Raw genomic sequence first — 72089 nt, 5'->3', positions numbered from 1 at the left:
TTCCCAGGGCCATCCACCTAGCCCTGCCCCAGAAGTGGAAGAGATTGAGTGCAGCGATGCCCAACCACTTATTTCTCAAGATGAGTACATGGAAGGACCATCACAGCACGTCTCCGATGATGACGAAACGCAGGTGCCAACTGCTGCGGCGTTCAGCATTGTGGAGACCGACAGGGAGGGCAAGGGTGAAGACTGGATGGAAGATGATGTGGAGGACGATGAGGTCCTCGACCCCACATGGAATGAAGGTCATGCAGGTGACCTGAGTAATTTGGAGGAAGAGGCGGTGGTCGCACAGAGCCACCAGCACAGCAGAAGAGGGAGCAGGGTGCAGAAGCGGAGCGGCCGTGCCCTAGACACTACGCCTGCTACTGCCCAACGCAGCAAGGGAACGAGCGCACCAAAGTCAGCTCAAAAGAGTTCTCTAGCGTGGAAGTTCTTTAGAAAATGTGCTGATGACAGGACACGAGTGGTTTGCACCCTGTGCAATCAGAGCCTGAAGCGAGGCATAAACCTTCTCAACCTGAGCACAACCTGCATGATCAGGCATCTAAGTGCAAAGCACGAGCTGCAGTGGAGTACACACCTTCAAAACCAAGAAATGTCTCTGGCTCATCCTGCTTCCTCTTCTGCTGCAGTCTCGGCCGCTCCAGCCACCTCTGTAGTCATACCGGCACCTGCCACCCCGCAAACAGACGATCTGTCAGCAACACCACCACCTGGGTCACCAACAACCATCTCCACAATGTCCCGTGGAAGTGTTCAGCTTTCCATCTCCCAAACACTTGAGAGGAAGAGGAAGTACCCCCCTACCCACCCGCGATCCCTGGCCCTGAATGCCAGCATTTCACAATTATTGGCCTTTGAAATGCTGTCATTCCGTCTGGTGGAGACGCCCAGTTTTAAAAAGCTTATGTCGGTGGCTGTCCCACAGTACGTCGTGCCCAGCCGCCACTACTTTTCCAGGCAAGCCATCCCTTCCCTGCACAACCAAGTGGGGGAAAAAATCAGGTGTGCACTGCGCAACGCCATCTGTGCCAAGGTCCACCTAACTACCGATACGTGGACCAGTAAGCACGGTCAGGGGTGTTATATCTCCCTAACGGCACACTGGGTAAATGCAGTGGCGGATGGGCCTGAGGCGGATAGCAATTTGGCGCATGTCCTTCCACCACCGAGGATTGCAGGGCGCTTCAGTTTGCCTCCTGTTCCTAACTCATCCTACTCCGCTACCTCATCCTCTACCGCCTCCTCATCCGGACAGCGTAATACCTTCACCACCAACTTCAGCACGGCCAGGGCTAAACGACAGCAGGCAGTTTTACAACTTGCCTGTTTGGGGGACAAACCACACACCGCGCAGGAGTTGTGGAGGAGCATGGAACAGCAGACAAATGAGTGGTTGCTGCCAGCGAGCCTCAAGCCCGGCCTGGTGGTGTGCGATAATGGGAGAAATCTCATAGCAGCTCTGGGCCTAGCCGGTTTGACGCACATCCCTTGCCTGGCGCATGTGCTGAATTTGGTGGTGCAGAGGTTCCTTAAAAACTACCCCGATATGTCAGAGCTGCTGCAGAAAGTGCGGGCCGTCTGTGCGCACTTTCGGCGTTCTCACCCTGCTGCTGCTCGCCTGGCAGCGCTGCAGCGTAACTTCGGCCTTCCCACTCACCGCCTCATATGTGACGTGCCCACAAGGTGGAACTCCACCTTGCACATGCTGCAAAGACTGTGCGAGCAGCAGCAGGCCATAGTGGAGTTTCAGCTGCAGCACGCACGCGTGAGTCGCTCTGCGGAACAGCACCACTTCACCACCAATAACTGGGCCTCCATGCGAGACCTGTGTGCCTTGTTACGCTGTTTTGAGTACTCCACCAACATGGCCAGTGGCAATGACGCCGTTCTCAGCTTAACTATCCCACTTCTATGCCTCCTTGAAAAAACAATTCGGGCGATGATGGAAGAGGATGTGGCACAGGATGAGGAGGAGGAGGAGGAGGATGAAGAGGTAACATTTCAAAGGCTTTCAGGGCAGTCATTCGCAAGGGGCTCCGAGGGTGGGTTCCTGCACACACAAATGCCAGGGACACAATTGTCCAGCAGGGGCACAGTTCTGGAGGATGAGGAGGAGGAGGAGCTGGAGGAGGAGCTGGAGATGGAACCATGTTCACAGCAGGGTGGCACCCAGGCCAGCTCATGGCCATCACTGGTGCGTGGCTGGGGGGATACAGAGGACACGGACGATACACCTCCCACAGAGGACAGCCTTTCGTCGCCTCTGGGCAGCCTGGCACACATGAGCGATTACATGCTGCAGTGTTTCCACAACGACCGCCGAGTTGCCCACATTCTGGCCACGCTGCTGGATCCCCGTTACAAGGACAACGTACCGTCCTTAATTCACTCACTGGAGCGCGATCGCAAGATGCGCGAGTACAAGCGCACGCTGGTAGATGCGATGCTGCTGGCATTCCCATCTGACAGCGGGGCCACAGTGGAAGCACAAGGCAGAGGAGGAGGAGGAGGTCGCCAACGCAACCAGGGCACCGCCAGCACCTCAGAAGGCAGGGTTAGCATGGCCGAAATGTGGAAAAGCTTTGTCAGCACGCCACAACAAACAGCAGCACCAGCAGCTCAGATGGAACGTCTTAGCAGGAGGCAGCATTTTACCAACATGGTGGAGCAGTATGTGTGCACACGCCTACATGTAGTGAATGAGGGGTCTGCCCCCTTCAACTTCTGGGTCTCCAAATTGGGCACATGGCCTGAGCTTGCCCTTTACGCCTTGGAGGTGCTGGCGTGCCCTGCAGCCAGTGTATTATCTGAACGGGTATTTAGCACGGCTGGGGGCGTTATAACAGACAAGCGCAGCCGCCTGTCCAGAGACAATGTGGACAAGCTCACGTTCATTAAAATGAACCAGGCATGGATCCCACGGGACTTTTCCGTACCTTGTGCAGAATAGCAATGGATACCGACCTTACCCACCCATTGTTCCATTTTTGCTCTTTCTCACTCTTTTGGGGTGTACCCTCATTTAAAATTTGTGAAAAGAAGCAGTGTTGACTACCTCGTGCTCCTCCTCAGGGCCAGATTAACGTAGGGGCTATTGGAGCTGCAGCTCCAGGCCCCTACCTTTTATATAGGCCCCGCCCGGGTTGGCCATATTCACTGTGACCGCTCTTCTGTCACTTGTAAACACAGAAGTCTGGCTTCTATGCTCGCTTCCCCAGGCAGCACCCTCAGAACCTCCCCACACAGCGCGAAGGCCTGACAAGGAGGGACAGTTGCCGATGCATGGATGTGTTTATGGGCTTCAGAGACAGCATCCCATGTTGAATTAGGCATGCATGGCTGCACCCTTCCTCCTCTGGGTGCATGCCAAGGCACGGCCCTTAAGGCCCTTCAAAATCCTCAGCACCAAGACCACGATGCTCTTAATCCGGCCCTGGTCCTCCTCCACCGCCGCTTCCACCTACACCGCCCATAGGTGTGCGCAGCCTATTGCATTAGGGTGTGCACCCCAAAGTTGAAATACACATGCATGTGTTTGCCTACATGTACATGGCCCCGATACATTACTCTCCCTGCTGGCAAAGAGAAATAGAGCAGAGCAGGTCCGAGGGAGATCTTTCCCATCTCCTCACTGGCAAACAGAGCGATAATGCTATGTGCCCTAGGTGATTAGGGTGTGCCCAGGTACACCCGGCACACCCTGTGCGCACGCCTATGACACCGCCACATCCACCACCACCTCAACCTCCCTCCTACTCCATATGGGCCTCGTCCTTCAGAGATGAAGAACATTGTTTTATTTTTCTGTTTTTTTTTGTTGTTTTAAGTTATTTCCCTATCCACATTTGTTTGCAGAGCACTTGCCATGCTCTTAACTACGTTTTGCTGCCATTTGCAGCACTCTAGCCCTTTCCATTGGTGTTTTAGAGCCATTTTAGTGCCTTAAAGTTCGGGTCCCCATTGACTTCAATGGGGTTCGGTGTCCGGGAAAAGTTCGGTAAAAGTCCGGGACATGGACCCGGACTTTTTTTTAAAGTTCGGCCGAACCCGTCGAACACGGACATCTAGGTGTCCGCTCAACCCTACCAGCCAATAGTTCTGGTGAGTTTTTTAGTATATCTGGTGGTGGACACTGCACGTGAAGAATTGGGACTGCGTATACTCTATTATTTTTGTACTGAGAACGCCAGAAGATTTTTTTGCACGAGACACTTTTAATGTTTGCACTGGACACTTTATTAGATGAAGACGACTGATGGATTTTTGCACCACTTTGGAACTGTTTCTGTTTTTAATCAATATTTATTTATTAGCGCATTCACTTTTTTGTTTTTTACATTTCTATTGATGCCCTTTTTTGGAATTGTATATAGCAGTGTTTCTCAACCTTTTTTCAGTCAAGGCACCCTTTAAAATCTTGCACAATGTTGAGGCCCCCTATTCTAAAATGGTAAAAGGGAAAAATAGTTTTACAGAATGCAGCAACATCCATACATAGGACACCCAACGTTAACAGGGATGTATTCTTCCAAAGCAAAACACGCCTTTGCACATAGGTACTGACTAGTATATCAAAGCTTCTCTTCCTCTTGGAGCTAATGTGGCCACAGTGCTGACAGAAAGGGGCAAGGGAGGGGCAAACAAGGATGCTGTGCATGTGCCTGAAGTCCTCCTTATCAACCAATGTCACAATGAAAACCTCTGGCTTTCTGTAACTAAAAGGCAGGCTTCATCCACCTTCTGGTTTGTTTAGAATTTTTGGGCAATTTTTAGGAATTTTGCCAACGCACCCCAGGGTGCCTTAGTACCCTGGTTGAAAAAGGCTGGTATATAGATGCACTTTATGATATATGAATTAATAATTGCAGTACTTTGGGGTTTATTAATAACATGTGAATGCACATTTTTTATTTATTTATTGGTAAACAGGCAGCGCTGTCTAATTTATTTTTCCTTTAATTTTTGATGATTACATCATAAAGATAGGGGCTGCATAGAGTTAAAGTGTTTTTTCCTTTACTTAATTGTGGTGCAGTTCAAAAAATTATTTAAATATATCTATACATTTGTATGTATCCTACACAGATGGAATTTATGCCACTAGTCAGACTTCTATTCATTTCGCCGGAAAGCGTCATCAGGAAGTCAACAGCCTTCCAGTGAAATGCATTGAGGTCTGACCAGTGGCGGCAATTCTGGGTCTTTTGCTGACTTCATGTCCGGCTCAAGTGCAATGTACGCTGGCTTGGAGAGACGAGCAGCGGCGAGGACTATATACCAACCAGGCTTCACATAGTGGGTGCCGCTTTATGGCACATGGAAATGGGAGTGTACCTGCTTATACTTTTTAACAATTCCTTTTAATAAATGTATTGCATGATTAGTGCTTTATTGTTCTCTCATCCTGGGTTTATCCTGCAGGTGGCATTGGATGTAAGCACTAAGGAAGTTGATGCAAACTACACACCAAGCATAGGACTGAGCAATAAAGTGGTGGGGGTCCTGGTGGCCCAAAGCCTTCTGGTGAGTGGCCCCCTCTTATAGTAGGTGGTGGAACACAAAATTTAAGTAGAGCACTGTAATATTAGAAGAGCATCTATAACTAATACACATGTGGTGGAAAAAAGAAGTGGAATAGAAGATTATTTTTGCTTTGCATTATTTTTTTATCATCCTCAAGACCTTCATATTGTTTTTTTTTTTTATTGTTTCTTGTGATTATTTTTGCAAATTGGCATTGGTTGCAGGGATTTGTTTGTTTAGATCTAATAGATCTATTGCTAACAGAATATTTGCATGTACACACTTGTATTAGAGCTAGCGCCTCAACATATAATAATATTTAATATTTTGGGATGACCAAAAAAATTGAAGGCAACAGCCGATTGTTAATCACTGCCAGAAACTGTACACAGGGGGTGCCGTTTTTTAACATTTAAGTTTACTAAATAATTTGAATTAATATTAATGGGAGGGATTGAATATGAAAGTCTAAATGTCTGCACAGTGATTATTTGCCTATTCTCAGTTTTTGGGAGATACAGATTTTAAAGTGAACATTCTGCTCTCCTAAGTTTGCAAAGTGGACCAGGGTCTTTAGGTCAGGTACCTCAAGGTGCCTGCATAACTCAGCAGAGTGCCTGGGTAATCCATAAAACTTCAGGTACTCTGTTTTGCAAATAGAAAACCCACCTGACATGGCTGTACTCTGGTTCGACATATCCAGCCCTTTGCTGCTCTCTGTTATCCATCAAATAGCCAGCCAAACAGATTCCCTCTGGACCAGTTGGGGGTCTCTTGTTATTTTATTCACATGTAACAATCTAATGTGTACTTGATATTCATATATTTTTTGATAAGTTTTGAATATGCCATACTACAGTTTACTCAGACATGTGCTGGTTGGTTTGTTGGTTGGCTGATGCCTGCAGTCTCTTCCGGGAGCTGTGATGTGAGGCGGGCGCCCTCCCTTTCTCCCTATGCCCCTCCGGGCACGGGGGATCTGGTGGGTGGCGCCGCCGCACATCGGTGTCACGTCCTGCATCGGCGTGCAAAGTTACTTTTGGCGCAGACGGCTGTTTATCTATTCTTTGTGTATAATAGGCAGCCCGCGGGATGGCTCGGCACTTGCGTCTGCCGTTCTTGCGGGTCTCCACATATACACAAACGTGGCGCTGGGTGCATGATGTTCAGCGGCCTCTGGACGAATGCGGTGCACACCGGATTTTGAGTCTGGGAATCATCTCCTTGGTATTTTCCTTCTACAACTCCTTTATCTTGCTTTGTTCTTTTGCACACTTTCTTGCATCACAGTTCACACTGTGTATTGGTGAAACTTTTGCATCAGTATTTATATGGGTGCATGAGAATTTTTGCTTTTCCTATTATGGTATTTATATTTTTTCATTGGCTTACTATTCTATCACATGGGCTTCCTACACCTTTCCTTGTGTTGGCCTACTATACTTCCTCTACTACACTCCCTCACCTATATTCACCCCTATTCATCTTTCAGTCACTCCACATCATTCTATCTCAACCATCTTCATATTTTTACATCTATCTATACCTTGCAAATAACACGCTGCTCTTCTATATAGTATACTACTTTTTGATTACAACTCTTTACTCATCCTATACAGATACCTGATTGCATGGCTACCAGCATCACCCCCAGTACTTTCCCACACTCTTTCCTGTGTGTGGTGTTTTCCGCCTTGTCCCCGGGCCTTTTGCACCCTCAGCTCTCGGGGGAGACACTTGCGGTTATACCTCTACCCCCAGCACCAGTCATTGCTAGAGTCTCAATGTAAGTATAGGGAATGTGGGGTTTTGTCTCCCCTCCCCTGCCCCTACTAGTTTCCATTAACCATCACCATTGTCATTTTTTACAAACACAGATCATACTTCCATTCCTGATGAAGTGGCGAACTTAGTCCACGAAACGCGTTGAATCTACGGATGTTATGATTTCATTCAATTATCTTTTATCTTTTGCAAATTTACCATGCTGCTTATCATGAACCTGGATTGGGGGTCATTAATTAATTTTGATCAATTTTATACAATTCATTATTATGTTTGTATTTTACATATCATGCCTGTATTATCTTCATGTATTATTAAACATGGTATCATTGTCCTGCCAGCCTTGTCATGTCATGTCTCTCATACAAAGTCCCAACCCTCCTTTCTGTTAGCCATCAAATATGATGTGTATACAATAAATTAATATCCGCGCTGTGATGTATAATTAAGTGAAAATTGAAAAAAATTACTTAAATGAGTCCTGAAGCTGCTGCTCACTAGGTAAACTACCAGAAAAATGTTAAAAGATATAAATAGACAGTGCTAACAGGTAAAAAATATATATATATAAATGTGCTATAAAATTAATAAATATACTGCAGCAAAAATACATTCATAATCGATGGATATAAATTAATAAAGTGCAATAATGTGCAATACATAAGTGTCCATAATATATAAAGTGCAAGTGAATTGATTAAGTGCAGTCCAAAAGATGGTTTCTTCCAACGAAACTAAAGTGCCAAAAAGGTGCTCAAATCCTTTAAAGTGCCCAGGTGCTCTTCAAGAAAAGAAGGGGGACCCCCAATGGGGATGCACTCACCAGATTGATAATATAAATGAGCCTTGAGCATATATAGTATTTTTGCTGCAGTATATTTATTAATTTTATAGCACATTTATATATATATATATATATATATTTTTTACCTGTTAGCGCTGTCTATTTATATCTTTTAACATCAAATATGATGAGCAACCTCACTGGACAATACAAAAGCAAACAGAAGAAGGTCAGCCAGAGCTCAATCAAACTAGATATGACCACTCTTTACCTGGAGAAGTTTGAACTGGTAAGATTAGCCATTACTCAAAAATGATACTCTGCTTTTACTATATTCTGTAAGACTGTTCATGAGTGCAAGGGAAACCCTGGAGGGGTTGCTATGCTGATGCCTCTACGGATTATCGGTTCTCAGTGACACAAAATCGAGGCTCCAAGGAGTGCTCAAATCTAGTTCACTTTGAAAAAAGTGGGGTCTGATCAAAGATGAATCAAGTAAAAACAGTTCACTGTTTTTTGAAGTCTAAAAATTTGCCTTTTCTTTTTAACTTTCCGTTATAGACACTACATATTTTGTGACCTGCATTGAGCTATTTTATAGCTAAAAAGAGAAAAACCCTTTAAAGATGAACTCCAACAAAAAATCAGTTTGCTAAATCAAACCCTATGAACTACATGTTCCATCCAACATGGTGATCTGGCTTCTGATCTCTCTGCTGCAGTTAAAAGCTCACCTTTTCAAGAAAATAGTTTATGCAGTCAAGGGGCCTCGCTAAATAATAAAAACTGTACAACATTTATTTGCATGGATAACGTTTATTCATTTTGCTATCAAATCTGTAGGCCATTTGGGCCCACCTGAAGGCCTGGCCCAAAACTCCAAGTTAGCAATCCTCATATCCTGTCTTGTTGCTAGAACATGAAAACCATTGTTTTTCTCTCCTGCAATGCTGGCAGCAGTGATGCAACGGTTTTCAAGTCCTAGCAACAAGGCAGAATGTGGGTGTTGTTAACTGGGGGTTTTTCAGTCAGGCTTCCAAGGGGTCTAAATAGCCTACAGGTATGACAATAAAATGAATGAACATTTTACGTAGCTGCACAGATTTTGTAATACCTACCGTGGCCCCTTGACTGCGCTGGATATTTTCTGGAAAAGTAGAACTTGGCCATTAAGGAACCACTCTGCTTCCAGCCTATGATTGGATGGTAAAAGAGTAGCAAATGCTCACCGTGTTGTCACCCTGCTTTCTCCCATCAGCACATGTTTATGTAGCGAACACAATTGGCCCTTTAGTACTACTCCTTCCTTTCCCAGTCTCTTTCTACAGGAGAATGCAAGAGAAAGATGCTAGGTACAATTCAAATACTTAAACTCGATGCATTTAAAAATACATTTCATTATTTTTTAATGAATGCACAATTGTGTTAATTGTTGTCTATTATTATATCTCCCTGAAGTCCAGCTTTAAATACACTTACTTCCTAAATATTATAAAAGCTTTAAACCGTATGGATGAAATGGCATAAAGTCAAGGATCATACAGCACATTGCTGGAATCTGAAAGTCTGCTTCATCTAATTAGTCTAATTTAGCATGAAAAACATGTGTTCAGCATAAAGTAGCCGGTGATGAGTGAGGAAATAAATTAACTGGAATACTGACACATTCATGCTTCTCAGTTTCACAATGCAAATCATAGGTTGTTAGCATCACTCCATTTCTCTCCCTTGCTGTAAGTGGAGCTTAATAAGTTAGAAGTAGAGATGTGCTGTGCAGCGGACCTGGGATTTATTGTGGCAAGATAAAAACCACTGTGGGCCCTTCACAGAACAATAGACCTAATATTAACTGTGGCCAATTCACCCCTAAAACAGTTTTAATTTTTAAAGACTGGGTTCACAAAAACTGATAATTTAATAGCACTGTATGCTAGAAAGTTAAAGTATACCTAAAGCCATTTTTTTATTATTTTATATCAGGGGTAAAATTATTAATTTTATCATATAAATTAATTTTCCCAGGGGATCACATAAGAAATGGGAACTATTGTTGCGGGCTGAACTTAATTCTGCTCAATAATAATTTTGGACCTGGCAAAGTCTGTAAGTACAGTTCATAAACATATAGAAAACAAACACCTTGTGCTAGGAATATTGGGGACAACCACTTATGAAATAGGTTTCTTTTAGCTGGACAGTCGGAAGGTGATAAAAACGGGAGGCTGGGCTGACAGGGTCAGAAAAGCATGCTGACAATGGAGGCATTGAGCACCAGATAGGGACAGCCAAAAGGTTGGATGTGGCCCTGGGGCCACAATTCACCCAGGTCTGTTTGAGCCAATGATCACATTGGTCTGATTTGATATGGGATTTAAAATGTCAAATCGCAGCCAATTGCTGGCAATTGCACTGTCCGAGTAGTTTCTGTACTAATTTTTGTGACTTCAAGGGGCGATTTCCATAGATATCTGTGCAGGAACCCGCACAGATGTCTGTGAAATCGCCTGCAAAGTTGGACTGAAATGCCAGCTTGAAATTGTGTGAGTTCAGCTGAACTCGCAGGATTTCAAAATAGCCTCAGCGTGAACCTGGGCTCAGATACTGTTGGGTAGGGTCGAAACCACTGGCAGTTTTTTCTTTGTCCTCTTTGTCTGATTAGGGAGATTTTTCTTCATTCCTTTTCCTAAAATTCAATATGAAGTTGGCAAAATGTGACCAATATCTTCTTATTGGTCCCTTTCACACCTGTGCATTTTATGTGCGCTTTGGGTGCAAAGTGTAAAGAAAAAAAAAAAAAAAGTCCTGTTTGCTGCATCTTTGAAAATATCATATATAGTTTGATGGTAAATGCAACTAAAATCTGTGGAAAATATACAATAAGGTCACCCGTGCAAGAGCATGCAAAAAAGTGAACCATCTAATGCTAGTGGTAATCCACAGTATAATATAATTTGTAGAAAGCATATTATAGTGGATTAGTAGTATTACTGTGCACTGTGCAGCATTGTGACAGGTGTGGTGGTGACTGAGCGTTTCTGCAGCAATACTACACACAGTGACAAAAGCACGTATAATGTATTATAACTGGTGTGATAGACAATGGCCCCCCCAATACCACATATTGAAGTGGGGTGTTATCTGAGTATACTTTTACATGTTTATTTGTGTCCTGCAACAATATTGCCTCTTTTGCTGAGTTAAGTCTGATACACAGTGCCAAACTCACTGGCCAATTTTCTTTGAACTGCTGTGATAGACCAATGGTCCCCCAATACCACATATTGAAGTGGGGTGTTATTTAACAATATAATTTTCTAAGAGTGTATTTTAGTCCTGCAAAAATTTGGCCACTTGCTGTGTAAACAGTGCTACACACAGTGACAACAGTTAATGGCCAATTATTTGTAGAACTGGTGTAATAAACCTGTGCCCCCCAATACCACATATTGAAGTGGGGTGTTATTTAACAGTATAATTTTCTAAGAGTGTATTTTAGTCCTGCAAAAATGTGGCCTCTTGCTGTGTAAATTGTGCTACACACAGTGACAACAGTTACTGGCCAATTATTTGTAGAACTGTTGTAATAAACCTGTGGCCCCCCAATACCACAGATTGAAGCGGGGAGCTATCTGAGTATACTTTTACAAGTGTATCTGTGTCCTGCAACAATATTGCCTCTTTTGCTGAGTTAAGTCTGGTACACACAGTGCCAAACTCACTGGCCAATTTTTTGAACTGGTGTGATACAGCAATGCCCCCCCCCCCCCAATACCACATATTGAAGTGGGGTGTTATATGAGTAAACTTTTACAAGTGTATTTGTGTCCTGCAACAATATTGCCTCTTTTCCTGAGTGAAGTCTGGTACACACCGTGCCAAACTCACTGGCCAATTTTTTGAACTGGTGTGATACACCAAAGGCCCCCCCAATACCACATATTGAAGTGGGGTGTTATCTGAGTAAACTTTTACAAGTGTATTTGTGTCCTGCAACAATATTGCCTCTATTGCTGAGTTAAGTCTGGTACACACAGTGCCAAACTCACTGGCCAATTTTTTTTAACTGGTGTGATACACCAATGGCCCCTCAATACCACATATTGAAGTGGGGTGTTATTTAACAGTATAATTTTCTAAGAGTGTATTTTAGTCCTGCAAAAATTTGGCCTCTTGCTCTGTAAACTGTGCTACACACAGTGACAACAGTTACTGGCCAATTATTTGTAGAACTGTTGTAATAAACCTGTTGCCCCCAATACCACAGATGGAAGCGGGGTGTTATCTGAGTAAACTTTTACAAGTGTATTTGTGTCCTGCAACAATATTGCCTCTTTTGCTGAGTTAAGTCTGGTACACACAGTGCCAAACTCACTGGCCAATTTTTTGAACTGGTGTGATACACCAATGGCCCCCCAATACCACATATTGAAGTGGGGTGTTATATGAGTAAACTTTTACAAGTGTATTTGTGTCCTGCAACAATATTGCCTCTTTTCCTGAGTGAAGTCTGGTACACACCGTGCCAAACTCACTGGCCAATTTTTTGAACTGGTGTGATACACCAAAGGCCCCCCAATACCACATATTGAAGTGGGGTGTTATCTGAGTAAACTTTTACAAGTGTATTTGTGTCCTGCAACAATATTGCCTCTATTGCTGAGTTAAGTCTGGTACACACAGTGCCAAACTCACTGGCCAATTTTTTTTAACTGGTGTGATACACCAATGGCCCCTCAATACCACATATTGAAGTGGGGTGTTATTTAACAGTATAATTTTCTAAGAGTGTATTTTAGTCCTGCAAAAATTTGGCCTCTTGCTGTGTAAACTGTGCTACACACAGTGACAACAGTTACTGGCCAATTATTTGTAGAACTGTTGTAATAAACCTGTTGCCCCCAATACCACAGATGGAAGCGGGGTGTTATCTGAGTAAACTTTTACAAGTGTATTTGTGTCCTGCAACAATATTGCCTCTATTGCTGAGTGAAGTCTGGTACACACAGTGCCAAACTCACTGGCCAATTTTTTGAACTGCTGTGGTACACCAATGGCCCCCCAATACCACATATTGAAGTGGGGTGTTATCTGAGTAAACTTTTACAAGTGTATTTGTGTCCTGCAACAATATTGCCTCTTTTGCTGAGTGAAGTCTGGTACACATAGTGCCAAACTCACTGGCCAATTTTTTGAACTGGTGTGATACACCAATGGCCACCCAATACCACATATTGAGGTGTTATTTAACAGTATAATTTTCTAAGAGTGTATTTTAGTCCTGCAAAAATGTGGTCTCTTGCTGTGTAAACTGTGCTACACACAGTGACAACAGTTACTGGCCAATTATTTGTAGAACTGTTGTAATAAACCTGTGGCCCCTCAATACCACAGATTGAAGCGGGGTGTTATCTGAGTATACTTTTACAAGTGTATTTGTGTCCTGCAACAATATTGCCTCTTTTGCTGTGTTAAGTCTGGTACACACAGTGCCAAACTCATTGGCCAATTTTTTGAACAACTGGTGGGATACAGCAATGCCCCCCCCCCCCCAATACCACATATTGAAGTGGGGTGTTATATGAGTTAACTTTTACAAGTGTATTTGTGTCCGGCAACAATATTGCCTCTTTTGCTGTGTTAAGTCTGGTACACACAGTGCCAAACTCACTGGCCAATTTTTTGAACAACTGGTGTGATAGACCAGTGGCCCCCCAATACCACATATTAAAGTGGGGTGTTATTTAACAGTATAATTTTCTAAGATTGTATTTTAGTCCTTTAAAAATTTGGCCTCTTTTGCTGTGTTAACTGTGTTACACACAGTGACAACAGTTACTGGCCAATTATTTGTAGAACTGGTGTGATAACCCTGTGGCCCCCCAATACCGCAGATTGAAGTGAGGTGTTATTTAACAGTATACTTTTCTAAGATTGTATTTTAGTCCTTCAAAATGTTGGCCTCTTTTGCTGTGTTAACTGTGCTACACACAGTGACAACAGTTACTGGCCAATTATTTGTAGAACTGGCGGACTGATGGACCGGGAGATAGGGAGGAGAGGCAGGTAGAACTTGCATTGCACAAGAGGTACAAAGTAGACTGAAAATGTATCAGGAGCGAGCCATCAACCATGTACAGTCACATCTGGCGCCGGCACATGGCTCCACAGTGTGGGCTTTTTTTAATGTGTCCGTTGCTGACAACAGTGTTGCCATCTGCAGCCTTTGCAGTCAACGCATAAGTCACGGTAAGCCCAACACTCACCTAGGGACCACCGCCTTAAGAAGGCACCTGAAATCCCATCACCAAGTCCAGTGGGAGCAACACCGTCAGAACCCACAAAGCCACCCTCCAGGCTCACAACATCCAGCCTCTTCTCCTTCTCCTGTCTCTTCACAGTTGTCCTCCACTCCACCTTCCATGATGCTGTTGTCACGTTGTTCTGGAAAAAGGCAGGCTTCTGTGGCTCAAATGTTGGAGCATAAAAAAAGGTGTGCGACAGGTGTCTGACTACATCGGGTTAACGGCCGATGTGGATGCTCTGAGGAGTGATGAACCCCTGGACTACTGGGTAGGCAGGCTTGACCTCTGGCCAAAGCTTGCTCAATTTGCAATGGAACTGTTAGCTTGCCCCCCGTCCAGTGTCCTGTCCGAAAGGACGTTCAGCGCAGCAGGGGGGATCGTGACCGATAAGCGCACTTGCCTAGCTCATGACAGTGTAGACTACCTCACATTTATAAAAATGAATGAGGCATGGATATCTGAGGAATTCAACACATGTGACCATTAGACCATGTTTCATTGAAATTCCTCATCACAGGCCACAAATATCTACCAGACCGCCATCCACCCACAACAATTCCTGGTCCTTGTCTTCGCTAAATACAGCGGCATAAAAGGCATTTCATGTCCATTGAATGGCTAATTTTTGGGGCCTATACAGGCCGACACTTACTGTTCTGTATACTGTGAATGCCTAATGTACCTCCAGCCATCAAATACACTACGTTCTTTGCTGTCAGTTAAACCCATGTGAGCTAATTTTTGCAGCCTATAGAGGCCGACACTTACTTCTGTATACTGTGTGAATGCCTAATGTACCTCTACCCATCAAATACTACGTTCTTTGCTGTCAGTTCAACCCATATGAGCTAATTTTTGGAGCCTATACAGGCCGACACTTACTTCTGTATCCTGTGAACGCCTAATGTACCTCTAGCCATCAAATACTATGGTCTTTGCTGTCAGTTCAACCCATGTGAGCTAATTTTTGGAGCCTATACAGGCCGACACTTACTTCTGTATACTGTTTGAATGCCTAATGTACCTCTAGCCATCAAATACTACGTTCTTTGCTGTCAGTTCAACCAATGTGAGCTAATTTTTGCAGCCTATACAGGCCGACACTTACTTCAGTATACTGTGAATGCCTACTGTACCTCCAGCCATCAAATACACTATGTTCTTTGCTGTCAGTTAAACCCATGTGGGCTAATTTTGGGGCCTTTTATGGCCGACACTTACTTCTGTATCCTGTGAATGCCTAATTTACCTTCAGCCTCAGAATACTACGTTCTTAGCTGTAAGGTAAACCCATATGGGCTAATTTTTGGGGCCAATACTGGCCGACACTTACTTCTGTATCCTGTGAATGTGCCTAATGTACCTTCAGCCACAGAATACTATGTTCTTAGCTGTCAGGTAAACGCATGTGGGGTAATTTTTGGGGCCTGGAATTGCCGACACTACAAATTTTTCAGACAGGAAATGAAAAACAATGGGTCTGTAAAGGTTCCGCCAAATTGTGGAATGGATGTGGACCCATTTTACAGATGTGTGGACCCTATATGTATTAGACATGTATTTACCGGCTGCTGTCAGTTCTGGCTGATTTATGAAAAAAAAAAAAATTATTTGCTGTTAAAAAAAAAAAAAAAAAAAGAAATTAGGGCAAGTTTTCCAATTGCAATACTTCTGTTATGACATTGTCCATGTGCTGGGACTATTTGTGCACAGCTAATACGTCTTTTGTGGCTGCAAATATGACCTAAAGGTTTTTAAACTTCGCCTCCCATTAAAGTCAATAGGGCCCGCCGCAAACTTACGGTTCGCTGACTTTTGAGAAAATTTGCTGCTGACGTTCGCGAACCGCCCCGGCTGATGTTCGTCCATCTCTAATAGTATCTCACAAAAGTGAGTACACCTCTCACATTTTTGTAAATATTTTATTATATCTTTTCATGTGACAACACTGGAGAAATGACACTTGTCATCCCCAGATGATCTCTAAGCAGGCGAAACCCGTTGGGTTGACTTCTGTCAATGCTTCTACTTGTTGATGTTATTTACAGATCCGGTTTTAAGCGCTTTTTATCTACCTCACTGTAAGTGTTCGGAACTTTTAATAAATACCCTTTGCTTATGGTTTTACACTATGTGGAGCCTTTTGTTTCCTTTCTTTGATGATTCATTTGTCATGGGAGAGTATTCATCTTGATGTCTACATTCTCTGCATTCATTTTTTATTACTGATGGTTTATGTGATTTTTAAAAAAAAAAAAAATACAAAGGCGACTGGTGTAAAGGGCCACTCGTTGTCCTCCCTGGCCTATTGGGTATATATACACCAATGCATGAGTTGACTCACTAGGCATACGCCAAACTGCATCCACTCACTCCGGTAAGCCTCCTTATATATATTGATGGATGGTGTCACAGCAAATTTTCAGTTATTCACTTCTGGAATACGCGTTTGAAGATTTTTCACTTCATTCAAAGGGACTTTTTGCCCTTATTTACTCTTTTTTTTTAAATTATTATTATATATTTGTTTGTATATGTATTTTTCACAATGTTATGAACTTTCACTGATTATCATATGTTAATTATCTATGAGCGCTGCACATTTCTATATAATATATATATATATATACATGAAAAGATATAATAAAATATTTACAAAAATGTGAGGGGTGTACTCACTTTTGTGAGATACTGTATATATATATATATATATATATATATATATATATATATATATATATATATATATATGATATTATAGGATTATATACTTAGGTAATGATGTTTTCTTAACAATTTTTTATTTAGTTTCTTTTGTTTAGTTTGTAAATATTTTATTATATCTATTCATGTGACAACACTGAAGAAATGGCACTGCTACAATGTAAAGTAGTGAGTGTACAGCTTGTATAACAGTGTACATTTGCTGTCCCCTCAAAATAACTCAACACACAGCCATTAATGTCTAAACCGCTGGCAACAAAAGTGAGTACACCCCTAAGTTAAAATGTCCAAATTGGGCCCAATTAGCTATATCCCTCCCCGGTGTCATGTGACTTGTTAGTGTTACAAGGTCTTAGGTGTGAATGGGGAGCAGGTGTGGTAAATTTGGTGTTATCACTCTCTCATACTGGTCACTGGAAGTTCAACATGGCACCTCATGGCAAAGAACTCTCTGAGGATCTGAAAAAAAAATTGTTGCTTTACATAAAGATGGCCTAGGATATAAGAAGATTGCCAAGACCCTGAAACTGAGCTGCAGCACGGTGGCCAAGACCATACAGTGGTTTAACAGGACAGGTTCCACTCAGAACAGGCCTATGCGGTATATATACTTTATTGCGTATTATGGATTCAGTACCTTTTATGATTATTTTATGATTATTTTGCTGAATGCGATTTAACTCCACACTGTTTATTTTTTTTGGGCATACAATATACATGTGCCTATTCCCCTATCAACACACTCAGTGGAAGACTTCCCAGCAAGCAAAATACAATGATCACTGTTTTCAGCTATAGCCATCATCACTGATTGTTCAGGAAAAAAACCAATAGACTCTTTGTACACATAGGTCAACTTGTGTGCAACCAGCTAGCCCATATATAAATTGGAGTTTGGCCACTCCCTACTGATCTGGCTGAATATGGCCAACTTCAGGCAAATTCAGTACTGTATGTGAGCATTGTCACCAAAGGACAAGATTTGCATTATTGGCAAGATCACAAGGTGAAAATAAAGAGAAAAAAAAAACTCTGTAGCCTTGCAATACAATGCAAATAGTTTTTTTGGGGTTTGTATATGCTGTAGAAACCACTGAAATAAAATACTTAGACACTCCAAATGAGTGAGAATGTTCAATTGGCAAAGTAATGGTTAAAGCGTAACTCCAATTTTGTTGAGAAAAAAAACATTCCCCTCTGAGTGATATATGTACATTGCAAGGATTTTAACAAACTTTATTGCAGATTCTTACCTTTTGTTATTCTGAAGATATCCCTGTTTGTTCCTCTGTGCCTCTGTGGTGAGTGGGTCTAATGGAAGTGGTTTCATAATTATTAATTTGCTGTGCAGGTAATGAGGAAAGGCGCTGGATCTGCATCCCTTTAGATGTTTTCCTATCGGGAGTATCTCACCAAAAATTTAATTTTTTGGTGCAGGGGATGCCTGAAATCTGACTTGTATCTTAGTGTAGACTTTGGGGTAAATCAGTGAGCCAATCACACAAGCAGGAAATTATGTTTATAGGGTGTGTTCAGTAAACATTCTGCGTACAGAACACCTCCAGGTAGCCATATTGCATTGCATTTTCAGAAAATTACAGTGGCTGCAGATTAAAAAGGAAAGGTAAGTTTTAACCGCCTTAGCGGTAAACCCGAGCGTGACTCGGGGTAGGAATTTTCTGCTATTAGCGGTATCCCCGAGTCACGCTCGGGGTCAATGGGCAGAGCGTGCAGACAGCGCAGCGGAGCTTCTCTTACCTTATCCTGGCGATCCAGCGATGAGCTCTCATTGCTGTGACCGCCAGCGAGATCTCCGCCGCTCGTCTGTCGGTAGGAGGACTTCCTAGTTCCGTTCCCTGCAGCAGCAATGCTGCATGGGAGCGGAACTAGGGAGGGAAATTCAAAAAAAAAAAAAAAAAAAAAACGTTGCACAAAACACATAACACATTTTATATTATATATATGCATATATATATATATATATATATATATATATATATATATATATGCATATATATATATATATATATATATATATATATGCATATATATATATATATATATATATATATATATATATACATATATATATATGCAAACATATATATATATATGTATATATATATGTATATATATATATATATATATATACCTATATACACACACACACATATATATATATATATATATATATATATATATATATATATATATATATAAAATTATATTATTGATTCGATTATAATTCATGCGTTATATATATATATATATATATACACACACACACACACATATATATATATATATATATATATATATATATATATATATATATATATATATATATATATATATATATATATATCTATATACACACATATATATATATAATATATAGCGCATTAATTATAATCTAATCAATAATATAATTTTATTATATATATTATATATTAAATAATAAAATAATATTATTGATTCAATTATAATTCACTTGTTTGTGTTTCAAATTTATCACATCTGGGATGTCTACTAGAGACTTGTTTTGGTCAGGTTTAAGTCAGTAATTACTAAGAATTGTAGGCCTATAATACATAACGCCAAATTTCCATGAAAAGAATTGTACCGCTTTTGGAACAGAATTCCTGACAGAATCATACCGCCAGGGAGGTTAATAACATTCAATTACAATATGATTTGCGTCACATTTGAATACGCTATACTGTCTTTTCTTTATTTGTTTTTATTTTTTTGCCCCATGAAAGTGGAGTCACCCATTAACTTTGGAAGCTGTATGTGCAACAAGCTTAGTGAATAAGGCAAAGATGTGTTCATTTAGGGCCCTGACCGCACCAATTGGTACAGAAAACTGTGCTACTGTGCTGTTTTCCCAACAATTCGGTTAGCAATAATTGTTAATAGCACCCCAAAGCATCAGCTCCAACAGTATACATGTGTTCACAATGGAGACTTAAAGCCCCGTACACACACGTCAAAAATTGGCAGGGAATTTTCGTCCAACGTCCGATCTGCCGATTTTCGGGTTGTTAGTATGATGCTTCCGACAACCGACAACCAACCATCTTATGAGCAAGTCTGGGCATGCTCAGAGAAGTAGGAACACAAAGAAAGCAAACCAACACATGACATCACTTCTGAAGCAGATTTTTGTTGGGTGAGAAAATTCGTGTGCAGTCTAGGCACATTCCAACCAACAAAACACCACTCTGGACAAAAGACGGACGATCGGTCGGCCGATAATCGTTGCGTGTGTACGGGGCTTAAAGCATACTGATGGAGGGTGGAGCTAACTATACCAACACCCTCTAACTATGGAGTCGGGTATGGACAAAATATTAGAAGGTAAGGCAAGAGGCAATGCATGAGTAACATGATAAGCACTACAAGGACTATACATTCCCTTTATAGTAATAGGCAAGTGAGACTTTCAAAGAATGTTTGCTATATGTCTTCCAATACATGCAGTTAATGTGTTTTTTAAAGGAATTACGTGAAAATATCATGCTTTTAGTGACATTTAAACATAATTAAATCCAATCTCTTTAATGAGAAGCTTGGTGATTATTTGAATGAGCTCAATTTATTTCTAAATTGCCTCGAACTGCAGCATTAATTCCTTGTAAAAAATATTACAGTTTAATGCCAGAAAAGCCAACCAGCAGAAGTGATAATGAACAATACATCTGAATTAAGTGCCTGAATGTATTTCACAAACACCCAACAACTGGCAAAATAAACATCCTTATTTAACTTCAGCAAATATTTCTTCTCGCTCTCTCTCCATCGGATTAATCGTGTTGACATATTAAGCAAAATTAGTTTCTCCAAAGCCAGACATCATTACGGGCTCAGACAGAGAGCTTTCAACAAATGGAGCTTGGTTGGCTTGTTAGAAAGACAGTTCATGCTTTTAGCTGGTAAGAAGGTCATCAGAGCGAACCTTTTATTATTTTTACATTCACAGCATGTACAACACATAAACACTTTAGACATTAAAGGTGGCTGGAGAATATCTGCAACAAATGTACAAATCATCAAGGTTTAGCACAGCAGCGTTGTCTCATAACTTTATTTAATTATATCTGTTTATCTTTTCACCCAGAACAACGTTTGGCCTGGGAGACTAACACAAGCAACTGGTCTTTTCATGGTAGGGAGAGTTTCCTGTGGGCTAAAGGAAGTTCCACATGCACAGGGGTGTGTTTAAAAAAAAAAATGCATAGCCATTCATCCAGTGAAAGTACATGTACATTCATTCTGTGTGAATGGGACAAAAACAAATGTTCATGGGCTATTTCCTGTGTTGGTCAAATGTTTTTCATTCATTTAAAAAGAAAAGGGGGGTGTGGTTAGTGCTTGATTAAGGTGGCCGCTTGAGCTTCTGCTCCCAGCATTGATAGCGAAACTCCAGCAGCTACTGGCAGCTCTGGGCTTCCAGAGCTGTCACAGGGCTCTCACCCAACTGAAGCACTCCCTCTGCAATCATGCCCCAAAAAAGGAAGTAAGATCGACAGTCGAAAAAGCTGATGGCCTTCTTCACAGTGCCAGCGGGGAGAGCAGCTCCAGATGGCTCTGAAACCCCCTCGGCTTCCACAGACATTCCGGATGAGGATCGAGGAGCGCCACAACCAACATCAGCCACCCCCTCCATCAAATCCTCTCCTCCTCTCTCCCCCACATGTGGAAGCCCAGCAAAAGCAAGAATGGGAATCGATCCATACTCGCAAGCCTGCAATGAGGTGAGCTGTACATATAATGCTCCTCTACTGACACATACAGGCCCAGACCCCATCGCAGCCTTACTCACTCAGAATGAACCAGCTTTGGACACAACATTGAAGGAGATGCTGTTGACACTAAAATGCTCTCTTCAAGTTGACATTACATCTCTTGTCCAGCGCTTCTCTTCTGAAGTTCATTTCTTAGGGGACATGGTTCACCACATTGAAAACATTCTAGAGGAAGCTGCTACGACTAATAATGCCCTAGTGGATGCTCATAAGGAGCACTGAAGACCACAAGTGGTTTAAATCTAATATGGCGGACCTGGAAGACAAGTCCTGTCATACCTAACGTGAAGATCAATGAGCTATCTGAAAATGTGGGTCTATCTGAACTTACAGGATATGCACAAAACCTGATTTCAGCATTATTACCAGACCTCAGCCTGATTGAAATCACTGTTGATCACATTCATCGACTCCCACGCCCTCATTTCCTGCCAGACAACATCCCCAAAGAAGTTATCATGTGCATACACTTCTTCCATGTAAAGGAACAACTCCTTGCTAAATCCGGGGCACTCGGGACTCTCCCCATTCTTTATGACCATCTGCAGCTATTCTCTGACTTGTCGCAACATACCCTTCAGCTGAGAAAGCAGTTGAATACTATCACCATGGCACTGCAAAACCACAAGATAATATACAGGTGGAGCCTACCCGCTAAACTAACAATCATTAAAGATGGTTCTTCTCATCTGATTTATGTTGTTACAGAAGGCATTACACCAAAGTACCACCTGCTTGGCAACAAACCCACATTCATTCTAAACAGTAAAGTCTGGTAACTCACTGACGCCATCACCTGTAAGTCATTACTTTGTTTCCCTTACATGGTGGGTAATGCTCAGTTCTTAGCCATACTGACTTTTACCCCCATATCTTGCTCAGCTATGGCTGCTTTTGAACGCCCGGTTTTTTGGTACTATGTTGGTACTTATGTTTTAAGTTTGCTGTTTTCTTACCCTCTTTATGTCTGAGCTGTTACAGACCTTTACATTCATAACAACCTCACACTCTTAATGCAGGCTCTGACATGAATCCCCTCATATCTTTCTGGCGGATCCCTCACATGCTTGAGTATCCTTATTCGGTTTGAACTGTAATACCAATACTGTCTTTATTGATCACTGTGCACAACCTCTAGACCATTCACATATCTTTTCTTATCTCAATGGGACTTAAATTACTTTCCCTAAATGTGAGGGGATTAAACCATTCAGCTAAAAGCGTTTCCCTGTTAGGAACAGCTCGTGACCGTAACTGCGATATCCGCCTGGTCGGGGAGACGCATCTGAAGCCTGAGAAAGTGCGGAGAGCCACTACAGATGGGTACAGCACTGGTTCGAGTGAGGACTCAGGTAAGTTTAAGGGTGGGTTGAGAAGTATACTACTACCTAAACAATGTTTAGGCTTTAGAACCACTTTAAGGGTCAGGTTTAGGGTCATTTTTTTTGCGTGCAGTAAACTATTATTTTGAGATTCTTTAGCTGTTGTGCTAACACCACTTTGAGGTTTTGAGCTTACATTAAATGTGCAGAAAAATTCTCATGCTCTCAATAAATAAGTATTTAACAAAATGGGTTTATATAATTGTTGGCTCAACTCTTTAGTTACTGACACATCTAATTTGTACAAGTTCTGGAGTTAAAAATGTCAACAAAGGGATTCTCTGTCTAAGACAGCCCATAGATGATTCATAGATGATTCAACCAGTGGTTGAAGGAATAAAAATGACTTGATTCCCCCATCTACACATTCAATTTGGATGGGGGAATCTTCCTGCTGAGCCCTTGTATTCTGACAGTGAGGAGACTTCCACGCTGTCAGAATACACTGATCAGCATTGCAGGCTATTGCAAGCAGTGCTAATTGAGCAGCAAAAATTTGACTAGTCATTCAGTAGATCAACTTCTGTCTAGCCTGCCTGCCCACATATGAATCGAAATACAGGTGGTCTCTGCTGAATTAGTCAAAGTTCGATCCATATATAGCCAGTTTACGAATTGGATTTCTACTTATTTTTGTAGCACTGTCCCCGTAGGGCTTGTTGTATGATGACTTGTTGGGCCTCCTCTGATTACCAGCAGACAGTCATTTAGGGTACAGTTCACACATTCATCCTTACTCCCAATGGCTCGTTACTCAATAACAGTCCAGGGGTGTTGGTTTTTAGTATTTATTGTGGAACTTGGATGGCAGAAAGTAATAGTGGGATACTCCAACTGGAACTATATACAATTGATGAGGACAACGCTCACTTGGCCTCACCAGGTTGCTTGTGGAACTGCTTGACCATACTGCCACATGTATGGAAAAGGTTAAGTTTCCTTGCTCTCTCCCCAGCAATAGCCTTGGTGAACTACATTATCTTTAGGATACTCCCTAGCATCCCCTTTACTGACACCTGTCCACTGACTCTCTCGCATACCCTTTACTGACACCTGGCCCGCCTCAGGTCAGACCCTTGACACAGATCTGTACTCACTGTATGCAGAATCAGATCCTTTCAGTGTCTCCCTTCCAGCCAACTTTACAGGATCACCGGGTTCAGTTCCTCTCTAGCTCTTTAGGCCCTCAGGTCGACCACCTGAGGCCGCATGGCAACTTCTATAGAGGAGGAGGCAGCCGTCCCCTCCCTCCGGGACTTTGCTCTCCAGCTGAAAGACCCCAAGCACATGTGCTCTTGGCATTTATACAGTTTTCCAGCATGCATTGAGGCACTTTCCTCTGCCAACCACCAGGGCTGTACTAAATGCCTATGCACTCATTTGTCAGGTTTCCTCCCACTGTCCAATATGCCTCCCTATTGGACCAATGTGGGAAAGGGGGGGGGAGGGTGGGACTTTAAATTAGGCGCATGGTGGGGTGAACCATGTGTCTCCATCCCTAATTTCATATAGAAAAAAAGCCAAAAGGCAAAATGTTGGGACTTTGTATGAGAGACATGACAGTGACAAGGCTAGTAGGTAAAAATATAGTATTTATTATTTGTATATATATATATATATATATATAACATATAGTCATAATATACAAGATAAACATAATGCATGGTATATAAAAGCAACTGGAGTAGTACAGATGATGAATTGTCCCCAAGCCAGCTTGAAAGAACCAGCATAGCAATAGACAATAATAAAAGTAAATTGAGTATAATAATAACATCCATAACTGATGCGTTTCGTGGCCTAATATCGCCACTTCTTCAAGAGTAGGTGTATGATCCATATCTATAAACAAAAAGATAATACGTATAAAAGTATTTTGCAATTTTGCATAGCATGATGGTCGTTAAAAAGCTGAGAGGGGAGGGGAGAGGGAGGGAAAAACCCCCACAGTCTCACAACTTACATGGTGGCTCCGGCAGTAGCTGGCAATGACGGTGCGACATGAAACCAATGCCTCCCACGGGAGCTGAGGATGCAGAGGGTCAGCGGAAGAGGCGAATAGCGCCACACACAGAAAGAATTTGTAAGTACAAGTAACTGCAGTAATATAGGTAGTAACATATACCTGTATCAAATGAGTAGAAAAGTATGTTTGTATGAAGACTTCACATAATATTACCTATATTGTATCAGTAAAAATTTGAAAAAACTGAAAGGAAATTTGGAGGGAATTAAATTGATAAAAAATATGGAATGAGTAAGAAAGATAAAAATGCAGATAATGACGTATAACTATATCAATGGGGTCGGGAAGTGTGTATTATGTGAATTGACATGGTATAATTATATATGGTGTGAGTAAAAACTATAATGATATATATGAATTGATGTGAGTAAAAAATAAATAAAAAATATAAAAATGAGGAAGTGTGGATGTGACTGAAATGGTGTAAAGAAGGTTATGCATAAAATGAAAAGAAACACTCTCACCTTTTTAACGACCATCATGCTATGCAAAATTGCAAAATACTTTTATACGTATTATCTTTTTGTTTATAGATATGGATCATACACCTACTCTTGAAGAAGTGGCGATATTAGGCCACGAAACGCGTCAGTTATGGATGTTATGATTATACTCAATTTACTTTTATTATTGTCTATTGCTATGCTGGTTCTTTCAAGCTGGCTTGGGGACCATTCATCATCTGTACTACTCCAGTTGCTTTTATATACCATGCATTATGTTTATCTTGTATATTATGACTATATGTTATATATATATATATATATATATAGTATATAGAGGGGGATTAACCGCGCTTAAAGAAAATAATATTGAACAGCAGCAACTTCAAGTGTGACCACACCCTGTAGAATATTTGTAAATTAAGTTGCGCTAAGTGTGATAAATGGAGATGTAAAGTCCATAAAGTCCCAATAGTAAATGATGATGACAAAATCCTAGATGTAATCCTGGACCAGACTCCCTTAAGGGTATAGGCTTACCAGATTCAGGTAAGAGAAAAGCAGATGCTCAATGAATCTTGTCACCTTGATAGAAGATCCAGGCCCACGTGAGCGGTAGACTCAATGGTCATTGGATCATGAAAAAAATGTAAAATACGCAATAGCGTAAAACCCAACAAATAGGTAAATATCACCAATGTGACTTGAGAATAACGTGTGTAAAAATTAGACCACCACCAAAGATTCTTATTATCAGTGGGCAAGTGTATATTAAAGAAAATGGTGTGTGTTAAATACCCCTTACCAAATATAAATAAGGGTAGGTGTATATAAACCAATAAATAATTCCAGCTGAAGTTGCCTCTTACCAGACGACTATAATGGATGTGCCAAAGTGAAAAAAACAATGATGAAAGATAGGTGTAGAACCATCACCAGCTAGATGAGCCTCTTACCATGTGAACGAAATCAAAATGTGTAAAATCAAATTCCAATAAGACACCAAGATTCAGTACCGAAAAGGAACCAGTAGGGGTCACCTCTTACCAGATCTTTAGATCAACCACGCTTGTATGATATTAATTGGTTGGGGGTCCGGCAACAGACTCGAGCAACTGATCCTCAGATGTTCCCAATGTTCACCATTCAAAAAGAGAGAGAGAGGCTCCCATAGCGTAAAACAGTAAAATTTATTCCAAAAATAAAAGCAAGAACACTCACAGAAACCAGGATGGAATGAGCAATTGTATACAGCCGCCGGCCGAACGGCTTCGCTCGCCCGCACTCTCTGGTCGCGATCGGATGACGTCAGTACGCCGTGCCCTGACGACGTTTCGTCACAGATGACGTTTTCAAAGGTTCATCATTTACTATTGGGACTTTATGGACTTTACAAATATATATATATATACAAATAATAAATACTATATTTATACCTACTAGCCTTGTCACTGTCATGTCTCTCATACAAAGTCCCAACATTTTGCCTTTTGGCTTTTTTTCTATTGGACCAATGTGAAACACTTCAGACAAACTGAGTTGCACCTGAGCACATTGAGCAGATTTCACCAGCAGATCCTGCTCTCTGGTAGGCAGAGAACAATATGGATTAACCTAGCAATCCTTCTGGTAAGCAGAAAAGGATCCACAACTATACTCTCTCTCTTCAGCACCTACCTAGGAGGGTGCTTCATCTTGTATACAAAAAAAAAGAATTTAAAAAAGAGTTTTGGGTTCAGATATTTATTCATATATTTTATAGGATGTTTTGGTAATCATTGGCCATGTGTCGGAAGGTGGTGTGCCATTAGAGGATTACTACAATCTGCAAACATACAGGCAGGTTACCTAAAGTAGTACTAAAATTTAAAAATGTTTTACCTTAATTCATTCTCCGCATTAATATAAAAAATGTCCCACTACCTGAATCACTCTACACCCTCCCCCCCCCCTTCTTCTAATCACTTACCTGTCTCCTTTCGCTATCCAACACTGTCCTGTCTGCAGCAGCAGTGATCCCTCTTCTTGGCCTTACAGGGCACACTGAGAGCAGTAAGAGCCATGGGCATCTATCTATGGCCGCACACAGCCGGGCTCGGGAGCATACCCGTACAGGTGCCCCCTTAGCACATGGCTTGTTATGGAGGCAATTGAAAAAGAGAAGGAGTGGAGAATGCCTGAAGAGAATTCCAGAAAAAAGGTAAGGGGGCACTCTGTGCAATACCAGTGCACAGAGCAAGTAAGTATAACATTATTTATTTTAAGGAAAAAAATGTCTTTATAACCACTTTAATTGGGAGCTGGTTCTAGTGTGCACTGCTTTAAAATAATTAATAACATATTTATAATCTTAATGTATAACTAAAGGAAAAGTTTACTTTTAGCTTTGGACTGATCTTAGATGGATTAGAAAACCTTTTAGGTTTTTATTGTGGTCGTTGCCCCCATTAGAGAGATTTAAACATTTGGGTTGTTTCCAGAAAAGTAATATAGGGGAAATTTTCCAATGGGGACACTAGTTCTGGTGACCTGGGGGTCCCCAAGGAATTCTCTTAATTTGTGGGGATTATCTCTCACTTCCCGTTTTGGCTTTGGGAGAGAAAGTGAAGGTAAATCTCCCCAATGGGTCACACAGATGGCAAAAAAAAAAAAAACTGATAATGGTTATAACCCTCACTTGCTCTATCCAAAATTAAATAAAAGTTTTGCCGACTTCTACGTTAAAGATGACCTCCAGGACTTTTATTATTTTCTTACTCACTAGCTTTGTTTGATGTAAGTATCCATGTCAGAAAGACGTGTATGCCCCTCCTCTCTGCCTCATCCATCGAAAGGACACCTTGAATTTATTGAGAAAAAAAGCAAGCCGTTCTATAAATGGTGGAGGTGCAAAATGACCAACTCTCTGTGTTCAGTGGTCAGAGGGGAATCTGCTTTGTGCAGAACGCAGAATATTGTGGCTTTCACTTTATGTAGCATGGAACTACTGCAATGATTTAGAACATTTCTCAGATATCAGATATGGATACTTACATCAAGCCAAGCTGGTCCAATATAAGTGAAACACTTTGCACTGTTACTGTAATGCAGATCTTTATTTGACTACAAGATAGTAGTGCTCAACAGTTCTACTTAAAAGTGCCAATACAGTAATGCCAAGGTTCCTGAGACTTGTATGTTGGAAGGAAAACTTTCCCTACAGTTTAGCTGAAAACAATCTACACAGCCCAGGAGCAATCGCCAAGGAGCTGGAACAGATAAAAGTCTGGGAACATGGAGGCGAGAGGGAGACTTGGCTGCTAGGAGGATGTTTGCGGGAGAACTGTGTGCAACCGCGTGGGCCTGGACTGGATCACGTTGGGCTTGCTCTTCTTTGCATGAGGATGGGGTGAGAAGGTTCCTAATCCACTTTACACTATTTTTGTTACAAGCGAGTTTGCTGTTAAAGCCATTTCAAGTTTAAGGACACTATATAGTACAGGCCTCTGCACTCGATACAGGTTCCATAGCCCATCTATTGCTACAGTCTTCCATTCTTATGCAATCATCACATGTGCCAGAGCTGATCCATTGTGGCAGACTATAGTTCATAATCGCTTCTACAAATACTGCCTGCAGGTTATCTGACTGAGTTAGGCTCACTATCCCCTGATAGGCAGAACTCTGTATCTACTTTAGCATAAATTCAATCCATCTAAGGAAAGGATCAGCTGCTCAAGTTTAGCTTATCTATTTAAAGGGACATACATCTTACAATTCCCTCTCCTTTCTCTTAAAGTGACCTTTACCAGCAAAACTAACCACCAAAATGACTCTTGCTTACTAATTAGTAATCTTAAAGTGAACTTTCCCACCAGCTTCACATATTAATGAGTACTCTGCTAATTACTTTAACGCTAAAAGGGATTATTCTGTTTTTTTTCACATTTTAAAAGGTCTTCACTCTGCAATTCATGCCAACTTAAGGGCCCTAACTAAGCTGGTGGAAGAACCCAATGCATAGTTTAGTTGTGGGTTGTAGCTCTGACCAACTTCCTAAAGTTTAAACTTAGTCTCTTCCGATTGAGGGTCTACAAGTGAGTTAGCCTTGTGCTTTTGTTACTTCTCTTTGCTCACTTGGGAAAAATCCTTCAGTCTGAGAGCTATCCTTTACATCTTCAGTCCTGCACTCCTGGTAGTGTACAGTGTTGCATTGTTCCTTTGTTCTACTACCTCGCTTATTGTTGATAGCTTCATTTTTTTTTTTTTTTTTAAAGGTATTTTTATTAATGCAAGGTACACAACAGCCAACAAAAAAACAGGCAACAACACAGTCACAGAGATAGTAGATACAAAACCTGCAGTCATACAATAGCCATATAATTAGTGAAAATGCAAGTTATAAGAAACCACCCCTGAAACTGTACCATAAAACAACCCCCCCCCCCTTTTTTTATTTTTATTTTATAGTGACAGAAAAACACAGTCAAACAGATAACCGTAAAACTATCTAACCAATACTGTAGCACAATCCTTAAAAAAGTACCGGTGCAGCTCATATATCATAATTGAGTAGGGATGGCCTTGCGGTTCGCCCGGCGGTCAGTTCGCGGCAAACTTTGCTTGTTCGCAGCCCGTCGATTTTGCGAACATATGGCGTTGTTCGCGGCGGCCATATTAGTTTACATTGGGGAGAACTTTGACCCATGACACAGCCATCAGGTGGAAGGGGACAGCCAATTGAAACAGTTCAGCACATGGACATACCCCCTACCTTATAAATAGACCTGAGCTGGAAGCCATTTCACATTCTGCTTTTTGTCAGTGTAGGGAGAGGTTGGCTGTGTGCAGCAGGGACAGACTGTCAGTGACACAAATTGCTCTATTAAGGTCCACAAAAGTCCTTTTAAGGGCTGGTATTTGGTATAGGTGTACTGCCTCTTTTGTCAGTGTAGGGAGCGCTTTGCTGTGTGCACCACGGACAGATCATCAGTGACACAAATCGCTCTTTTAAGGTCCACAAAAGTCCTTTTAAGGGCTGGTATTTTGTATAGGTGTACTGTCTCATTTTTGTCAGTGTAGGGAGAGGTCTGCTGTGTGCACCAGGGACAGATTCGTCAGTGACACAAATCGCTCTGTTAAGGTCCACAAAAGTCATTTTGAGGACTGGTATTTGTTATAGGTGTGCAGTGCACTATATAGGGGTGTAATCCACTTATAATATACTTTCTAATATAGAAAGCATATTATAGTGGATTTGTATTGTGCACTGTGCAGCATTGAGACTGGTGTGTTGAGCGTTTCTGCAGCAATACTACAAAGAGTGACAAAAGCACTTTTAAAGTATTATAACTGGTGTGATAGACCAGTGGCCCCCCAACACCACATATTGAAGTGGGGTGTTATCAGAATATACTTTTATAAGTGTATTTGTGTCCTGAAACAATATTGCCTCTATTGCTGCGTTAACTCTGTTACACACAGTGCCAAACTCACTGGCCAATTTTTTGTACAACTAGTGTGATAAACCAGTGGCCCCCATATACCACATATTGAAGTGTGGTGTTATCTGAGTATACTTTTAGAAGTGTATTTGTGTCCTGCAACAATATTGCCTCTTTGCCCAGTGAGTTTTGCACTGTGTGTAGCAGAGTTAACGCAGCAATAGAGGCAATATTGTTGCAGGACACAAATACACTTCTAAAATTATACTCAGATAACACCCCACTTCAATATGTGGTATTGGGGGGCCACTGGTCTATCACACCAGTTGTACAAAAAATTGGCCAGTATGTTTGGCACTGTGTGTAGCAGAGTTAATGACAGTCGGAAGTCTCATGGGAGGATCTGCCCCGGGGCGGATCGGAAGCGGGCAGAAAGCAGAGAAGGGAGAGGTGGCTCAGCGGAAAACGGTTTAGTGTTATTAAAGGAGAAGTCATTTGGAGTTCCTTGGATATATTGAAGTTGGTGCATATCCTGGTATCGGGTGTCTGATGTCCTGTATCCGCTTAAGCTGACCCCCTATAACTTAAGGGGTCCACTACATCCGGTAAGCTTGTATACACACCGGTTGTTCCTGCTTTCTGGTGAAGGTGTATATAGCCATCGAGTGTCACTAATATTGATAACATTTCCTTTTCGGATATTCATTGCCATCACTATGGACTTTTATTTATGATTAATGGACTTATGATCAATTTTGTTTCACCGTATTTATTCATTTATATACAGTACCAATCTATGTATATTATATTTTGCACATATATATTTATTTATTGATATATATATTTATTTTTGCACATAAGGTTTATGTCTGCACTAGTGTTTAGTTGAGCGCAATCTTATATCTAGTAATATTTATTCATTTTTCTAATTTAAAAAATGACAGGCAGAGGAAGAGGCAGGCCCTTACACAGGGGTGGTAGGGGTCGGGCAGGAGCAGTAGGCCGGAGCCAAAGTGTGAAGTTTCAGAAGGGGCGTTCGATTACGTCAAAGGACGCACCAGACTTGGTTAAGTGGCTCACTCAGCCTTCCTCTTCTGCACCCTCCTCATCCTCTCTATCTGCATCCTCTTTACTCTCTGCTGTGTGCACCCCCAAAGACACCACCACCAACACCACCACCATATACCCTCTGCTTGAGTCATTGGAATTATTTTCCGATCCATCACAAGACATTTGCGATGCACAGCCATTGTTGGCATTGGATCAGGAAGAGGAGGTAGACACAGCCGCCACTCAGCAGTCTGGCGACAGTACCCAGATCAGCCCAAGGAGGCTGGTCCCCGCTGTTGCTGGCTTCTCCGAGATCTCGAATGTTAGTGGTGGGGAAGGTGACGTGGATGATGATGTGTCTATGGACGTCACATGGGTGGCCACAAGAGAGGAAGAGGAGGGGAGTTCAGAGGGAGAGATGGATTAGCAGATAGGGAGGAGAAGCAGGTGGAACTTGTATTGCACAGGAGGGACAAAGCAGACTGCAAATGTATCAGGAGCGAGCCATCAACCATGTACAGTCACATCTGGCGCTCCCAGGATGCCAACACATGGCTCCACAGTGTGGGCTTTTTTTAATGGGTTCGCTTCTGACAACAGTGTTGCCATCTTCAGCCTTTGCAGTCAACGCATAAGTCGTGGTAAGCCCAATACTCACCTAGGGACGACCGCCTTAAGAAGGCACCTGAACTCCCATCACCGAGCCCAGTGGGAGCAACGCCGTCAGAACCCACAAAGCCACACTCCAAGCTCTCACCATCCAGCCTCTTCTCCTTCTCCTCTCTTCTCACAATTGTCCTCCACTCCACCTTCCATCATGCCGTCCTCACGTTGTTCTGGATAAAGGCAGGCTTCCGTGGCCCAAACGTTGGAGCGTAAAAAAATGATGACGCCGGATAACCCTCTTGCCCAACGGTTGACTGCTGGCTTGTCGAAACTGATAGCCCGTCAACTACTGCCATATCAATTGGTGGACTCGGAGGCCTTTTGGAAACTTGTGGCCATTGGAACACCACAATGGAAGGTCCCAGGCAGGAAATATTTCTCGCAGAAGGGCATTCCAGCGCTGTATGGCCATGTTCAGCGGCAAGCGAATGTATCTCTGGCACACAGTGTCGGTGCCAAGATACATCTGACCACAGACACATGTTCTAGCAAACACGGGCAGGGAAGGTATATCACTTTTACTGCCCATTGGGTGAACCTTCTGACTACCGTCAAGCATGTAAACCGTGGCACCTGTGTAGATTTGGTTTTACCACCACGGATTGCATGCAGGCCTGCCTCTTCTTCTCCTCCTCCTACTCCATCCTCCCTCTCCTTCTCGGCTGACTCCTCCTCAGAATGCAGCACTTCCAGGCCTTGCTGCGAGAAATGCTGCATTCTGCTTTTGCGTGCGCTGGCAGTGGAATTTCCAGTCACAGAGAGACAGTTGCGGGTAGCAATCCAACAGCTCCTGCAAGAAGAGGGCGGTTTGAAGATGTGTTGGTCACTTCCGATATGAGATCCTTCTTTCAGCTGACCCATCCACAGCTGTACTCAGGATCCAGCATCAGGGAATGCCTAGACCGACAGGTGTCCGGCTACATCGGGTTAACGGCCGATGTGGACGCTCTGAGGAGTGATGAACCCCTGGACTACTGGGTGGGCAGGCTTGACCTCTGGCCAGAGCTTGCCCAATTTGCAATGGAACTGTAGGCTTGACCCCCATCCAGTGTCCTGTCCGAAAGGATGTTCAGCGCAACAGGGGGGATCGTGACTGATAAGCGTACTCGCCTAGCTCATGACAGTGTTGACTACCTCACATTTATAAAAATGAATGAGGCATGGATCTCTTAGGAATTCAACACATGTGACCAGTAGACCATGTTTGATTACAATTCCTCATGACAGGCCACAAATATCCGCCAGACCGCCATCCACCCCCAACAATTCATGGTCCTTGTCTTCGGGAAATACAGTGGCAGAAAAGGCATTTCATGTCCATCGAATGCCTCATTTTTGGGGCCTTTTATGGCCGACACTTGCTTATTTATCCTGTGAATGACAAATGTACCTTCAGCCACAGAATACAACATTCTTAGCTGTCAGGTAAACCCATGTGGGCTAATTTTTGGGGCCTATACTGGCCGACACTTACTTATTTATCCTGTGAATGACAAATGTACCTTCAGCCACAGAATACAACGTTCTTAGCTGTCAGGTAAACCCATGTGGGCTAATTTTTGGGGCCTATACTGGCCGACACTTCTGTATCCTGTGAATGCCTAATGTACCTTCAGCCACAGAATACAACGTTCTTAGCTGTCAGGTAAACCCATGTGGGCTAATTTTTGGGGCCTTTTATGGCTGACACTTTCTTCTGTATCCTGTAAATGCCTAATGTACATTCAGCCACAAAATTCAATGTTTTTAGCTGTCAGGTAAACCCATGTGGGCTAATTTTTGGGACCTGTACTGGCCGACACTTACTTCTTTATCCTGTGAATGCCTAATTTTTCAGACTGGAATTGAAAATCAATGGGTCTGTGAACGTTTCGCCAAATTGTGGAATGGATGCGGACCCATTTTACAGATGTGTGAATGGACCCTATATGTATTTGACATGTATTTACTGGCTGCAGTCAGTTATGGCTGATTTAGGGAAAAAAAATGTTTTTGCTGTTAAAAAAAAAAATAATTTATGTCAACTTTTCCATTTTCAATGCTTCTGTTATGACATTGTCCATGTGGTGGGACTATTTGTGCACAGCTAGTACGTCTTTTGTGGCTGCAAATATGACCTAAAGGTTTTTAAAGTTCGCCTCCCATTAAAGTCAATGGGGCCTGCCGTGAACTTGCGGTTCGCGGACATTTGAGAAAGTTTGCAGCTAACGTTCGCGAACCGCTCGGCCGATGTTCGTCCATCACTATAATTGAGAAAGCGAGTCAGACAGTTCCATTGAACAAGAAGAAATTAGCAGTAGCAGTCTGGCAGTGTGCTATCACATATAAAGACTCATAGAGGCAATTTCGATACCTTTGCAGATCTGTCCCGCCCATCTTAACTCCCTCCTAGACATCCAGGGTTCCAGAGTCCCGACACCGACTCCACCCAGGCCAGCCATAGTTTATATAGAATTTTTTAGGGCATACACGAGCCAAGTACATGAGCTTATATAGAGGTAAAGCACTGTTGACAAGATCAACCCAAGCCCCCACATTAGGAGGGTCAGGTTTCTTCCATCTCAATGCGATCATTTTCTTAGCATAAAAGAATAAGATACATATTAATACCTTCTGGGACCGCTGAAGATCCTCCTTAGCCAGATTCCCGAGCAGACATCTGTCAGGAGAACAGATATTCGAAAGTGCCAATTTTTCTTCCATAAATTTAACACCCCCTTCCAGAAGTCCTGGACCTTTGGACACATCCATACCATATGAAGGAAATCACCCCTATCTGCCTGACACCTGTGACACTCCAGAGAGGGGAGTCTCCCCATTTTGTATAATCTATGTGGAGTATAATAAATTCTATGCAAGTAATTCAATTGTATCACCCTATCTCCCGCCACTATAAGCCCGGTGAACTGCGAGCCAAGTAGCTCATCCTAGGCCCCCTCCTCCAACTGCGGTAGCTCAGAACACCATCGATTTTTAAGTTTAGCCATTTTAACCTCATTGCCGTTAAGGAGCAAAGAGTAATATCTGGAGATGAGTTTACCACGATCAGCATACATAAGCTCCCTCTCCAGCCGCCATTTCTATCACATCCAAGGCTACAGCTAACGACTCATCATGGTCCGCCAGGTACAGGAGCATGTCATCAGCATATAAAGATGTCTTTTCCTCCAGGTCTCCCACCCTACAACCATGAATCCCCCCATCCCCCCTGATCAGCGTAGCCAGAGGTTCTATAGCCATGGCAAACAACAAGGGTGACAAGGGGCACCCCTGTCTCGTATCACAACACACATAAAAAGGCTCCATGATGCTGTTGTTAACTCACAAGCAGGCAACTGGGGAATCGTATAACAATTTAACCCACCAAATATATTTCAGCCCAAAATCCAGCCACTCAAGGACCGCAAACAGATATCGCCATTCAACAGAATCGAATGCCTTACGAGTGTCCAAGGACCCCACTATTCTGGTGTCGGGTGTGTCCACAGGAATTTGGAGATTCGTGAAAAGATGGCGCAGGTTTACTACCGTGGAGCACCCCGGTATAAACCCAGTCATATCCGGATGAATAATTTTAGAGATGATGGTATTCACTCTGCACGACAGAGCCTTGGCCAGAATCTTAATGTCCACATTAATTAATGAAATAGGACAATAGGATTCATGGGGTGAGGATTTCCAAGTAAGCTCGGTACCACTTGATCGGGAATCCATCAAATCCCAGTGTCTTATTGGCAGCGAAGGAAGAGATCCCCGCCGTAATCTCTTCAGTAGTGATGGGTAATTCCAAAGATAATCTGTCAGTGTCATCAAGCTCAGCTAAGGGGATCTGTTGTTGATAGGAATCTAGGTCAGCCGGAGTGTAGGATACCTAGGAGGTGTACAATGACTGAAAAAAGTAGACAAAGGCCTCCGCTATGTCATCTCTCTTAGTGCATAATTTTAAATTACTATCGTATACACCCGATATAGCTGTAACCGGGTGTTCGGAGCGCGAAAGGCATGCCAAAATGTTACTGTTCTTATCACCATACTCAAACAGCCTTTGTTTCTGGCACAACAACTTTTTCTGAGTTTTTTCCAGGAGCACAAGGTCCAATTGCCTAGCGCTGTCTCGCCGCAGGGAGGAGGAGGAGGTTGGAGGAGGAAGGATTCTTAATATATTCCAGTTCTGCCGCAGTGGCTGTCGACTGTAGAGAATCTACTCTCCACGCCCTATTGTCCCTTCAATTGTTTAATCACTCCTGCCACGGCTCCCCTCATGGTAGCCTTAAAGGCATGCGACACAATAGCGCCCGAAGCTGTCTCCTGATTGACCAACCAAAAGTGAGTCATCTCCTTGGCTGTAATGTTAGAAAAAATTTCTTCAGACAACCACAGGGGGCTGAGCCACCACGTACTGTACCCAAGTGCTGTGGAAAGGCCAAGTTTTATCAACATCCGGGAGTGGTCCAAGGTGGCCCTGAGCAGATACGAGACTGCCAACATCCTGGGAAGCAAATCAGGAAACAAAAGGCAGAGATCAATCCTAGATAGGGTTTTATGGGAAGCAAAATAACAAGAATATTCCCTGCTCTCCGGGTTCTTCCATCTCCAGCAGTTCACCAAGTTGTATTTGTCAACGGAGGCCGCAAGAGAGGAAAAAGCCAATGCATCCCCCGGGCACCTGTCCAATCCGGGGGACATCACTGAATTAAAGTAACCCACCATCAGAACTGGGCACTCCGCCACCTGGAGGAGCTGGGCCATTACAGTGTCCCAAAAGGTCAGAGTGAACGGGGGGAGGGACATAGAGAGACACAAAAGTGTAAACAACATTATCAATTTGTAGGATTACAATTGCATATCTGCCATAAACATCTGTAACCACAAGTTTAACAGAACAGCTAAGTGAGTGTGCGATTAGTATCGTCACTCCCCAAGCATAGTTCGAGAATGTGGAGTGAAAACTATGAGCAATAAATGCCCTCTTCAGGGCCAAGATTCTGGAGCCTGTCAAATGAGTCTCCTGTAGGGTTGAGCGGACACCTAGATGTCCGTGTTCGACGGGTTCGGCCGAACTTTAAAAAAAAGTCCGGGTCCGTGTCCCGGACTTTTACCGAACTTTTCCCGGACACCGAACCCCATTGAAGTCAATGGGGACCCGAACTTTAAGGCACTAAAATGGCTCTAAAACACCAAAGGAAAGGGCTAGAGTGCTGCAAATGGCAGCAAAACGTAATTAAGAGCATGGCAAGTGCTCTGCAAACAAATGTGGATAGGGAAATAACTTAAAACAACAAAAAAAAACAGAAAAATAAAACAATGTTCTTCTTCATCTCTGAAGGACGAGGCCCATATGGAGTAGGAGGGAGGTTGAGGTGGTGGTGGATGTGGCGGTGACATAGGCGTGCGCACAGGGTGTGCTGGGTGTGCCTGGGCACACCCTAATCACCTAGGGCACATAGCATTGCCAGTGAGGAGATGGGAAAGATCTCCCTGGGACCTGCTCTGCTCTATTTCTCCTTGCCTACAGGTACATGGCCCCGATACATTACTCTCCCTGCTGGCAAACACATGCATGTGTATTTCAACTTTGGGGTGCACACCTTAATGCAATAGGCTGCGCACACCTATGGGCGGTGTAGGTGGAAGCGGCGGTGGAGGAGGACCAGGGCCGGATTAACAGCATCATGGGCTTGGTGCTGAGGATTTTGAAGGGCCTTAGGGCCGTGCCTTGCCATGCACCCAGAGGAGGAAGGGTGCAGCCATGCATGCCTAATTCAACATGGGATGCTGTCTCTGAAGCCCATAAACACATCCATGCATCGCCAACTGTCCCTCCTTGTCCGGCCTTCACGCTGTGTGGGGAGGTTCTGAGGGTGCTGCCTGGGGAAGCGAGCATAGAAGCCAGACTTCTGTGTTTACAAGTGACAGAAGAGCGGTAACAGTGAATATGGCCAACCCGGGGCCTATATAAAAGGTAGGGGCCTGGAGCTGCAGCTCCAATAGCCCCTACATTAATCTGGCCCTGAGGAGGAGGACGAGGTAGCCAACACTGCTTCTTTTCACAAATTTTAAATGAGGGTACACCCCAAAAGAGTGAGAAAGAGCAAAAATGGAACAATGGGTGGGTAAGGTCGGTATCCATTGCTATTCTGCATAAGGTACGGAAAAGTCCCGTGGGATCCATGCCTGGTTCATTTTAATGAACGTGAGCTTGTCCACATTGTCTCTGGACAGGCGGCTGCGCTTGTCTGTTATAACGCCCCCAGCCGTGCTAAATACCCGTTCAGATAATACACTGGCTGCAGGGCACGCCAGCACCTCCAAGGCGTAAAGGGCAAGCTCAGGCCATGTGCCCAATTTGGAGACCCAGAAGTTGAAGGGGGCAGACCCGTCATTCACTACATGTAGGCGTGTGCACACATACTGCTCCACCATGTTGGTAAAATGCTGCCTCCTGCTAAGACGTTCCATCTGAGCTGCTGGTGCTGCTGTTTGTTGTGGCGTGCTGACAAAGCTTTTCCACATTTCGGCCATGCTAACCCTGCCTTCTGAGGTGCTGGCGGTGCCCTGGTTGCGTTGGCGACCTCCTCCTCCTCCTCCTCTGCCTTGTGCTTCCACTGTGGCCCCGCTGTCAGATGGGAATGCCAGCAGCATGGCGTCTACCAGCGTGCGCTTGTACTCGCGCATCTTGCGATCGCGCTCCAGTGAGTGAATTAAGGACGGTACGTTGTCCTTGTAACGGGGATCCAGCAGCGTGGCCACCCAGTAATCAGCACAAGTTAGAATGTGGGCAACTCGGCGGTCGTTGTGGAGACACTGCAGCATGTAATCGCTCATGTGTGCCAGGCTGCCCAGAGGCAACGAAAGGCTGTCCTCTGTGGGAGGTGTATGGTCCGTGTCCTCTGTATCCCCCCAGCCACGCACCAGTGATGGCCATGAGCTGGCCTGGGTGCCACCCTGCTGTGAACATGGTTCCATCTCCTCCTCCAGCTCCTCCTCCTCCTCATCCTCCTCATCCTCCAGAACTGTGCCCCTGCTGGACAATTGCGTCCCTGGCGTTTGCGTGTGCAGGAACCCACCCTCGGAGCCCCTTGCGAATGACTGCCCTGAAAGCCTTGGAAATGTTACCTCTTCATCCTCCTCCTCCTCCTCATCCTGTGCCACATCCTCTTCCATCATCGCCCGAATTGTTTTTTCAAGGAGGCATAGAAGTGGGATAGTTAAGCTGAGAACGGCGTCATTGCCACTGGCCATGTTGGTGGAGTACTCAAAACAGCGCAACAAGGCACACAGGTCTCGCATGGAGGCCCAGTTATTGGTGGTGAAGTGGTGCTGTTCCGCAGAGCGACTCACGCGTGCGTGCTGCAGCTGAAACTCCACTATGGCCTGCTGCTGCTCGCACAGTCTTTCCAGCATGTGCAAGGTGGAGTTCCACCTTGTGGGCACGTCACATATGAGGCGGTGAGCGGGAAGGCCGAAGTTACGCTGCAGCGCTGCCAGGCGAGCAGCAGCAGGGTGAGAACGCCGAAAGTGCGCACAAACGGCCCGCACTTTCTGCAGCAGCTCTGACATATCGGGGTAGTTTTTAAGGAACCTCTGCACCACCAAATTCAGCACATGCGCCAGGCAAGGGATGTGCGTCAAACCGGCTAGGCCCAGAGCTGCTATGAGATTTCGCCCGTTATCGCACACCACCAGGCCGGGCTTGAGGCTCGCTGGCAGCAACCACTCATTTGTCTGCTGTTCCATGCTCCTCCACAACTCCTGCGCGGTGTGTGGTTTGTCCCCCAAACAGGCAAGTTGTAAAACTGCCTGCTGTCGTTTACCCCTGGCCGTGCTGAAGTTGGTGGTGAAGGTGTTACGCTGTCCGGATGAGGAGGCGGTAGAGGATGAGGAAGCGGAGTAGGAGGAGTTAGGAACAGGAGGCAAACTGAAGCGCCCTGCAATCCTCGGTGGTGGAAGGACATGCGCCAAATTGCTATCCGCCTCAGGCCCATCCGCCACTGCATTTACCCAGTGTGCCGTTAGGGAGATATAACGCCCCTGACCGTGCTTACTGGTCCACGTATCCGTAGTTAGGTGGACCTTGGCACAGATGGCGTTGCGCAGTGCACACCTGATTTTTTCCCCCACTTGGTTGTGCAGGGAAGGGATGGCTTGCCTGGAAAAGTAGTGGCGGCTGGGCACGACGTACTGTGGGACAGCCACCGACATAAGGTTTTTAAAACTGTGCGTCTCCACCAGACGGAATGACAGCATTTCAAAGGCCAATAATTTTGAAATGCTGGCATTCAGGGCCAGGGATCGCGGGTGGGTAGGGGGGTACTTCCTCTTCCTCTCAAGTGTTTGGGAGATGGAAAGCTGAACGCTTCCACGGGACATTGTGGAGATGGTTGTTGGTGACCCAGGTGGTGGTGTTGCTGACAGATCGTCTGTTTGCGGGGTGGCAGGTGCCGGTATCACTACAGATGTGGCTGGAGCGGCCGAGACTGCAGCAGAAGAGGAAGCAGGATGAGCCAGAGACGTTTCTTGGTTTTGAAGGTGTGTACTCCACTGCAGCTCGTGCTTTGCACTTAGATGCCTGATCATGCAGGTTGTGCTCAGGTTGAGAAGGTTCATGCCTCGCTTCAAGCTCTGATTGCACAGGGTGCAAACCACTCGTGTCCTGTCATCAGCACATTTTCTAAAGAACTTCCACGCTAGAGAACTCCTTTGAGCTGACTTTGGTGCGCTCGTTCCCTTGCTGCGTTGGGCAGTAGCGGGCGTAGTGTCTAGGGCACGGCCGCTCCGCTTCTGCACCCTGCTCCCTCTTCTGCTGTGCTGGTGGCTCTGTGCGACCACCGCCTCTTCCTCCAAACTACTCAGTTCACCTGCATGACGTTCATTCCATGTGGGGTCGAGGACCTCATCGTCCTCCACATCATCTTCCACCCAGTCTTCACCCCTGCCCTCCTTGTCGGTCTCCACAATGCTGAACGCCGCAGCAGTTGGCACCTGCGTTTCGTCATCATCGGAGACGTGCTGCGATGATCCTTGCATGTACTCATCTTGAGAAATAAGTGGTTGGGCATCGCTGCACTCAATCTCTTCCACTTCTGGGGCAGGGCTAGGTGGATGGCCCTGGGAAACCCTGCTGACAGAGTCCTCAAAAAGAATAAGAGACTGCTGTATGGCTTGGGGCTCAGACTGCTGGCCTGATTTGCAAGGGGGTGAGGTGAAAGACGGTTGGACATTGGCTACAGGTGCCAACTCTGACCTTTCTGCAGTAGACTGGGTGGGAGACAATGTGAAGGAACTGGAGGCACTGTCAGCAGCAAACCAATCTACTATCGCCTCAACTTGTTCTGGCCTCATCACTTCTAGGGGCGTTTGATGCCCTACCAAATACTGATGCAGGTTCTGTCGCCTACTCACACTTGAGGAAGGTGTTTCACTTGTGCGTGTAGCTGGCACAGATCGACCATGTCCTCTCCTTGCAACAGGAGCTCTACCAGCAGCACCACGACCCAGGCCACGGCCCTTATTTGACGGTCTCCTCATATTTCTGTAATTTAAGATCTTGCCCTAGAAAGGTTTTTATTGAATAGCGGAATAGAAAATATGATCCAAAAAAAGTGTATGTATATCACACGTACACAACCACACTAGGCCCCAATTACTATTGTTTGTACCCCTAAAAGGCTAGATGAGGAGTAGGGGGAGTATGGAACAGGCAGCACCCTCAAACCTTCAGAAGTATGAGATGAACCCCAACAACTTGGAAAGGTGGATCTCTCTCACACGTACCGACACAGACTATCCCGCAATTCAATTGATCCTCAAAGGTTTTTATTGAATAGCGGAATAGGAAATATGATCAAAAAAAGTGTATGTATCTCGCACGTACACAACCACACTAGGCCCCAATTACTATTGTTTGTACCCCTAAAAGGCTAGATGAGGAGTAGGGGGGGTATGGAACAGGCAGCACCCTCAAACCTTCAGAAGTATGAGATGAACCCCAACAACTTGGAAAGGTGGATCTCTCTCACACGTACCGACACAGACTATCCCGCAATTCAATTGATCCTCAAAGGTTTTTATTGAATAGCGGAATAGGAAATATGATCAAAAAAAGTGTATGTATCTCGCACGTACACAACCACACTAGGCCCCAATTACTATTGTTTGTACCCCTAAAAGGCTAGATGAGGAGTAGGGGGGGTATGGAACAGGCAGCACCCTCAAACCTTCAGAAGTATGAGATGAACCCCAACAACTTGGAAAGGTGGATCTCTCTCACACGTACCGACACAGACTATCCCGCAATTCAATTGATCCTCAAAGGTTTTTATTGAATAGCGGAATAGGAAATATGATCAAAAAAAGTGTATGTATCTCGCACGTACACAACCACACTAGGCCCCAATTACTATTGTTTGTACCCCTAAAAGGCTAGATGAGGAGTAGGGGGGGTATGGAACAGGCAGCACCCTCAAACCTTCAGAAGTATGAGATGAACCCCAACAACTTGGAAAGGTGGATCTCTCTCACACGTACCGACACAGACTATCCCGCAATTCAATTGATCCTCAAAGGTTTTTATTGAATAGCGGAATAGGAAATATGATCAAAAAAAGTGTATGTATCTCGCACGTACACAACCACACTAGGCCCCAATTACTATTGTTTGTACCCCTAAAAGGCTAGATGAGGAGTAGGGGGGGTATGGAACAGGCAGCACCCTCAAACCTTCAGAAGTATGAGATGAACCCCAACAACTTGGAAAGGTGGATCTCTCTCACACGTACCGACACAGACTATCCCGCAATTCAATTGATCCTCAAAGGTTTTTATTGAATAGCGGAATAGGAAATATGATCAAAAAAAGTGTATGTATCTCGCACGTACACAACCACACTAGGCCCCAATTACTATTGTTTGTACCCCTAAAAGGCTAGATGAGGAGTAGGGGGGGTATGGAACAGGCAGCACCCTCAAACCTTCAGAAGTATGAGATGAACCCCAACAACTTGGAAAGGTGGATCTCTCTCACACGTACCGACACAGACTATCCCGCAATTCAATTGATCCTCAAAGGTTTTTATTGAATAGCGGAATAGGAAATATGATCAAAAAAAGTGTATGTATCTCGCACGTACACAACCACACTAGGCCCCAATTACTATTGTTTGTACCCCTAAAAGGCTAGATGAGGAGTAGGGGGGGTATGGAACAGGCAGCACCCTCAAACCTTCAGAAGTATGAGATGAACCCCAACAACTTGGAAAGGTGGATCTCTCTCACACGTACCGACACAGACTATCCCGCAATTCAATTGATCCTCAAAGGTTTTTATTGAATAGCGGAATAGGAAATATGATCAAAAAAAGTGTATGTATCTCGCACGTACACAACCACACTAGGCCCCAATTACTATTGTTTGTACCCCTAAAAGGCTAGATGAGGAGTAGGGGGGGTATGGAACAGGCAGCACCCTCAAACCTTCAGAAGTATGAGATGAACCCCAACAACTTGGAAAGGTGGATCTCTCTCACACGTACCAACACAGACTATCCCCCAATTTAACTGATCCCCAAAGGTTTTTGATTAAATAGCGGAATAGAAAATATGATCCCAAAAAAGTGTATGTATATCACACGTACACAACCACACTAGGCCCCAATTACTATTGTTTGTACCCCTAAAAGGCTAGGAGTAGGGGGAGTATGGAACAGGCAGCACCCTCAAACCTTCAGAAGTATGAGATGAACCCCAACAACTTGGAAAGGTGGATCTCTCTCACACGTACCAACACAGACTATCCCCCAATTTAACTGATCCCCAAAGGTTTTTGATTAAATAGCGGAATAGAAAATATGATCCCAAAAAAGTGTATGTATATCACACGTACACAACCACACTAGGCCCCAATTACTATTGTTTGTACCCCTAAAAGGCTAGGAGTAGGGGGAGTATGGAACAGGCAGCACCCTCAAACCTTCAGAAGTATGAGATGAACCCCAACAACTTGGAAAGGTGGATCTCTCTCACACGTACCAACACAGACTATCCCCCAATTTAACTGATCCCCAAAGGTTTTTGATTAAATAGCGGAATAGAAAATATGATCCCAAAAAAGTGTATGTATATCACACGTACACAACCACACTAGGCCCCAATTACTATTGTTTGTACCCCTAAAAGGCTAGGAGTAGGGGGAGTATGGAACAGGCAGCACCCTCAAACCTTCAGAAGTATGAGATGAACCCCAACAACTTGGAAAGGTGGATCTCTCTCACACGTACCAACACAGACTATCCCCCAATTTAACTGATCCCCAAAGGTTTTTGATTAAATAGCGGAATAGAAAATATGATCCCAAAAAAGTGTATGTATATCACACGTACACAACCACACTAGGCCCCAATTACTATTGTTTGTACCCCTAAAAGGCTAGATGAGGAGTAGGGGGAGTATGGAACAGGCAGCACCCTCAAACCTTCAGTATGAGATTGTGTTCACTGTACCCCACAAAGATTGAGTTCATTGCACCCCACAATGATTGTGTTCACTGCACCCCACAAAGATTGTGTTCACTGCACCTCACAAAGATTGTGTTCACTGTACCCCCCAAAGATTGTGTTCACTGCACCCCACAAAGATTCTGTTCACTGTACCCCACAAAGATTGTGTTCACTGCACCCCAAAAAGATTGTGTTCACTGCACCCCAAAAAGGATGTTGTTCACTGCACCCCAAAAAGGATGTTGTTCACTCCACCCCAAAAAGATTGTGTTCACTGCACCCCACAAAGATTGTGTTCACTGCACCCCAAAAAGATTGTGTTCACTGCACCCCAAAAATGATTTTGTTCACTGCACCCCAAAAAGGATTTTGTTCACTGCACCCCAAAAAGGATGTTGTTCACTCCACCCCAAAAAGATTGTGTTCACTGCACCCCAAAAAGATTGTGTTCACTGCACCCCACAAAGGATTTTGTTCACTGCACCCCAAAAAGATTGTGTTCACTGCACCCCAAAAAGGATGTTGTTCACTGCACCCCAAAAAGGATTTTGTTCACTGCACCCCAAAAAGATTGTGTTCACTGCACCCCACAAAGGATTTTGTTCACTGCACCCCACAAAGATTGTGTTCACTGCACACCAAAAAGGATTGTGTTCACTGCACCCCAAAAAGATTTTGTTCACTGCACCCCAAAAAGATTGTGTTCACTGCAGCCCAAAAAGATTGTGTTCACTGCAGCCCAAAAAGATTGTGTTCACTGCAGCCCAAAAAGATTGTGTTCACTGCAGCCCAAAAAGATTGTGTTCACTGCAGCTCACACACAGAAAAATGGATGTGGATCACTGACACCTGCCTATCTCCAATCCCACACCACACAGCAATATCGATTGTAGTTTGTAGAACACAGTTTCCCTAAAATTCAGCAGACTCTGTCCCTAACAGGATTGAGAAGAGATCGTAGATCAGGATTGAGTGCAGACCCCACCCCCCACACAGCAATATCGATTGTAGTTTGTAGAAGACACTGACCCTATATAATTCAGCAGACTCTATCCCTAAAATGCCTACAACTCGCCCTGCCTAAACACTCCGACCTGTCCCTCAATTCTATCCGGACACAAATGGTTTTTTCCTGCCTATCTTTCCCTAATCAGCAGCCAGCACGTTGATGTGTGCTCTGTCCCTGAATCTAAGCAGCATAATGACGCCGCTGCGGCTGCCTCGAACTTATAAAGACTTGGTCACATGCTTCAGACGGCCAATCACAGCTACTGAGACATTTGCAGGCATGGCTGGGATGGCTTAAGGCACACCAGTTAAACGATTGTTGATTGGCTGTTGAAAGCCCGCCATGAAAAGAGCGCCAAAGCATGCAAAACCCGGAAATAAAACGACCGAACACGGATTTTTACCCGAACATACAGTAAAGTGTCCGTGTCCGTGTTCGGGTACAAAAAATCCAATTATTCGGTACGAACACGAATAATACAGTCCGTGTTCGCTCAACACTAGTCTCCTGCAAGGAAATTACATCCAACATTTCAAGATAAGACTGTTAAAGTTTCCACAGCCATTGTAGTAACTGTAACAGTAGAACCATGACTCTGAAGTATATAGTCCCCCTAGTGGATACCAGGGAAAAAACATTGTTCAAAAACAGCACCAGCACCAAAAAAAGTTTGAGAAGAAAAAGCATATAAGTGCATAGGTTGGAACACAGTCCCCAATTGTAAAACAAAACCCCCCACCCTGCTTGTAACCCCAACTTTCACAAACCTCAGCCCTGAACTAAACCAGTTATTCAACCATAGGGGATAAACAGACATCTGTATTGTTCATTTGGACCTCTGGGGCCACAACTAATACAGTATACAGTAGCCATCCAATTCAGATGAGTGTGTTGATTATACATAAAGAGCACCGTGGCCTGCAGAAATCAGCAAAGAAAGGATCCAAGACAGTATGGCAGGGCAGGCCCCTCACAGGCGTATGGAGGATCATGTGTTCATAAGGTCAAATGAGCAATGCCATGGTGCTATTGCAAAGGGGGACGGGGAATTAGGCTCTCCCCGGGGGAATCCAGCCATTGATCAGCTTCCCCTGGATTCAGGAAGAATTGCACTTTGCTTTTACACACCACCCTCAATTTTGCAGGATACAGCATGCTATAAGGAAGGTGCCTCTCCCTGAGACGCTTTTTCACATGTAGAAATGCAGCCCTCTGCTTTTGCGTTGCCACGGAGAAATCAGGGAAGATAGTAATAACATTATTGTTGAAGCTAAGATCCGCCAGCTCCCTCGCTCTCCTTAGTGCACCATCCCTGTCCCTCTAGTGGAGAATGCACACCAACAGTGGTCTGGGGCTAGGGCCAGGAAGGGATTCAGAGGGCCCTCTCAATGGCAAAGAGGGGAGAAAAGGTGTCTGCTCCCAAAGATGTCTGCAGCCACTCTGTAAGGAACTCCTCCGGATGCCTACCCTCCACTCCCTCAGGGAATCCCAAAAAGCGGAGGTTATTTCGGCGCAGGCGGTCCTCCACGTCCCCCAACTTTGCCCCCTGCACCTTCTGCTCCCCTTGTATGTCCCTGATAGCGGCGGGGAGAGGGAAGACATCATTCTACACTGAGCTTATTCTCTGCATTGGAGATGCAGTGTCTCAATTTATGGACATCCTCCTTAAGGAGGGATAAATCCACCAGCAGTGCATCTATATGGGTGGTCAGTGAGGCCTGGCACTTCTTAATGGCATCCATAATCTGCATTAGGGTAGGTTCTGTTACCTGGTTTGGTGCCTGGTCCCCGTCCGCCGGCCCAGATTGTGCCACAGGATGTAATTCCGGGCAGTCTCCTCTGTCCCCTGGCCAGGGTAAAAGCAAAGTGTCTGAGGCCACACTTCCTGGAGATTGAGTGCGGGCGCCATCTTGGGCCTGCCCGGGGAAACCCGGGCCTCAGCTCGCCGGGGACGGCAGTAAATCCCTACTGTATTTGACCGTACCGGGTGATCGCGGAAGAAGGCAGGGAGTCTCAGGAGAAGGTTTTAGTGCAGGTATGATGTTGGATGGCCCAGGATTCTGTGGCGGATTAGTTGTTGGCGGTGGAGCTGTGAAAAAATGCTCTTCACATCCCGGAAGTCAGACACTCCCCCCATTGATAGCTTCAGTTTTTTTTTTCTTTGCCTGCCATACTATTCTTTGATCTGTTTGACACATTCTGTATGATAACTTTTTTTGCATGTACAAATTATCCATAAAACAATAAAAGTTATGGGAAAAAAATACAATCTAATCATTTATTTTACAAGTGTGTGCACATTTTCCTTTGTGTGGCAGCTAGAAAACTACTTGGCTAAAATACTTTGGTGTCAGCAGGGGTGGTGCTCTGCCCGGGGCTCAGTGATGAACAGAGAACCCATATATTTTAGCAACTTCTGCAGGGGTAGTGCTACATAAGTATGCAAAAAATATGTTTTTTTGGAGTTCATGCAGACATGTAATAATGTGAGACATCTTGTTTAATATATGGCTATTGTCTACAACCCTTGTAAGCAGGGGTTTAAGAGTTAATGTTATATGCAGTGTTGTGCCTCCTCCTGAATGAATCACTTCTTGTTTGCTTGGCAGAGAGTGATAAATACAGGAGAGGAATAATATAGGTCTGGGCATGTTAGTCAGTTGGGGTTGGATACCACATACAGAAGGATGTAGTCATTGGACTGTCATTTGATCTAACCCCCCCCCCCCACTGAAGTGCAAGTAAAGTATTCAGTGGTTGAACTGCTATGTCTTGCCTGATCTCTGATTATTGTAAAGAAGAGTATGAATACTGTGTGTCAATGCTAGCTCAGGAATAGGAGCGGTGGTGACTGGAAGATGAAGCTTTTATAACTGGGGTGGCCCCACAGTTGGGTTGCACCCTCCCACCCCCAACCGAGTGGCCACTATTCTGTAGAACCCCACTGCTGAACAGAACTGGTACTAGGGACCTGGCCTCGAACATGGGAAGCCAAGGCTTGCAATGTACTGCAGTGGCCTCCTTCCTTGCCCATAGGCTGAATTGGTGAAGTGTATTTGTGTCACTGGCGCAAGCTAATTCTTAAACTAGTAGCCAATGTATGGTTTGTTGCGGTTAGAGTGACTCCTTACATAACATACAATAAAACATACAATTTTATTAAATATATTGTTACAATTTTACACTCACATGTGGAAGTGCCCTCAGACCGGCACTAAGTCTGTCCAGTCATCGACAAAGCCTGTGTGACCACCACTACTTCCGCCTCCAGACCTACATCGAAATCGACGCTTGGTACTCATGCCGGCTCCACTGCACCGAGCGGCTGTCACACATGCTTTGTGGGTGACTGGACAGACTTAGTGCCAGTCTGAGGGCACTTCCACATGTGAGAGTAACATTTTAACAATATTTTTTTAAAAATTGAATGGGCTATTGCACAATGATGGCTGTCAATTACATGAGTGCATGGGGGAGCCAATTGGATCAACTAAGGAGTCAGTGGAATGCCATTACATAGACCTGGGATCGTTACATATACCCAGAACTGTTTGGGAAGGGGAGAAAATGTGGGACTTTAAATGAGACTCATGACCAATTGAGTCTCCATCCCTGTTGCATGAAAGCAAAAACAAGAAACAATAACAAAATTGGGACTTTATATGAGGTGTAACCAGCTGTAAATAAAATTATAAATGCGTCATGAGAAAGACCAGCAGGGTAATAATACATCTGTTTATTAAAAGTCTGTAGACCACTTAACAGTAGAACCAAAGTGTTCACAGAATCATGTAGACCCATGGTAATGGGATAGACATAAATGATACACAAATGGGTGTAAATGGACCATGACAATCATACAAAAAAGTACAGTGTAAATCTGGTACAGTCTGATACAATTGTAATAAGGTCCTAAAATACAGAGACATGGTAAAAATTGGTAATAATTGGATTGGCTATGTTAGACTCTACGCGTTTCGTGAGGATTCACTTCATCAGGAGTATGCATAGTCAAATATCTAGAAAAAATATTATATTCATAAATAACAGTAAAATGAATATATACATATACCACACAAACCTATCCAAAGGTGTGGCTTACAATTAGGTATCAGCTGTATCAGGGATCGTGTAGCATCCAGAGAATTGTCCATCACAGGCACTGAGGGGGCGAAAACTGCATGCGCCAGACAGGTAGTGAATTGAAGAGCGTGATAAGGGTCTCCAAATGGGGATCTCAAATAGTCTCCAACTAGTAAAATGGTTGTACATCTATAGAAATAATAATGGTAGGTATATAATATATGTAATATAGAATAAATGGGTAAAGCGGAGAATATGATTAAAATTGAGATCCAGAGAGCCGAAGTGTGAGAAAAGGGAAGACAAGAAGAACAGTTAGAAATAAAAGCAAGGAAAAAATATAATAATGATGTAATAAGTATGTGGAGCAACCACATAGGGGAACAGTGGTGATAGTGCAAGTCCCAGCAAGGTAACAATAAGTAGATATCATGAATCACCAATAAAGAAGTGGAAATTAGGGTGGGGAATGAGGATACAATACAAGAGAAAGCTGGTGAGAAAATGTGTAAGACACAGAAGAAAAGATAACCAGATGGTGGTGCTGGCTACCACAGCCATAGAATATGTAAGTAATGAATCAATCAATAAAAAGTGGTGAGAGTGGTAGAGAATATACCCAGAGAAGCTGTATACCTGTATGGGCGCTGGAGCAGGAATCGCACCCAGCGTCACGTAGTGCTATATCATATAGGGAGCTGCTTGACTGACCGCGGCTGCCGCACGGCCTCCCCATTTAAAGCACAGATGGAAGACACGTGACGGGACGCCGGTGCCAAGGCTGACGTCACACATACCATCCGGAAGAGCGTGACACCAATGCACTGCGGCCAGCGCCCACACCCCCAGCCCAGCCCCATGGATAGGGGGGAGGGGGAGGGGGACGGACGGAGCGCATCGCAGTGCCCGAAGAGGAACAGAACCAAGAAGAGACACAGGGCCCCAAAATACAGGCTGGTACAAAAATGGTAGAACCCATGCTGGGGATAAGCCCAGCAAGGGAATATCGGAACCATGATGTAGCAAAAATATCAAAAATATGTATCAGCGGAAACAAACAAAAAAAGTTTTTGTAAAAAATGAATAATATATCAATTGAGGTAACACAATGCTGGTGTATTACACCTCCATCCCTAATGACTATTTGGGAAGGGGAGAAAATGTGGGACTTTAAATGAGACTCATGACCAATTGAGTCTCCATCCCTGTTGCATGAAAGCAAAAACAAGAAACAATAACAAAATTGGGACTTTATATGAGGTGTGACCAGCTGTAAATAAAACTTAAATGCGTCATGAGAAAGTCCAGCAGGGTAATAATACATCTGTTTATTAAAAGTCTGTAGACCACTTAACAGTAGAACCAAAGTGTTCACAGAATCATGTAGACCCATGGTAATGGGATAGACATAAATGATACACAAATGGGTGTAAATGGTCCACGACAATCATACAAAAAAATACAGTGTAAATCTGGTACAGTCTGATACAATTGTAATAAGGTCCTAAAATACAGAGACATGGTAAAAATTGGTAATAATTGGATTGGCTATGTTAGACTCGTTTCGTGAGGATTCACTTCATCAGGAGAATGCATAGTCAAATATCTAGAAAAAATATTATATTCATAAATAACAATAAAATGAATACATACATATACCACACAAACCTATCCAAAGGTGTGGCTTACAATTAGGTATCAGCTGTATCAGGGATCGTGTAGCATCCAGAGAATTGTCCATCACGGGCACTGAGGGGGCAAAAACTGCATGCGCCAGACAGGTAGTGAATTGAAGAGCAAATGGGGATCTCAAATAGTCTCCAACTAGTAAAATGGTTGTACATCTATAGAAATAATAATGGTAGGTATATAATATATGTAATATAGTATAAATGGGTAAAGCGGAGAATATGACTAAAATTGAGATCCAGAGAGCAGAAGCGTGAGAAAAGGGAAGACAAGAAGGACAGTTAGAAATAAGAGCAAGGAAAAAATATAATAATGATTTAATAAGTATGCGGAACAACCACATAGGAGAACAGTGAAAGTCCCAGCAAGGTAACAATAAGTAGATGTCATGAATCACCAATAAAGATATCACCACTGTTCCCCTATGTGGTTGTTCCATCATTATTATATTTTTCCTTGCTCTTATTTCTAACTGTCCTTCTTGTCTTCCCTTTTCTCACGCTTCGGCTCTCTGGATCTCAATTTTAGTCATATTCTCCGCTTTACCCATTTATACTATATTACATATATTATATACCTACCATTATTATTTCTATAGATGTACAACCATTTGACTAGTTGGAGACTACCTAATTGTAAGCCACACCTTTGGATAGGTTTGTGTGGTATATGTATGTATTCATTTTACTGTTATTTATGAATATCATATTTTTTCTAGATATTTGACTATGCATACTCCTGATGAAGTGAATCCTCACGAAACGCGTAGAGTCTAAAATAGCCAATCCAATTATTACCAATTTTTACCATGTCTCTGTATTTTAAGACCATATTACAATTGTATCAGACTGTACCAGATTTACACTGTACTTCTTTGTATGATTGTCATGGACCATTTACACCCATTTGTGTATCATTTATGTCTATCCCATTACCATGGGTCTACATGATTCTGTGAACACTTTGGTTCTACTGTTAAGTGGTCTACAGACTTTTAATAAACAGATGTATTATTATCCTTCTGGTCTTTTTCATGACGTATTTATAATTTTATTTACAGCTGGTCACACCTCATATAAAGTCCCAATTTTTTTATTGTTTCTTGTTTTTGCTTTCATATCCAGAACTGTGTCAGTGGAATGTCGTTACAAATACCTACATTACAATGCCACCCGGTGTGTGTGAATTTTGGAAAGTGGTGGATATAAGCACCTATCACCTGGGTGTATCACCCACCATATGAGCAACTATATACACTATTATTGGCACGGAATGGATTAATGGACACTTTTTCTTTTTTAAAAATATTATATACATATATAATTTTCTCATTTCTTTGTTCGTGGTGTTGGAACACCTATATTGTATATTTTTATTGTATGTTGATTTGGGCACTAATTATTCATGCATTGGTTAGCGCAGATACTATAGGTTTTTTCACTTGAATTGGTTAAGTACTGTGTGGTGGTATAAGCTGGTGAGAGAGGCAGTGTTCTAGATCAGCCTTTTTCAACCAGGGTTCCCAGGCACCCTGGGGTGCCTTGAGGTTTCTTTAGGGGTGCCTTGGCAAAATGCCTTAAAGTTGCCCCAACATTGTATACAAGCCAATGGGTGGATGAAACCTGCCTTTTAGTTACACAAAGCCACATGTTTTTATTTTACAACATTTCAACTTTCTAGCTGCCAACCCTCTAACGACCAATAACATCATCAATTGATAAGGAGGATGTCAGTTGCCTACATATCATCCTTGTTTGACCCTCCTTTGCCTCTCTCCATCAGCTTCAGGTCTCTTTAGCTAAGTGATGGAGAAAAACTGAGGGAGAAGTGAAACATTAGAATACTAGTCAGTACCAGTTTGCAAAAGCGTTTTTGCATTAGAAGAATAAATCCCCTTCTAATGTTGGGTGTCCTATGTGTATTGATGTTGCTGCATTATGTAAAACTATTGCAATAGTTTTTACATTTTTAGAATAGAGCGGCTCAAGACTGATCATGATTTTCGAGGGTGCCTTGAGATTGTCCATAATTTTAAAGAGTGCCTTGACAGAAGAAAGGTTGAGAAACATTGTTCTAGATTTTAACATCTGAAATGTTTCCGTAGTCAGTGCCAGGACAGGCATCAGTGGCAGAGAAGAAGATGCTGTTCTTCTGTTTTTGGTGCCCCAGGATAGTAATACGGCCTCTGGCCATGAGGGCACCATGCAACCACCCTGGCTTATCAAACACACTTGTTTGGCTTTCTTCTGTTGCTTGCTCGTACATTATCTGCAGAGGGGCCAGGGAGGGGTTGAAGAGGCAGTAAGAATGCCTAAAAACTTTCAATGGAGACCCGGGGTTTGATGTGAAGGCAAGTTTGTAATTTAGTGTTGTAGTGTGAGTCATGTACATGTAGCACTATCCCCTGAAGAAGCCGTTTGTAACTTTGGATCCTCTGCTGTCATCTAGCCCCATGAGAGGCATCACCCTTGCTGACACCCAGGGCTGCTGTTAGAAATTGCGGGGCCCCATACAGACTACCTGGCAGCCCCCCCCCACAAGAAAATATTAAAGATATATTTAGCTAAAACTACAACAAAATCATTATTATCAGACACAAATATAACATAACTCGCATAATTCCTGCTAAATCTAAAAAAAAAAAAACAATGTTAAATAAAAAAGAAGATGAGATGAGAAAAATATATACAGGCTGGGCAGTTGGAGCTCAGTGATCAGAGAGGCAGAGAGAGAGAGAAACAAAGTTACAATTTACAAATAAACTCCTGAGCAGAGATAAGTGCTGGGAGGGGGGCCCACACAAGGCTGGGGGATTAGTAAGGGACAACTATCTCTTTCTCAGCAGATAAAAGCTGATAGCAGGGAGAGGGACAGATCAGATTCAGGTGTTGGAGAAAGATTTCTGTATTTGTTGTCCTTTACTAATCCCCCTCTCTGTGTGGGCCCCCGCTGTGTGCTCGGGCCCCCTACAAGAGGGCTGGTGGTCCCCCCCTATCAGCGGCCCTGCTGACACTATCAGAATACCTTGTCTGAAAACACCTGGTAAGTGCACAAGAATTAAACACACCACCTTTAAAAGATAAAGTCAAATCCCAGCCTATGCTGTAACATAAGGAGCATTAACGGTAGCTCTCCATATGAGGTATTACACCTCAAGCAACCAGTGAGGTTAACCAAGAGGTGGAGCAGTCTATGTCACTTGAGACCTCTCAAACAAAGGAGCTACGTTTAGGCCTTTAAACCTAAATTCTGTAATAGAACACAGGTCTGCACTCAGAATAGAGTGACTTGGGCAAGTCTTTATGTTGAACTTAATGCCAGGTACATTAGGGCTCCTGTAAGACCATTGGCATGCAGGGTGGTTAAGATGAATCAATAGGTGGCGTTCAACAGCAATATATTATAAATATCAGGTTCAGTCGATGCAGAAACTCCTTTATGGTAACTGGTGCAGAGTGGGGCAAGCCCAGATGCAGCAGCTGGGGGAGAGGGGGAGAGTCAGATGTGGAATCAAGAATAAAGTCAGCTCTCTGGAGTACCAATGGTTTTATATACTATGTACGGCTCTTGCCTGTTGTGGCTTGGCAATGGATGCAACAACAGGTTTAATGAGTCTCTGAGTATAGAGTGTCGGTAGGTTGGAATACCTTTTTAAAGGATCTGGGCTGAAGATGGCTACAACTTAACGATAGGTCAGAGACGCTCTCACCAGACCTCTTCTCGGCAATCCTCTGGTAGTGATAGATGAACTGCATGGTGGAGGGCCCCTTTATCCAGCATTACAGCGAAGGCAGCAGCCAATGCGATGGTGACCCTTACCACGATTCTGGATGATGCTGCTTCAGTTATACTTCATGTGAAACAAAATTAAAACAGCGCTTAACACATGAATAAAGGTGATCAAAAAAGAAGAACCTCCTAAAGGTGCAATTATATAAATATATGTGTAATATATTGTGCAGCTGCTGTGCATCCAAAAAGGTTTTGGAAAAAACGTGTGTAAAAAATTAAAACAGCGCTAGCAGGAAAGCATTAAAGTGAATAAATATACATGTACTGTAAAGTGCACAGTGATCAGTGCAAAAACACTGTAAACAATGAATATATAATAAATTTATATGCATAAATATTAAATAATTAATATAGAAATTTGAGATAAAAAAGTCCTTATTCCTTGGTGCAAATAAATATATATATAAAGTGCTCAGGTGCAAATCGATCCAATCAAAATGGTGCTCCAGTGAGTGACTCTCCAGGTCCCCTACTCACCACAAATAGGATTAATCAGCGCATGAAGAAATCAAGTGCAGCTTATGGCAACCGAGCTTGAATGTTTGTTATTCCAAGGGATAAGAAGAGCCTTGATGGAATCGCTCCAAGCAAGCAGTAATCGTAATTATCCAGATATATGGAATAAAAGAAAGGGGCCAATAGTGTAATATGTCTAGGATATTATATTATATATATATTTATTTGCACCAAGGAATAAGGACTTTTTTATATCAAATTTCTATATTAATTATTTAATATTTATGCGGATACATTTATTATATATTCATTATTTACAGTCTTTTTGCACTGATCACTGTGCACTTTACAATACATGTATATTTATTCATCAGTTATACTTCGGTTCAGCCACCTGGTTCTAGCATCCAGCAGATCCAGCACAGCTTGGCACAGCACAGCACTCTGTCTCCAATCTTTTCCAGTTTGCGCATTCCCCCTAACTGCCCCAGCTCTTTCCTGGGCTTTTGCTTATATCCGACCTCTCCTGCTCCAAGGTGTCTATAGGCCCTGTAGTTGCAACCCAGAGATGGGTATAGTTTAAACCCTCCTCTCTGTTACATCTCCCAGACTGCTTGTGTGTAAAGCCAGCTATAGTTAGACAAGGCATAACTGGCATCGCCATCTTGTGATCAAAGAAAGTTTTGAAATTAGCAACATTGCCCAGTGTTACATACTTATGGCGTGCAATGTATTGGAAAGCAGTTTGTGATCTGAGGCTTCTATTTGTCTTTCACATTTACTTGTAATATGACAATGGTCTTTATTAGTTATCTGTAAAATAATATTTGTATATGGTGGGTGTAGCTATCACTTGTGGCTGTGGAATGTTAAGTAGGTAGTAGTAGTTCAAAAACAAGTTGGGTCTCTCAAAAAAAGTCCTCACTAATTAGACATGTGCGGTCCGTTTCATTCTGAATATATATTTGGACACATTTTTCATCATTCAGGGATTCGTATATGTCCGAATTACAGTGTAAACAATGTTTACCAATGGTCCGAATAACTAAACGGAATTCATCGGAATTTCCGAAATTCAAATTGAAATTCAAATCAAATTTTACATTGAAATCCATTTTAGTTCAAACTGTAAACATATTTCTGAAATCAGAGACTATGTGTGTTATTAGAGTACCATTTCCAAATAATGCTTTCTTTGTTAAGCCAAAGATGATTTAAAGAGTCATCGTAATCATTTGATAAAGACTTTTATTTTGTTTGTTCACTTTGTCACATTCAAATCGAAAAAAAATCAAAACATTTCAATTCAACCGATTCAAAATTTATCGATTCAAACGCTTTGAATTGAAAAAATCTGTAAATGCAAAGAAAATTCGAAAAAACAAAAACAAAAATGAATTCCGAATATGAATCCTAAATACGAATTGAACAAATTGAACAAAACTAAATAACTATAATAACGAATTTAAATGAAACAAAACAAATTTTTGCGTCATGCACATGTCTATCACCAATCCCCTCAAGGCAGTGCTGTCCAAGAAAGTGGCACTCCATGTAAAGCCTATTATATAAAGTATGTAGCTCTATATCACAAATATACAATATAATTTTGTATATCATCCCAAAAATACTACATGCCGAATTGAAGTTCTTTTATTTTAAAAGCTTTCTGAGAATTAGATAGGCTGTGTGCTGTTATGACACTAAGGGATTTATTTACTAAAGTCAAAAAGACTGCAATTTGCTGGTGCAGTTGCATTCTGCAAGTGCAGATAACTGATTCAGAGTTATGTAAATGAGGCAAAGCTTCACTTTACAATGAATACTCAATTACAAGAAAGGAAGATTAAAAAAAAAAAACAGCATTTTTGCTTGCATCATGATTGGATAATGGAAGTCAGCAGAGATTTATCACATTTATTAAGCTCTGAAGTAACTGTAGTAACTGCAAAGTACACAGTCTATTTCCTTTTTGTAAATCAACCTCTATAAGTACAAACAAGTATTTAACTTTCTGTATACTTATGGTTCTCTTCATAGTTTATACAATTGTATCTACATAGTGTGCAGCAGATTTATCAGACAGTATTGTACAATAGAATGCTTCTGCCATCTGGTGGGGAATTTAAAAAATCACAGTTCCAAGAAAAAGCTAGCAGGGTTTTTTTTTTTTTTTTTAAGAACTTTAATATACTATTGCCAAGTACTAATTCTATATAAAACATGAAGACAAAGGCGTTGTTACCTAAAGGAGGAGAACATGTTCACTTTGCCAAGGGAATTTGTACTTTGCTTAGTGAATGCAAAGAATATCCTACCACAATTAAGGAAAATTAAAAAAACAAAACAAAAAACAGTATTTTTGCTTGCATAGAATTGGATGATGGAAGTCAGCAGACTGTCATCTCAATTACTAAGCTAAGGGAAATTCCCTTCAAATTGGGAATTCACTTTGCTAAGTGAACAACCTATTTGCTTTTAATAAATCGACCCTACATGCCAAAATTTTCCTAACCACTCTGTTCTTCCATATCTCTATACCATGTCAGCAGCAGATCGTGAATATCCTCTAAGGTTTCAGGTTTTGTACACTTTTCCATTCTCTGCAAGGAAAGATATCTCCTGTACATACTTGAAATAAGTATTCTTTGCAGAAGAATCTTCCAGGCTCATGTGTGTTAAATGACAGTGATTGGTTCACTACGAGTGAATGTTTAGTGAAAGTTGCATGCACTGCTTTAAAAATATGCCCCTTGTAATCATGCAGCTTAACCACTTAAGCCCCGGAGGATTTGGCTGCTAAACGACCAGAGGGTATTTTGCGATTCGGCACTGCGTGACTTTAACGGACAATTGTGCGGTCGTGCGACGCTGTACCTAAACGAATTTGGCGTCCTTTTTTTCCCACAAACAGAGCTTTCTTTTGGCGGTATTTGATCACCTGTGCGATTTTTTGATCACGCGCTATAAACAAAAAAAGAGCGACAATTTTGCAAAAATAGCAATATTTTTCCCTTTTTTTTATATGAAATTCCCCCCAAAAAAATGTAAAAATCAAAATTTTTTAATATTTTCGGCCAATTTGTTTTATGCTACCTATGTTTGGTAAAAAAAATCGCAAAAAGCGTATTTTGATTGGTTTGCGCAAAAGTTATTGCGTTTACTAACAAAGGGAAAGATTTTTGTCATTTTTGTTGTTTTTTTTTTTAACGCGTAATGGCGGCGATCTGCGATTTTTTTGCGGTACTGCGACATTGCGGCGGAAAGATCGGACCCTTGACTGACATTTTTGACACTTTTGGGGTTACCAGTGACATTTCTACAGTAATCAGTGCTATATATATGCACTGTTACTGTAAAAATACACTGGTAGTGAAGGGGTTAACTTTATTTGAGAGGGAGGGGCTGTGTGTGTCCCTAGGGGCGTGATTCTAACTGTGATTGGCTGTGGCTTCAACTGTATGCAGAGTGATCAATGGATCTACATAGTAGATCCATGTGATCATCTCTCATACAGAGAGGAGAATGACAGGCAGCTTGTTTACACAAGCTGCCTGACTTTCTCCCTCTCCCCCGCCGATCGCAGAGTGGCCGGCGGCGATCGGGTCCGCCGGTCACACGCGCGGGGGGGGTCCGTGACCACGCGGGAGCGGGAGCGCGCCTCCGGCGGCGCGCGCTCGCTCCCTAAACCCTCACAGGCGAGCGACGTAGACCTACGTCACTTTGCCTGTGAGGGGCTGACCGCCGCCGTAGATAGTCGTGCGGCGGTCGGCAAGTGGTTAACCACTTGCCTGCAGTGCACTTTCACCCCCTTCCTGCTCAGACCAATTTTCAGCTTTCAGCGCTCTCACACTTTGAATGACAATTACTCAGTCATGCAACACTGTACCCATAAAAAATTTGTGTCCCTTTTTTCACACACACAGAGCTTTCTTTTGATGGTATTTAATTACTACTGGGTTTTTTATTTTTTGTGCTATAAATAAAAAAATACTGAAAATATTGTGAAAAACACATTTTTCTTTGTTTCTGTCATAAAACTTTGGAAATTAGTAATTTTTCTTCACAAATTTTGGCCAAAATTTATACTGCTACTTATCTTTGGTAAAAAATAACCCAAATAATTGTATATTATTTGGTCTTTGTGAAAGTTATAGAGTCCACAAGTTATGGCGCTAATCATTAAAAATTACACTTGATCACACCTGATGTACTGAAGGCCTCTCATTTCTTGAGACACTAAAACGTCAGGAAAGTACAAATACCCCCCAAAATTGCCCCTTTTTGGAAAGTAGACATTCCAAGGTATTTAATAAGGGGAATGGTGAGTTTTTTGAAGTTGCAATTTTTTCCCACAATTCTTTGCAAAATTAAGATTTTTTTTTTACAATGACTTTTTTTTTATTGACTTATTAACAGGTTATTTCTCTCACACAGCATATGTATACTTGCAACTACACCCCAAAACACATTCTAATACTCCTCCCGAGTATGGCGATACCACATGTGTGAGACTTTTTCACAGCCTAACCACATACAGAGGCCTAACATCCAAGTAGCACTGTCCGGCATTCTAGGAGCATAAATTACACATATCATTTCCTGACAACCTATCGCAATTTTGAAGGCCCTGGAGCACCAGGACAATGGAAACCCCCATAAAATGACCCCATTTTGGAAAGCAAACAGCCCAACGTATAGTTTTTGAGGCATAATGAGTCTTTTGAATATGTCTTTTTTTTCCCACAAGCTTTTGGAAACTGTGGAACGAAAATGAAAACACTTTTTTTTTACACAAAGCTTTCCATTTATGCAATATTTCTAAAACATAGCATGTACATAGCAAAAATTGCACCCCAAAATACATTCTACTATTCCTCCTGTGTATGGCCATACCACATGTGTAACACTTTTACACAGCCTAGCCACATACAGAGGCCCAACATCCAAGTAGCACTTCACACAAAGTTGTCCATTATCCACTTTAAGACTGGGCCTATTTTTGACACTTGGTGTTTACAAGCTAAAATCATTTTTTTTGCTAGAAAACTACTTAGAACTGCCAAACATTATATATATATTTTTTTTAGCAGAGACCCTAGAAAATAAAATGGAGATCGTTGCAATATTTTTTATGACACCATATTTGCGCAGCAGTCTTCCAAATGCAATTTTTTTGAAAAAAATTCACTGTTTTGAATTAGAAAATAAGAAAACAGTACATTTAGCCCAATTTTTATCTATAATGTGAAAGATAATGTTACGCCGAGTAATTAGATACCCAACATGTCATGATTAAAAAATTGCGCACGCTCGCGGAATGGTGCCAAATGGCGCTCGTCAGCGGGGAAGCCAATGCAGCGGGAAGGCGGCTCCGATTGCCGCCTGACACCCGCGATCGTTCCCCCGCTGAGAGAGAAGAACGGTCAGCTGTTGTAAACACAGCTGACCATTCTTCTCCCTGGAATGATCATAGAGCCCATGTGATCCTTCTATATAGGATCACATGTCTCTATGGTCAGGGGCGGACTGAGAACCTTCAGGGCCCCCAAGCAAAATAAATTAAGGGCCCCTTTCCAGGCCCCACCCATGTTCCGCCTCCAGTCAACCCTTGCCCCGCCTCCAGCCACACCCACATTCTGCCCCCAGCCACACCCACACCCTGCCTCCAGAAGAAGGGCAGCACCTGCTATGCCAGGCCCAGACGCACGAGATGGGAAAGCAGCGCTCAGGATACATAGTTGAGGGGGGAACACTATAATGGGGTGCAGTGTTGCCAACCCCCCTGAGTGAAATTTACTGAGAGGATGTACAAAATTTACAAGACAGAGCCACATCAAATTTACTAATATAGCCACATTTTTTACAGACAATTAAAAAAATTACATAAAATGGCTAATTTCAGTGCAAAACAGTGCAAATATCAATATTTAAGCTACGTATTGTTCGCACATGTTACTAGTGTGATTAGCAATGTGTTTTAGGTATAACAAAAGGCTAAAAACGTATTTTTCCATTTATATGAAGGTCAGGTTAATAAAACCCAACACAGGGTTTTCCTTCACAGTGTAAGTGGGAACTCTGAGGACCCTGACATAAAAGAGAACATTGTGGACTCTGATGTAAGAGGCTTTGCTATAGACTCTGGTGTAAAGGGAAACTCTGATGTAAAAGAGTCTCTGGTCACCACAGCCCCCTTTACACAAGAGTCCATAGAGCTCCCCCTTACATTACTGTCCACAGAGACTGCATACAATGCACAACAGATGGTCAGAGACTGTGGACATGGCACAAGGGGCAGACAGAGACTGCAGGCATGGCACAAGGGATGGTTTGAGACTGTGGGCATGGCACAAACTGCGGGCATGGCAAAAGGGGCAGTCAGAGACTGCGGGCATGGCAAAATGGGCGGTCAGAGACTGCGGGCATGGCACAATGGGTGGTCAGAGACTGTGGACATGGCACAATGGGTGGTCAGAGACTGTGGGCATGGCACAAGGGGCAGACTGAGACTGCGGGCATGGCACAAGGGATGGTCAGAGACTGTGGGCATGGCACAATGGTTGGTCAGAGACTGTGAACATGGCACAATGGGTGGTCAGAGACTGTGGGCATGGCACAATGGGTAGTCAGAAACTGTGGGCATGGCACAAGGGGTGGTCAGAGACTGTGGGCATGGCACAAGGGGTGGTCAGAGACTGTGGGCATGGCACAATGGTTGGTCAGAGACTGTGGGCATGGCACAGTGGGTGGTCAGAGACTGTGGGCATGGCACAAGGGGTGGCTGGTACAATAATATTCACAGCCAGATTATGACAGCCTAAAGATAAAAACATTTTGCATGCCCTACCTTCCAGAGATGGTATGGAGAAATCTTCTTCTGTGGTGGTATCAGTGCCACTGCGCTCCTCCCCCCTGGACTCACTCATCTCCAGGCTCCTCTCCCTCATCTTCAGGCTCCTCCCCCTTGTCTCACACGGCTCCTCCCCCTCGTGATTAGGCCCATCCCCCTTGTTTAGATCGGCTTCAGGCTCTTCCCCGGACTCCCCCTCATCTCACATGCCCTCCAGTTCAGCTGCGATTGTCTGTGTGTGCTGCTGAACTGGAGGCGTTCCTGTCCCTCTCTCTGTCACTGCCCAGATGGAAGGAGGGATTCTTTTTTTTTTCAGGGTCCAGTGATCCATGCCTTGATGGCTGAAGAGAGGGGGCGGAGTCTTCTAGCTGAGGCTGCCTCTCTGCCCTGCATCTGGCGCAGGAGTGAAGTAGGCAGCGCCGGGCCCCTCCTCCCACTAAAATAGCGCCGGCTGCCGGGCCCCTCCCCTCTTCCCACTTACGTAGTCCCGATAGCCTGATGTTGTCTCTAAGAGACAACATCGGGTGAATTAATTCTGTACTTCGCGGCGGGCCCCTAACCGGCCGGGCCCTCGGACCACGTCCGAAGTGCCCGACCGCTCAGTCCGCCCCTGTCTAAGGTCATTTTCATAAGTCACGCCCTCCCCCCCAGTTAGAATCACTCCCCTAGGCTCAGATTTAACCCCTCGATCACCCATAATGTTAACCCCTTCCCTGCCAGTGTCATAATTACGATAACAGTGCATATTTTTAGCATTTATTACTGTAGTAATGTCACTGGTCCCCCCAAAAGTGTCAAAAATGTCAGTCAGGGGTCCGATCTGTCCGCCGCAATGTCGCAGTCCTGCAAAAAATTGCAGATTGCCTCCATTACTAGTAAAAAAAAAACAATAAAAATGACATAAATCTTTCCCGTAGTTAGTAAACACGATAACTTTTGCGCAAACCAATTAAAATACGCTTATTGCGATTTTATTTTTACCAAAAATATGTAGCAAAAAACAAATTGGCCTACAATGTTAAAAAACTTTGATTTTTAAGTTTTTTTTTGAGAATGTCATATAGCAGAATTTGAAAAATATAGTTTTTTTTTTTTTTTTAAATTGTCGCTCTTTTTTTGTTTATAGCGCAAAAAATAAAAATCGCACAGGTGATCAAATACCACCAAAAGAAAGCTCTATTTGTGGGAAAAAGAGGACATCAATTTTATTTGGGTACAGCGTCGCTCGACCGCAGTGCCGAATCGCAAAATAGGGCCTGGTCAGGAAGGGGGCAAATCCTTCTGGTCTTAAAGTGGTTAAACACATTCTGAATTTACAATTATTGCAGAACAGCTGAAGCTATACCAGAAAAGAACAGTAGGTGGCACCTGCGCTCTGCACATAACTAACTTGTGTGACTCAAGAAAACCCAACATGTTATTTTAAGCAACATAAACACAAGTAATCAGAATAGAAGTCTGGTGGACAGAACATTCCCCGTCTGATGTCATGTGACATTACAAACAGAGTCTTTGCAGAAAGCAACAGAACAAGTTCGGCCACTGGTCTTAAAAATACTTTGGCCTCAGGGACTTGGCTTGGCACTGGACATTGATGGCCGCTTAATCACTCAGCTCTCTCCTGCAGAAGTCTAACTGCAAGACTATCGGAGGACTTCCACACTCTAATAATGGGGAAAACCTCGGGTAATCAACCCCACTCCCGTTCCCGATCTCCCAGAGATCCTAACTCGCAGGCAAACCACAGCATTCCAGAGCTTTTTAGAGCTCAAGAGAGGGAAGCCCTGATGACTACACAAAACATGCCTCATGGCGTGCGCCCTTCTTCTAGCTTCAGTTCTTCAGATTCAGATCTGACTCCAACAACAGATGCAGGATATCAAAATGACCAGCCTGTAAGTCTTGGAGCCCTAAAATCAGTAGCTTCGGACATTAAAGACACCTTGGCAGCAGCTATTGCTGATCTGAAGCACAACATCCAGACCATGTGCCTTCGGATAGATTATATTGAAGAGACTACTACTCTCCACGAGGCTGACATACAACTTAACAGGAGAACAACAATGGCTCACACTAACCAGCTGCGGGAGATGCAGAGGCACCTCGAAGACCTCGATAATAGAGGTCGCAGACACAATCTAAGAGTGAGAGGCATCCCAGAGAGTATCGAACTGAACCGACTCCTATAAACCACAAGCAACGACCTTCTGGGGAGACCTCCCAAAGCGTCCATTGAATTTGAGAGACTACATAGAGCTTTGAGACCCAGGGGCAGAGACACGGTTTCCCCGAGAGACGTGGTCTGCTGCCTGGTAAGCTTCAGATTAAAGGAAGACATTTTGAGAAGAGCCCGTGAGAGAAGAGAGATCCTGCTGCAGGGATCTGAAGTGAAGATATTCCAGGATCTTTCCCCAATTACCTTGCAGAAGAGAAGAGATCTAAGACCACTATTGGAGCTTCTTCGGTCCAGAACCATTACTTATAGATGGAAGTTCCCGTTCTGTTTATAGGCTTCCCATCAAGGTCGATCAGCCTTCCTGCGAACACCAGAGGACCTGTGCACCTTCTGTGAGACACTCAACCTACCACTACTTGCCTTACCGGATTGGGGAAATCCACACAGCTCACCCGCGATCCACCGCTTCATCTCCATGGACACCGTCCCGGAACGTGATGAATTCCACCTACGAAAACGGAGATCCCCCTCAACAAGGCTCAACAACTCCTCAGCTTCCCGCCTCTGCAGAGGAAATAGCCCCACAGCCTCCCCGGTACATCAGAGACCACGCCACGATAATCCCAGATAAAGCTCCAGTGATGGGAGTCAATGCTCTGACTCACTGCAGCGCTGTTCTCTAGACTTTTCCTTTTTTTTGTTTTTCGCTGCTCCACGGTGGCCCTGACCCTCTTCCCTACAGGCTCGGCAGACGTCTTACACCATACCTTGCGATACCTCTGGACGCAGCTCTTCTCCAGCAGATGGCTCAACATTACCTACTACTGGTGGCGGTAAGCTGGGCAATCTTGTCATTCCCCCACTCAACTTTAGCAGATGCCCAACTTCCTTGACAAATTCTATGTTTTACATGCCAAGCACCCACTAGTAAATACCTTTCCATCCTACTCATACAATGTCCTAAGTCTCCAGGTGAACACTATCCCACTATGAAGCTCTAATCCTATCGATCCAGGCTATCCATAGACTGCTAGAGACAATATCGCTATGGAGATTCTACTATCCCTGTAACCCCGTGGTCAATGTACATTGACCTAGATAACTTCCCCCCATCCCCATGCTAAGAACACCAAGATTGAGGATCTCTATCTCTGACTTTATTAGCCCTGGCTCTCGTAGCTGACACCGCTGTATTGCACTGCGCTGGAATGTATTTTTACCTGATCTTTTACTGACCCATGTGTTTTTTTTCTCAGCCATGGTTGGGGAGGCATGTGCTTGATCCAGTTAACGGGGCTTGACATATCTTTCTCTTTCTGCACTGTTATTATTGTTATTACCTAACAGTAAAGTGTACCGCTGTTGTTTTCTACCTTTATAGTTGGTATATATTATTGTCAGGGGGTTTTGGAGGATGGGGGTAAATACTACAAACTGTCACATATTTTTTTGACCATTTTTAGACAGACGGATCTCACACATTTTAATCCACTTACTTTTCAATATTGTGGGGAGAAGCAACGAGTAGCTAGTACCAGATTATCGCTCCATAATCCAGCCCCTTTCCTCTGATTGTATCCCAGTATCAACTCAAAACTCGAACAACGCCGCAACCCTGAAGGGGCATGTGAATCCCTCTCTTGCTCACCCCTGCCTCCTCTAGGAGGTGACCTCCTCCATCTTCCAACAGCCCCTCCTCCTATTGGCAAATCGAGAACGCTCATCTGATCTCCGAGGACGTTCATCTCAATGTTCATACATACTACAGCTACACTCTCCCAGAGAAAAGGTAAAGGCACAAAATCCTAGCTCTGCCGGGCCATGTGAATATACATATAAACCCTTGTTGGGACGGGGAACAGGGAGGAGCATTGAAAGAGGCTCTCATTTTCAGTTGTAGTATATAATACTGATTATATTGCATATAGATCAGATTTTTTAGTAATGTTTTGGTTGTCGGATCCCAAAGTTTTTTGGGAACCTGTTTGCTGTTCTTAACAAGCCCCTTTATGCCTTTTACACAACTATATATGCACCGTCCTCCACACACTATGCCCCGAATGACTTCAAGGGAAATAGAGTACCCTTTCCTCCACACAGTCCATTCCTTCGTTGCCTTCCCACAATGGGATTCCTTTCAACTCCCGTTGATTTATTCCGGTCCACAAATACTGAGGACAGGTTATTATTACCAACCTGTCCCCCTGGATTTTTTAATTAAACTTATAAAACCCAATTCTAAGCTTTATTACTCTACATAGTGACAATACTCATCTTTGATAGCTCTCTTAACGAGGCATAACTTCCACCCCCCTTACCTCTACTTCATACCCCCTGTTCGCATCACTTTCCACCCCCACCCCCTTCACATCCTCCCTTTTCCTCTTCCTTTTTTAATTGATCACAGGCCTTCTTTATTGGCAACTACATAAATCCCTTTAGCTGAGGAGATGGCTAAACCGGCTCACTCACGGACTAACTCCACTCTTAAAATACTTTCCATTAACGCCAAAGGACTTAATGTCCCTGAAAAAATAACACATATATTATCTATGGCACAAAAACTCAAGATAGACATCCTGTTTATACAGGAAACACATTTCCCCTCCAATGCTATTACCAAACTATCAGTCAAGTATTACCCCACCTACTATCATGCAACAAACAATCTGGCCAAAACCAAAGGGGTTTCTATACTCCTTTCCAAACATACCCAATGGCAACCTATCGATTCACAAATATATGAAGAAGGCCAATTATTTTTACTAAAAGGACAGGTCAAAGGCTGAGTGGTAACCCTCGCAAACGGGTACAGTCCCAACAAAGTCCAACTGAGTTTCTTCAGAGAAGTTTCTCAACGTTTAACTAATTTTAAACAAGGACATACTATACTCGGGGGAGACTTTAATATTGCTCTAGACCCCACTTTAGATATGTCCTCAGGTACCCCCTCATTGCCATACAGAGCTCTCTCACAAATTAAAAAATCCTTACAATCCCTTCTGCTTCACGACTCATGGCGTACCTGACAGGGAAAGTTTTTACTTCTCACCCCCACATAATAAATACCTCGACCTCCATCGAGCCTATGACTCTCTCCGACCATCAACCAATCACCTTATCACTCTCTTTCCCCGAAACTACCACATCTACTAAAATTTGGCATTTAGACTCCTCCCTACTAACTAACGAACATGATGTGAACTATATTAAATAACATATCCAAGACTTTTTTGAAATTAACAACACTCCAGATATATCGGCAATAACCCAATAAGCCCACAAATGCACAATTACATTTACTTAATTTAATTTATTTATTTAATTTAATTACAACTACTTTACATAGCAATGAAAGCAGCTAGAAATAATCTCCAACAACAGGAAATGTCTGATTTAATACCTAAAAGGAAGCCTTGCATAAACAAACCAGGCTCGTGCACACCTACCAGAGCTTACAGAAGCTAGAACCTCTCTGCGCAATCTCTTAGCTAATAAACATAAATGCAAACTCATTTTATCACATAAGCTTTTCTATGAAAAAATGCGGGAGATTTCTGGCTAAGCGAATTAGCTCCACAATCCACTGCATAAAGGACTCAAAAGGTAATGCCAATGTAAAAACCCCAGACATAGCCGCCCAATTTGAGAAATAGTATTCAGATCTTTACAATCTGAGTTCAGATGCACACTTCTCCAATGAATCATTCAAGAGATCTAAACGTATTCACTCCTTCCTTGACCAACACTGCCCTAACAAAATCTCTCCAATGGACAAATCCTTACTCGAGAGTGCACTCACCGAATCCGAACTACAACAAGCGGTGAAGCAACTAAAATCTGGGAAAAGTCCGGTCCTGGATGGCTTCACAGCTTCGTATTACAAAACCTTCCTGGCCCACCTTTGTTCCACATTCTTAAAGGCTTTTTTTTCTCCATTGTCCCTGTCTTCTCATCCTCACAGACTTCTAGATGCACACATCACCGTGATACCAAAAGAGGGCAAAGATTCCACTGCAGTATTAAACTACAGACCGATCTCACTACTAAATGTCAACATCAACATTTTTGCCAAAATTTTAGCAAACCGCATCCAACCATTATTGACCACCCTATTCTCCAAAGATCAAGTCGGCTTCATGCCGGGTAGGGAGGCACGAGACAATACAATTAAAGCAATCAATCTCCATTATTGGCTCACCTCCAGCAAAACACAGGGCTTCACTTGACGCGGAGAAGGTGTTTGACGGGCTGGCCCGGGACTATTTAACAGCAGTTCTTCAGCATCTGGGAATGCAACAAAAGAAGCTCTCTTTCATAATGTCCCTGTACAATTCACCTTCAGCCAAAGTGAGGGTGAACGGTCAACTGTCAAACACCTTCTCCATAAGCAACGGCACAATACAGGGTTGCCCCCTCTCCCTAATATTATTTATACTTACTTTAGAACCTCTACTGCAATGTATAAGATCCAACCAAAATATAAAGGGACTGACCATAGCTACCCAATCATACAAACTGGCTGTGTTTGCAGATGACATACTTCTCTTTCTTCAGGACCCATTCATTTCCATCCCAAACTTACTAAAGGACTTTGACCTGTTTAGAACACTCTCCAATCTTAAAATTAACTTTGGAAAATCCTTATCCTTAAATGTCTCCCTCCCAGAATTTGTAGTCTCCCAATTCAAGGCCAACTTCCCCTTCAAATGGGAACCCTATGCAATCAAATACCTAGGCATATACCTCCCGAAAGAGCTAGCGGAATTATAAAAAGCAAACTTCCTACCCATTATGAGATCCATCTCAGAAGATCTTAAAAGTTGGAACAGATTCTTCTTCTCGTGGTTTAGAATAGCTGCTTTACTCATAATGAACATACTTCCACGTGTCCTATATATCTTTCAAGCTATACCAATAGAGATCCCACTTTCCTTTTTTAAAAAAACCTAAAAGATCTTTGTGTTAAATTCCTTTGGAACCAAAAAAGGCCTAGGATCAGCTATGCACAGTTGACCAAACCAAAACATAAAGGAGGGATTCTCCTTCCAGATCTACAACACTACTATTGGGCATGCCATCTTAACAGAATAGTAGACTGGAATGTTCATGTTAATTTAAAAGATTGGATCACCTTAGAGACAGCTTTCAGCCCTTTGGCACTTAGCTCCATTCCATGGATCCTTCCCAGACACATACCTGCCCCTCTGAAAAAACATCCTCTGATAGGCCCAACCCTGAATATTTTCAACCACACATGCCTAAAATTCAAATTATCTTCAAACCCGAGTCCACTTACCCCTGTAAACAACCACCCTGCATTCCCACCTGGTCAGACAATGACCCGATACTCAATAAATGGCCTCATGAACATATTAAAGCACATCACCTCTTTGAAAATGACTCCTTCTTAGAACTCTCAGAAATATCCAATGGATGATAGACAAATCTTTCCCATTTTGGGTACATCAACAAATAAAACATTGGATGAAAAGCATTAACCATGACAAAAGAGTTTCTCGTCGCCTATCCCGTTTTGAGACCCTGTGCTCTCAGACGACACCCCAAGGATACGTGATCTCTGCCATATATGACATGTTTTTCGAGAAGACATCCCCGAAATCTGACAGGAGCTGCCTTTCCTGGGAACGTGAATTAAATACCCAACTATCTGACAGAGAATGGGAAAAAAATCTTCACCATTGCACATAAAGGCTCAATTAACGGCACAACTCAAGAAAACAACTATAAAATCACTACTAGATGGTATACTCCAAAGACATGCTGGTAGGTTAATTGGATCCTGTATAAAAAATAAAAAAAAATTGGCCCTACTGTGTATGTATGTGAGTTAGGGACCTTAGATTGTAAGCTCCTTGAGGGTAGGGACTGATGTGAATGTGCAATGTATATGTAAAGCGCTGCATAAATTGACAGCACTATATAAGTACCTGAAATAAAATAATAATAAAATAATAATACAAAACTCCAAACATTCTCCACCATTATAATTCCATACTCCCGGACACATGCTGGCGTTGCTCTCAGGAAAAAACGTACCATGCTTCACATTTGGTGGGACTGCCCATGTATACAGTCCTTCTGGTTTCAGGTCCATCAGATCATACGACTGCATCCTCTTAACCTATTGATTACAACCCAGCCCAATTTCTACTACACCACTCCAATACTCCCCTTTCGACATACCGAAAGAGTCTCCATATACTGTACACCTAATTAATGCAGCTAAACTCTGTATTCCATTGCTCTGGGGTTCTGAATCTGTGCCATCCATAAAAGAATGGTTCAGAAAGATAAACAAAATCGCAGAAATGGAGGAACTCATCCATATCGCGAAAGACACTCCAACTAAATTTTATAACACATGGGCATGTTGGACTCATTTCCGAACTACCAAACAGTACTTAAACCTTATGGGCCCAGACCCTACCCAACACGCAAGATATTAAGATCTGGCAAAAAGTGGCAATATCTCTTTCATCCCTAGTTCCTTGTAAATTAATAGAAATATAGTTTACGCAAAGATGGGTTCTCCCCCCTACACAAGGGCTGTGTGGGGAGACTTCTATCAACATATACCTTCCCTAACAC

Source organism: Pelophylax lessonae (genome assembly GCF_965119305.1).
Source record: "Pelophylax lessonae genome assembly, chromosome: 5".
In the NCBI taxonomy this organism is placed as follows: Eukaryota; Metazoa; Chordata; class Amphibia; order Anura; family Ranidae; genus Pelophylax; species Pelophylax lessonae.
The sequence above is the reverse complement of the archived record's forward strand: the minus strand, read 5'-3'. Positions refer to the sequence as shown.